Source organism: Neopelma chrysocephalum, unplaced genomic scaffold (assembly GCF_003984885.1).
Source record: "Neopelma chrysocephalum unplaced genomic scaffold, ASM398488v2 Primary Assembly neopelma1_25, whole genome shotgun sequence".
Lineage (NCBI taxonomy): Eukaryota > Metazoa > Chordata > Aves > Passeriformes > Pipridae > Neopelma > Neopelma chrysocephalum.
This window is the reverse complement of record NW_020897694.1, coordinates 18356408-18428496: the sequence shown is the minus strand read 5'-3', so window position 1 is coordinate 18428496 and position 72089 is coordinate 18356408.

The following is a 72089-nucleotide window of genomic DNA, read 5'->3' as shown; positions in this document are numbered from 1 at the left end:
CTTAGTGAAATATTTGCATACTTTCAGGAACATAAGCATAAATGCACTTTAATATGATTAATTCTTCTTCATTTCCTTGGATGTTTTTCCTGAGAAAAATACCTGGCATATGATTCAAAGTGTAATTTTCTTCCCAACTCTTTAAAGATAACATTACTCATATTTATGTGCCCAAAGTCACATGGTTACACATACAGTCCTGGCATGTTTTCTTCATGTTTACTAATGCACAGATATATACTTGGGCTTTTTATGTTCAAGATGTTAACCCAGCAATCCCAAAGCATGTTGATACCTTAAGATCCTTTTAGATTTTTGATTTTGCTAATTTTTATAAGCTTTATATGTAATTATAGTAGAAGTAGATTTTAAAAGTAGTTGTATTATATTCCTCACCCCTTAGCACAAGTAGTTTACACATTCCTCAACCCCATTCTATGTACCCCATATCTATTCTACCCCTGAATTCCAGTAGAAAATCTTTAGTCTTTTGTCAAGGCAGGTCTCTTCTGTTCAAGGACATCTAACCCTGGCCCGAACCGCAAGAGTACAGCCAAGAACTGGGTGACCGTGCACCCTTCGTGCTCTGAAGATGATGAAAATGATGAAGAAGTGATCCCAAAAAGCCCCCAGACCCAATTCCCAGGGGGTGGGCCAGGGGCGGACCAGAGTACAGGCTACAGGGTGGAAACACTTGGGATTGGACAGATAGTATTATAAATTGTAACATCTCAGGCACGGCCTGCGTGTGTCCTGTAACATCTATGCCTAGGCACAAATTAAACCCTTTCCTTATCTCAGCCTCGATTAACTGTTCCGGAGTTTTTTTCCTTTAGCAACATTTTAGGCATCAATGTCAAAGAGGGCAATGGACCAAGTATCAGAATATCATCAAAACCAAGGTTCAGTGCCAAAACGCTTCCAGTGCTAAATGTAGCAATTTCAGGTAACGCTTCCTAACCCACAGACCAAATGCTAGTTCCTGCAAAGCAAAATGGGTATGTTCATTCTACATGGAACCTGACTTTAAACGTTGTCTAAATTTCATAGTGTACTCTAGAGGCCACAAAGTGTGCATCACATACATATTGCTGTATGGGTGAGTGAGCATAGGGAAAAATTTGAGGGTATGCAGCACACAAGCACAATGTAGAACATAGGAAAACACACCACAATAGTATTATTTTTCCCTCCCATAGGTAGTTGTCTCCAGAATGAGGTATGTTGAGCTCTACATATTTTTCTGAACCTTGAAACTACGTTTTGCTCTCTAGTGACTTACTCAGGGTCCTCCAAAAAAGAGTGGAAGAATAAACTAACAATTAAACTGCATGGATTATCATGGACCTACACTTATTATTTTAGCACCATTAATATATCTAAAGGAATCTGAGATGTTATGTCATCCATCTGCTTGGTTTTTATCTGATAAGGACGTGCCTAAGCTCCTAGCATATTAAACACTTAACTGAAAAAAGCCAATGAAAAAAGAGAGGCCTTATTTGTGAGTGAATAATCTCACCTCAAATGTAATTTATCTTCAGGACCAGCCTCTCCCACTCATCCATCTGTTAGAGAAGTACAGTCTTATAATTTAGAATCAGGTCCTCATTTTAAAACTTAGTTATGTGTCTTACTTTAACCTAAAAGACCATTTGTGTGTGTACAAATAGATACACACGTGTATGTGCATTATGTACACCGGTGAATATATACGTACACAAAAGGTCTTTGAGATATTTATATATATAAAGAGCCTTTTAGTCTAAATATATACGTCTGCATACATTTATATTTTTAGCACACACATATATTTATCTATATCTAATGTTTGTTTCTTCTGGGCATCTTTTTTATTCTTTTTGTTTTAATACACAAGCTTCCAGACTTAAATAACTGTTCTATATTTTCTTTCTTTGAAATACAATGTATCAGTCACATTGTAAAATATACTGAACATTAAATCTCTAGGGTTTTTTATGGGCTAATATGGTTTTATCAACAAAACCTCTTCAAGTAGAAATATTTGGTTCAGATCATGTTTACAAGTAATTATTAATGTTTTAAGCTTGCTTGTGAATACTTCAACCAAACTTGTTTCCTCCTTTAAAGATGTGGAAAATTGCAGGTTTTAGGCTTTAATGGGAGAGGGAAGGGCAAGCAGAAGTCAGACATGTGCCTCAATGCTGATATTCCCATATGCTCCAGAAAGCAAAACATATTCTAGGACAACATAGCAATGCAGAAAACAGGATGTGTCGGAGTGTCTCAAAAATTATTTCATGTTAAACAGACCTTAGAAGTCTAAGTGTTGGAAGAACTGAATAAATAAATAATAAATATAACAAGGGATATAAATATTGGATGGATACTGAAAAAAAATAATTTATTCTTTGGAAAGTAAGTTCTTAATGAAAATTAAAGGACTGTAAGGACATAGTACACCTAATTTCACTTTTAAAACTCTGCAACTGTTTTTACCTTTTTATTATTCTAGTCAGAAAATTAAGAGAATGTTCTTCTACCAAAACTTATATTTTAAGAAGTTAGTTATTCATAGCAGAACTAGCTACTTCAGGCTATATTTACAGTCAAACAGAAATTAAGATTCTAAAATAAACCATTAAGATTGACTGCAATATTTTTGCAGGTGCATACTTCTCTTCATTGACTATAAAGAAAGCTTAAAATAGCTACTTCTAATTTAAATATCTAGCTTTTCTTTATTTTTAGTTCGATCTTCTGATCAGCCATTTGTGATTGCAAATACTAGGAAATTTAGAAAGAAAAAAGACTGGAATTAGACAAAGATAGCGGAAAGGGAAAAGCTTTGTGGAGACAAACACAGCAGAGAAATAGAAAGACCTGACATACAGGCAAAAGAGGTTGCTATAAGGACTTGACAAAAGAAATGCTAGTTTTGTATTTTCCTTGCCTTCTTTTTGTATTTTATTCCCTGTCATCTCTCTCATACTGACATTTTTTACTGGTGTTTATATGGAAAGGTGACAATAAGGTGAAATGTTTCATATTGTTCAAAACTCAAAATATGTGTCAGAAAGTGCTAAACTCATCAAGTTCACCATTTGGGGAAAAAGTGTCAAACTATGATACACTACTGCTTGGCAGTGTAGGAAAAGTGACCGTATTTCACACTGAAAACTTTTAAGTTAAGGAACTAAAAAAAAAAAATAAAAAATTTACATTTTATATCAGGTAAATATAGAAAAGTTAATTTTGAAAAATCTACAGCTTCCACCTGTAAAGACTCTTTGATATTACACCTCTTTTTATTATTTCACATAACTTATAGAAACATCTCCTATAATGAGACACCAATTAAACTAATTTTGTGGAATCACAATGAGGTTTTCTAGCCCAAAATAACTAAAATTCTGCTTTAGACAAGATGAATGAAGTATGTATACCAGTGACTCAAAAGGAGAAAATGAAAGGAAAAAATTATATCCTCGATCTGTCTTTCAGTAGAAAGTGACTTAATTCTAAGCAAACAAAAAAAGAGACTCAAAAGAACTGTTTCAAGCTTTTCTCTCTTTTTTCCTCCACTGGACACTGATTTAGCCCTGGTGAAAGTATCATTGAAATAATGAGTGAAATTATCACTCCCTGAAATTATCTTTCTAAAAAATGTTATTATCATATTTTATCAAAATCACAGAATCATTATCCAGCCCTCATTATTCTTTTCCAGTCACCACTTTCACCTGTGCTAGTTCAGCTCTTCTTTTGTCAGGACTAGAGTCAGGCTGTCTCCTGTCTAAGAGTTTATCTCTGTGTGCTCAGTGTCAGCACCTTCGCATACCAAAGGTACCTAATCTTAGTTTAGACTGCTTTGAAGAAAAGGTCAGAAAAAGCTTCACACCCCCCTACTTCCCCAGTTCCTTTCTCTTGCACGTACATTTAAACTCAGGCCCTCACTCTTTGTTTGTGTGTATTACTCAGTTTAGAAGGGTTCTCTATAAATCCTCCCCATCATATATATCTATATATCTATTTTTATATCTATATAGAGATGATAGAAAGTAGGCATGATTCCAGAATGCATGCTTTATATATTTTTTAAAAATATGTATTTTTCTGATTTCTAGAAAACTCATCAAAATTTAGACCACTTGTATGCTAAGCTGTTTACTTAATAACCTAAATTATATTATGAGTTGTTCCTGAAGTTCCTTTGTCTGTCATCATCTTTAAACATGAAGAAAATAATTTTAAACAGTATGTCCTGTTTGCTGATAAAATGCTGAGTATGCTACCATCTGCAAACCATACAAAACCAAAGAAATTTGCAGCTGTAGCAAAGATAGATTCACTTTAGAAGCATATGGGTATATGCAGTTGCATCCTGTGTTAGTCCCTGAAGCCTCGGGGAAGGAAGTAGACACTGATTGAACACTGATTGAAGTGATTCACCTGACTTATTTTACGTATCTACTTTAGGGTGAGAAGCATATCCAAAATACAGGTGTTTTTTCCTGCTTATAAAAGGAACCCAGAGGAAAGTTTAAAAATAGACATCAAAACTCAATTCTATAGTCTAGCAAGGCACTAGTCTGAGATGTTCTGTGGTAATCTGACTTATTTTTTAGCTACAATTCCAGAAAGAACTGTCTCTCTTGTGCCCTGTGTAATGTCTGCCATTCTCATGTGCATGCCGAGATTATTGACGACAACTCAAAGGACAAAAGTCTGCCATTGATGACATTGCGTTTGCCACCATCACATCTGCCTTTCACTAAGGCATCTCAAATGGTTGAAAGTGCTTCTGTTTAGGCAGTTCCCTAGCCATATCTACTGGAAGGTTCAATTCTAAATTAAGATGCACACTATTACATTCAGATACCTAAATTAAAGTGTGTACAACCTGGATATGAACACTACTCCTAATGTAAGACAGAACTGATCTTACCTTCATGCCTGGCTAGTAGTTTAGGTGTGGGATTTATTGTGTAAGCCTTTCCTAATCTTTCTTTCACTCATCTTCCCTTTTTTCCAAATCTTGTGATACTAGTGGGAACAGAAAATTTGCTCAGTTAAAAAAAAGACTTTTGCCCTCTAAAACCTATATTTCTTTCTATGTTACTAGAAGAACATGTTTACTTTATAAAGCTCCTTGATCAAGTCAGAGAAGAACTTTAGGCTTCACTGAATCTGAATAATTCTTCAGAGCCAAATTATCATATATAAACTAGAAGTGTTCATTATTTCTGGCAAAGGAAGATAGTAAGGGTTTTATAACAAGAAAACTACAACAGTAATTGGGAAGAAAGAACTAAGAGTTTATGCTAAAATATGGAATAATTCTGTTATGCAAACAGGAATAGAATGCCATTATAACAGAATGGCCAAACACTCAACTCTGGGCTTTTCTTGAAAAGTTAATATACAGAAAAAAAGGGAGAAGCTATTACCTGGTGATGGACAGAAATAGACAAGCAGCTTCAGAAGTTGGATAAGCTTCAAAATGATAGTTCAAAATGGCAAGATGTCCTTCTAACGAATTAAGCTGACATAATCTGCCCAAAAAGATGTATAGCAGAAATGAAAGGCCTTGCCAGAAAACACAAAATTTTGCAATGACTTTGCAATGCTCCTCTCATGAAAAAGACTATAATACATGAGATATTTATACACTGTCATCTGCTACTAGATGTCTGAGATTTCCATGTCAAAAGATATGAGATTTTACTATAATATGAACTTTAATCCTGAGAATGTAATTTCAAAATATTGGTAGTAGGAAAGCATTATTTCAATATCTGCTGAAGGGAGGGTTATAGCACACCTGCACTTTATAGACTTCAAGTAAACAGGAAAATGGTGAAAATGAGATTCCAAGACATCATAGATATTTCAACCTGTTAAACACTTTCATGAGGTACAATGCTCATATATATTTTTCTTGAAAATAAGATTGTAAATTGACAAGAAAAAACATAAACAAAACAAACCATCATAGCATTGCACTTATTGGTGATATGATTCAGGAAGAACTGTAAAAAAAAGTAATTGATTTCAAGCTTTACAAACAGTAATAACTTAGATTTCCCAATTAACCTGGAAGAAAAAGAAAAATATAAATGTTTGGAAGAATTGTAACCCAAAGAAACAACAGCTGTTGTAAAAGCAAAGACTTTTCGTTCAGAGTATAAAATAAAAAGTATTTAAAGTATGATTTATTTGCTGGTTTATTTCATTGTTGTGCTTTGTGGTTTTGATCTGGTTACAAAATTCACAGTGTACCTTATCTACATGCAAAATTAGTGTCTGTGAACATAAGACATTTAACAATTATTTTGTGAATCTGTCTATAAATATACTTCATATTTTTCCTCATTTACCAAAAATTTTACATTTATTTTAAAATTTGCATATTTAGTGTAACTATTAGGTTTATTTTGGAAAAAAAAAAATTGAACTGCCCTCCAATACCTCAGGTTTCCTTATATTTGACAGTGTCTTCTCATAAGTTCTTTTCTAAATTCTTTGAGAGGTCAATTTCTGTAATGAGTTCTCTCTTGCATGATAAATAAATAAGTAAATAAGTACAGCAAGCTTTCCACATGATAAGAATGTACCTAATACTTGCCAACCAAAAATCAGTTGACTAGTTCAAACTGGTAATCTTAGTTCATTCTCTATAAAATGTAGAGAGAAAGTGGCATATACAGAGTGTGGTTCATTTAATCCTAGAATTGATTTCTACTACCCAAATCGTGTTGCCTTTTAAAGAGGTCACCACTGATCAAAATCTTATTTCCACAATTAGTTTAGATTAGACATCTACTTTCAGATGGTTGAATCAAGACTAGAGCAACCTCCCACTGCACTAAAGTGGTCTGAATTAATCTTTGCGAACTAGGATACCATAATAGGCAGGAAAAGGTTGAATTATTTTGTCTAAAACCGATCAATTTGCACTTAAATTTTAATGCATGAATCTCTTTAAAGGAAGTGACAAAGTTATTAATATGTACAATGTACATATTAATACAGGTACCTTTGAAGTGGCACAATTTTACAATTTAAGATCTAGTTTTCACATTAAATCTTCAAAAGCATCTACCTTACTGCACTGGGGACTTGATCCAGCTGACAACATGCCAAAGATTTTGCATGGCACTCTGACCTCAGCCTATGATATTGATGTTTCTTACAAGTCCTGGATATCTCATAGGTCCACCAAGATGAGTTAAATTTGTTTATGATGGGTCCTGGATGTCTAAGAGTTAAGCAAAAATTAGATACCTGAATAAGTTGCACTGGAATTCTTTCTGCATTATCACACCCCCTCTCTCTAGTATATGAATGTATGTTTTCCTGCCACTGAATAAAATGATCCTAAAACTAAGGGCAACCAAAATTCTTGGACGATAGTATTGTTTTCTCACTAGTTTTCTGACGTCATACCTCTATTTACTTCCTTTCCTTCCCCAATGGTGCTTAAGGGTTAATGTACATATATTGAGATAGATTTATAGGTTTTAAATACAAAACAGACTAGTAGGAGTGACATTTGGTTTTATAAGGCTAGTACAAACTGTGGAATTACACTAGTTTATTTCCTGTATGAAATTTCTCTCTCGAATTGACAGAAGTCGCCATTTAGGGTCTAGGTTTATGAATGTGTAATGGAAGTTGCTTCGTGTATCTACAGCTGTAAAAAATGTACACTTCATATCTAGTTTGGATGTATCTACTTTCACATTTTAAGACTAAGACACTACTTTTTTTTTTTTAGAGCCAATTATTTGACAGGGCAGACAACCTAGTGTCAAGCAGTAAGGAAAAGACTGATTTTTTGCTTCAGTTTTCATTGATTGAGCTTTCCCTTTTGCTTTCTGGTTCCCTGTGCTTTTAAGCAGAGTCTGTGGGAGTAAAGTAGTATCTGCAGTGCAGGAAGAGAGAGGTAGGGTTCACTTAACTTGCCTGAACATGCATAAGTACATAGATTCAGATGGCCATGCACCCAAGGGTGTTAAAAGAGCTGATTGATGTCATTGTAAGGTTGCTGTCCATGAGTTTTGGCAGATCATGGCAATTAGAGGTTTCAGTTGATTCAAAAATAGTAGATGTCATGCTCATCTTCAAGAAAGAGGTTCCTACAGAGAAATACAGACTTGCAAATTCACAGAGATTTATGGACAATATCTTTTCAGAAGTAATTTCTAGATACATGAAGGACAAGAGAATGATTTGGACCTGACAACTTGGGTTTACTAAGGGTAAATTCTTGATTAAACTCATTATTTTCTATGGTGAAGTGACTGATGCTGTGGATCAGTACAGGACACTGCATTTTATACACTTTGACTTTATCAAGGCCTTTGGCACAGCCTCCCATAATTTTATGAGCAAATTGGTGGAAGATAAGTGGATAAAAAAGTGCTCAAAGACTTGTGATCAGTCCAGCTTTATGCTAGTAACTAATGACATCAGTGACTAGTAAGACTAGTAACTAGTGGAGTTCCTCAGGGAACTAGTTACTAGTGTAACTAGTACTGCCTGATGTCTTCACTAACAAACTGGATAATGGGACAGAGTAGACTCTTAACAAGTTTGCATACGTCAAGTTGGCAGTGGGAGAGCTCGGTATTGTAGAAGGTAGGGCTGTTATTCAGCTGAATATTATTATAGGCTGAAGAAAAGGACAAACATAAAACTCATGAAGTTCAACTCACTCAATGTAAAGTTCTGCTTCTGGTTAGAAATAACCTCATGGGCTAATATAGGCTGGCAGCTGCTCAGCTGGAAAGAAGCATTGCAGAGACGGACATAGGGATCCTGGTGGACAACAAGTTGAAGATGAATCAGTAACATTCCCTTATAGCAAGTAAGGTCAACAGTTTTCTTGGTAGCATTAGGAAGAGCCTTGCCAACTGATCAAGGGAAGTGATATTTCTACTGCTGAGACCATGCCTGGAGTGCTGTATCCAGTTCTGGGCTTCCTAGTACAAGATTGACAAGATAGTCAGAAGCTGGAGAACAAGACATATGAGAAAAGGCCTTACAGAGCTGAGTTAATTCATTCAAGTGGAAGCTTACGGGACACCTTAGTGCTGTTTGCACCTACCTCATTGGAATATACAGAGAAGATGGAAATAGACTCTTCTTGGAAGATCATAGTCATAAGATGAGAAGCAATAGACACAAATTAGAATATGGGAAATTCAAATTAGTTATTAAGAAACTATTTTTTACCATGAGGTGGCCAAAGAGTAGAAGACGTTGCTCAGAGAGACTGCAAAATCTCCATTCTTGGAAGTTTTCAAGACTCATCTGGACACAATCATGGGCAGCCTGACCTGATTACATCTGTTTTGGGCATGTGTTGAACTAGATGGCCTGTGTGGGGTTTCTTTCTTTTTGAATTGTGGTGCTGCAGTTCCATGACTGTTGTGCTGAAGAGTTGTCAGCAACCATTCTCTTTCATTATTTATAAACTTATGGTTTGGTGTCTACTTGTTTTCTCGATCTTAATCTTACAATTATATTAAATGGTCCTGCAGCGTTAGCATTTAGCAAGGACAGAGTAGAAATCCTTTAACTATTTTTATCCCTTTCTAATTTTTTCTTATCCTTCTGAAGAGTGGATAAGCTATTGCCATTACTTATAAAATTAATGAGATTGTCATCTTCTGTCTAGTAACTTCACAATAAATAATCACTAATGTGATTAAATATAGAAATTTTGCTTTTACTAGAGACAACATTGTTCTTGAAGGAGGTTTTTAACCTAAATACTACTTGGAAAAAAATCAATCTTTAATGCACTCTTGGCTATCCTTTTTAGTTATTTCCTCAAGTTTCGGAAGAAAATATTCTGATATGTAATAGATTCTGGCAGCATAGGCTTTAAGAAAAATCTTAATTAACATGCTTATCATAAGCATATTAATTAATTTCATGGAAGATAGAACTAATCAATACAGTGATGACAGCACCCCAGAGATATATAGAACTGTTGGCTCTATAAATAAAGAGATGGGCATGGATTCCAAACCATCTAGAATGATGACCTTATTTAATACAGAAAATAACTTTAATCAGGAGATGGGAAGGTTTGCTTTTATTAATTACTTGTGGTTTCCTTAACTAATTTTATATATGTGAACAAAGCTTTGAGTGCTAATGATGTGTTCTGCTGGTATAGTAAAAGCAAAACAATACCTGTACTTCATACTTTCATGCTCAGCCACTTTCCACTTCCTGACCTTGACTTGGCGTCCTGTAACACACTCCTGCTACACTCCTGCCCTCCTCTCTGATCCTGATATTCCAGCTATCAGCTAGCCTGTTGTCCCATCCCATATGGGAACTTCCTTCAGACAAGCTGCTCCTTCAGACTGAAGACAAAACCCTCTTCACCACCTTCCCTGCCTGTCATTCCCAAAAACCTTTATTTGCCCAATGCACCATTCCAGTTCCACCAAGCCTTAGTTCTTCTACCACATTATAATTGTGCAACAACATGGTATTCTGGTTCCTCCCACTTGTTTCCCAGGCTGTGCACATTTTCATATGCATCCTTTAGGAAGGCATTGTTCCACTCTGTTTCTGAGGTCTCTTTTTTTTCTGTTCCCATGGATCTTTGGTTTTCCATGTGTATCCACTATTTCCACACTTGACTGTGGCCTGTAATCTCTATCCGCTTTTCTTCCTAGTTTAGGAATCTGTCCACCAAAGGGCAAGTTTGCTGGGTCTTATCTTTGGCCATTTTCATCCTTCTTCAAGCTGTAGGATGTTTTCTTTATTTTCACCACTCATGTTCGTGAACTAGTAAGACTGTTTGAAGAAAATAAATGGCTTATCTTTTTCCATTTTGCAGCTCTCCAGTGCTTTTGTCATTTCATTCTTGAAACACTCCCTTCAGAGAACTGCTAACACTTCTTAAATAACTTAATTGTTAAGGCGTGCCTCCAGTGCAGAAATTAGTTATTCTCAGTAGGGACTTGCTTATTTTTCTGTGGATTTGCATTTGAATAGAGGCAGCATTCATTTAACAACCACTTACTGTAAGGTCTGTGTTACCTTTTTTAGGATTTCAACTAAATATTGACATAGAAAGGCAAATGAAATGAGAGATTCTCAAATGCTGCAGACAGCACAGCATGTCAGTTAGAAAATGGAAATGGCAACTTGATTGAGGAACACACAATCTGTACCCTCAGCCATGAATAATAAATCATGTAGACAGATTCCTTAACTTGTCCTGGAATTTTTCACTTTTTTGTCATCAATCCATTTAAGTAGTAAGAACAAGATGTTCTGCTCCTTTCTATTATGCAAGAGAAAAGTAATTAGAAGATGATTTAGCTGGATCATCAGATGATATATAAGCAACCCACATATCGATAGGACAATGGTGATCATTACTCTCTGTTGCACCTTCTGAACCATCTACTAGATTATACAGAGAAGAATAAAACAAGATCAATAATATCTTTCATCATATTTCCCTTTCATAATATCTCCACTTTTCAAAGAAAGCCATTTTTACTCTGAACATTAAGCATACGTATAAGTCAGTTGATATAGGTTTTAATCAATAGAGGATTAGGGAAATTAGGGAAATTACTTAAAGGTAAGCCACGATAAACACTTATTTCATCCCCATTTAATTTCAGACTTGATATGGTAGAGCCAGTGGCAGATATAACTGTGACAGAAAATCATACATGAGCATTACACTGAGCAGGACTGAATGTTGACAACAAAACAGATTTAATTTCAGATCTCTTTGATGTTTACATTGCTGATGTACAAACAGATTCTTACACTCCTCTTCAAAGACTGTAAAGTAACTCCATTGAAGTAAAGATAACAAAACAAACCAAACAAAATAGAAAAAAAAAAAAGAAATTTGAATTTTGGTGATTTCCAAGGGGTCTACATAGAAGTATGACAATTCATTGAGAGTATTCTATTAAAATAAGGTATTCCATTAATTATAATTTAAAAGGAGATAAATAATGATATCTTACACAGTTTCTCTATTTTCCAGTTGGATAATTCTAACAGTTTGGACATTAAAATGTTCAAGGTTAAAGTTTCTTAGAGGAGAGATGGGACAAATAGGAGAGAGAAAGAGCAGAAGGAAGAAGGCTGAAAGGAAGGACAAACAGACTGCACAGAAATCATAAAAAAAACCAGATGCCTTTTTCCATGTAGAAATCAGACAAGGAGAGTGGCATCATAATCCACCACAACAAAGCAAGCCTGAGATACAACTCAACCAAGGACTCAGAGAAACATCTGGCAGCAACCATGAATGTAATAAGGACACCAGAGTCATACAGGAAAAGTTCTAGGACCATGTCCTCGTCCTTGGAACAAAATCAGCACTCTGATAAGGGCCATGGACAACATGGACCCATCCTTTTGAAAAGCATAAGCCAACATAAGTACCCTTGCCTTGACATCTGCCCATGAGGGAAGGTGTGTGGGAACGTGACTGCTCTGGCATAGCCAGATGTCACGATGTCACAACGAATGAGGCATTTGCTGTGTGGTGCAGGGGAAGGTGTTAAAACTGCTGGGAGCAATGAACTGTCTCTGGTACTTCAGTGCCACAGCTGCCCCTATGGCAACAGCAGACAGCCCTCGCACCACTGCTGCTAAAGGAACATTATTAAAAACCTCTCACTGCAACTCAAGTACTAATGTTCATGTCAAAGACTGTACTAAACTGTAACAAAGGCAATTCCAAAAGTGAAGCTTCTCGAATTGCTGAAATGTGAAATATAAATAATTAAATGCATCAGTTATCAGAACTCCAAAGCTTCACAGAAAATGAGATTGAAAATTTTGTTCTTCATGAGAAAATAAAGCAGACTGTATTAGAATATAAGAAAGAGCTTTACTGGCTTTAACCAGATGGTTTCAAATAAATGTTGGGAATAAATAGTTGCTTACAGGCAGCATTCTATTGCCTTACTTAAATAATTTATGGATATATACCTTCTGATCCAGCGCAGAATGCCAAACAGACCATCGGCTTGTGCACTGTAAACAACTTAACTCTCAAATTCAAACCCAAAATGGGCAGTATCCCAAGGAGAAGACTCCAAGTTAACGACCTCCAATCAGCCACAGTAAGAGAAAGATTCCAAGCAAACCTTCAAACTAGGCTCGAAAATCTTTCCACAGATTCCTCTCCTGAAACGATTTGGCATCGTATTAAAAGCAGCATCCTGCAATCCTCTGAAGAATCCTTAGGGTTCTCCCTCAAGAAGAACAAGGACTGGTTTGATGAAAACAATCAAGAAATCCAGGAATTGTTGAGGAAGAAGAGAACTGCCCACCAAACACACCTTGCACTGCCATCCTGTCACGCAAGAAAAATAACCTTTCGTCTTGCATGCAGCAAGCTCCAACAGAAACTCCGTGACATCCAGAACAAGTGGTGGATCGATCTAGCTGCAAAAACTCAACTATGTGCAGATACGGGAGATCACAAAGGATTCTATGAGGCCCTGAAAACAGCATACGGGCCTACATACCAAGTGCAAAGCCCATTTCTCAGTGCAGATGGTCAAACGCTTCTGACAGATAAAATCTCCATTCTGAATCGATGGTCTGAACACTTTCAGACTCTTTTCAGTACCAACCGTGTAGTCCAAGACTCAGCTATTCAGTCCATCACACAACAACCGGTGAAATTCGAATTGGATACTGCCCCCACTTTAGAAGAAACCCTCAAGGCCATACAGCAGGTGAAAATCGGCAAGGCAGCTGGGGTTGATGCAATTCCACCCGAAGTCTGGAAACATGGGGGCCTTGCACTCCATGCTAAATTTCATGAGCTTGTGGTGCGCTGTTGGGAACTAGGCGAACTACCTTCAGACCTTCGTGATGCAGTCATCATCACCTTGTATGAGAAGAAAGGTACTAAATCAGACTGCTCAAATTACCGTGGTATTACTCTGCTCTCCATTGCTGGCAAAATCCTGGCAAGAATACTCCTGAACAGACTAATACCCGCTATAGCAGAAGAAATTCTACCTGAAAGTCAGTGTGGCTTCAGAGCCAACAGGAGCACCACAGACATGATATTTGTTCTCAGACAACTGCAAGAGAAGTGTAGGGAACAAAACAGAGGTCTCTATGTAACCTTTGTCGACCTCACCAAGGCTTTCGATACTGTGAGCAGAAAAGGTCTTTGGCAGATTTTGGAACATTTAGGTTGTCCCCCCAAGTTCCTTAAAATGATCGTCTCACTTCATGAGGATCAGCACGGCCAAGTCAGATATGGCAACACACTTTCTGAGCCCTTTCTAATAAAGAATGGCATGAAACAAGGCTGCGTTCTCGCTCCTACCCTATTCACAGTCTTTTTCAGCATGATGCTCCAAAGGGCCACAGCAGACCTTGATGATCAGGACGGTATCTACATTCGATATTGTACTGGTGGAAGCCTATTCAACCTAAGGCATCTGAAGGCCCACACCAAGACCTTAAACCATCTTGTCCGGGAGCTACTTTACGCTGATGACGCCGCCCTCGTTGCCCACACAGAAGCAGCCCTGCAGCGTTTAACATCCTGCTTTGCAGATGCTGCTGAGCTCTTTGGGCTGGAAGTCAGCTTAAAGAAGACTGAAGTTCTCCATCAACCTGCACCTCAGGAAGTCCCCCACCATTCCCACATCACCATCGGCCAATCAGAGCTCAAATCAGTCCAACAGTTTAATTACCTAGGCAGCCTCATCTCCTCTGATGGTAAGATTGACGGGGAGATAGACAACAGGTTAGCAAAGGCATATAGTGCTTTTGGAAAACTCCGTAAAAGAGTATGGCATAATAAACACTTGAAGAAAAGTACCAAGATCAGTGTTTACAGAGCCATAGTGCTGTCTACTCTTTTATATGGTTCCGAATCATGGGTCATCTACTGCCACCACCTGTGTCTCCTAGAACGCTTCCACCAATGCTGCCTCCGTACAATCCTAAACATCCACTGGTCAGATTATGTGACCAACACATCTGTTCTTGAACAGGCAGCAATCACAAGTATTGAGGCCATGCTACTGAGAACGCAGCTGCGATGGGCAGGGCACGTCTCCAGGATAAAGGACCACTGCCTCCCTAAGATCCTGCTTTATGGTGAACTTGCCACTGGCTGTCGCAAGAGAGGAGCTCCGAAGAAAAGATACAAGGACTCCCTGAAGCAACAACTCAGCCTCGGGCATATTGATCACCATAACGGTCTACTCTGGCCTCCAATCGGGAGGCCTGGAGACAGACCATCTATAACGCTGCTGATATTTTTGAGAAAGCATGCAGGATCACCCTTGAGGAGAAAAGACAACGCAGAAAGAATCGTGCCTTGCAGAATATACCATCTAAAGAGTCTTTCTGCTGTGTCTTTTGCAACCGGACTTGCCTTTCTCGTATTGGCCTTTTTAGCCACCAACGCGCTTGCAAGAAACGTGGGTAGAGCCCATCCCAGATCTTCGTTCGCGAAGCCTAGCCATGATATGCCTTCTGATTAACAAATATATAATATAAAACAAATTCTGAAATTTTAACCATTAAATAGGTACAAAATTAACCTTCAAAGCTATTGATACTGTAATAAAAGTGGTTATGGGAGAATTATTTCCAAGGAACAGAACATTACACAAATTAATCCAACTGAAAGACATATATACAAGTATATATTATCAAAAGATCGCATATAGTTTAAAAATCTATATTTAAGATATAAATATATATTTAATAATATTATATTAAAAGAAACAAAATTATAACTTGAGTTTCAAAACAGAACAAACTGGAAAAAGTGTTTTTATTGATCTCTTCACTGCAGAGAAAGTTTGGAATATCCCAACAAATATCTCCCGAGGGCTCAGAAAGTTAAAGGTCAACTCTTCTCCTACAAAAAAAAAAAACAAACAAACAAAAAACTCACAATAAAATCATTCAAGTCCTTATTTTTAATCCATTCTCTTGATTTTCAAAAGCATGAAGGCAACTAGGAAAATTATAACACTAAAAGTACTTGTTAGTGAGTCATGCTGAACACGTTTCAGGTAACATACAAAACTCCTATCTGTTGTTCTGAAAAGACATCAATATTTTATCATAGTTAACAAAGAAAAATATAGCAATTTATGTCAGTATAATGATTTGAATATAGTTGGATCTAATTATTACTGACTTAGCTTGAACTCCTCCTATTTCTGCAGCTGTCACAAACTGAGGGTGAATGTGAAAAATGGATATAAGTTTTAACCATTAAGATGAACAATGTTAGATGTACAAAGAACTTTTCATATAGCAGAAGTAATGGGAAAGTCCAATGACAAAAGGAGTAAAAACCTTGGGTTTTAAACTGGTAAAGTTATCTTGAAGTGTTAGAAATAAAAATAAAAAGCTGTTTAAATTGCTTTAATTATAGTCATTTTACTGCCTTTTTTTCCTCTCCTTTTTTATAGATTCAGGCTGACTTCTGTTTGCTTGCTTAGGAAGGTTGAATATATGTGTATGTATGTGCATAGCATACCTCTAGGCCTCCTGTGTTAATCCTAAAAGCATTAATTATATGAAATTCTTATCTGACTAACACACACTGAGAACATTTGTCTTTTGGATTAGCAGTGGTTTAATACTGATAAACAGAAACTCTTCCAAGAGTCATTGACTTCCATATTTTAATTACATTTCACTGTACTGTTTGCCAGTTATGCTAGAAAGATCCTTTCTGAGGTAGGAAAACAGTTTAGGAAACAGACTTTTACTGATAGAGTTTTAAGGATGTGCAGAAGAAGATGATCTGAAAGTTGTTTTGTGGGCTTTTTTAAATATAACAACATGTAATTATCAATGATTAGGGGAGAGAAAGTTGTTTAGACCTAAATTTACTGACTAAAGATTTTTTAATGACTTTGTGAATTTTCATGGCTACACACATTGTTGCTGTCTTATCATATTTCTCAGTACAGGGAGAAATTACAGGGGTGACAAAGAAAAAAATCTCTCAGTTTCACCAAAATTATTCATTTATTTCCACCTTTTTCTTATTTACAAGTTTATTCTGTATGTGACATTAGGCTTACAATCTATTTCTGACATTGAAAGTGTTCATATACTAACAAACCTTTATAAATACTATATTTAAAGTTCTGATTTTGCAGCATAAACAATGGCTAGGAAGAAGGGTTATGATAGCTATGAGAGTATTTTTCATTAAATATGAGGGACGAGGAACAGGAAAAAGACTAACATATACTAACTGTATTTCAAATACATATTTAACATTGTCTAATCTGAAAAGGTGTTCAAGACAGGAGTTTGCTGTTCTGACTTTAATTACTGGCAGTTCAAAAGTCTTTGTTGAAATGGCAATTACAGAAGGTTAAGCTCTTAAAAAAAAATTAGAAAAGGAAATGGATGTTGGTAAGTGTTGTATAGAGAAGTAGATTGGGAAGAATGTATTATGATATAAAAAAATCAATGAAAAGAAAACCTGAAACATGGAGGTTAGTGTTGGTAAATACACCTTCATTTAGTTTTCTCTCAAAATAAGATAGGGTAAAAAAAACCCACCACATCTACAATTTGTTTAAGTAATATTTTCCATGCACTTAGTTTCCACACATTTTGAGAAAGTTTTTTTTTTTATTTACTGTAAATGTGTGTAGATTGAACCAAAGTGGTCTGTACTCTTAATAACCTCATCACTACATGCTTTCTACACTTCAAGGAGAAAACACTACTTTGTTTTGGTGATTTTTGTTTTGGTTTGGTTTTTTCCTGTTTTTACTCAAATTTATTATACTTGAGTCCATGTAATCTCAGTTTTTGCATCTGGCTCAGCATAAGAATTCAAGTGGAACATGGTAATTCTCTCTCAGTGTGGGAAAGTTTAATTAAAGCTAATTGAATCCATTTATATCAGGACCTGGTTCAAAGTCTTTACAATGTATTTTATATTATTTTCATTCATTTAGAAGCACAAATTACTTAATTACTGCAGCTGCACAATTGTACATTAGAGATACATGATGATTTTGAGAAATTCGTACTTCAAAAGATACTACAAATTCAGAGGCCATCTCCAGTTCTATAAAATATTCACACATGCTTTTAATACCTTAAAAACACATACCATTTTCCTCTTTGGACTTACTAGTATTTGGTTTTCTTTTTTCTCAATAAAAAATCTCCAAATATTGTATCGGGATCTATGGATCACAGATTATCATAATTCATAAAACTCTGGTTTCAGTAAGTAGGATAAATCTCAATATATAATAAAAAATTTCAAGTTATTCTATATTAGTGATTTTGCGTTTTTATCCAAGTATGTCTCTGTGGAGAAGGTTATTATTATTATTTTAATTAATTTTATTTTATAATATTATGATCCTAGTAAAGCCTAAGACCATGTGTTGCAAGTGAACAGAATATTTTGGTTTTATATATAAAACAACTAATGATTAGTTAAATTATAATCAATACAACACTAAAGTCTTCATTATTCTCTGATGGAACTAAAATTGGTCTCAATCTGAAATTGTGAGGATCCTGGTTCAAATTTCCTGTTAACAAAATACACAGGAATGCTTAAGAATAACTAGCGCTACCACCAGGAAACCTAATCTTAACACTTTTCTACTTTTCTAATTCAGTTATTACAATCATATCAGTGATGGAGTTGTTATTAATTTTTATTTCTACATTTGGAGTTGGAAGTAGTTTTCTTCAATGAGAATTTTCCCTGAGTACAGTCTAACGTACTCTTTAAAGTATTGTACTGAGATATATGAGGCTAAAACATCTCATATAAAAGGAGTATTCATATAAAAGGACTACTGCTGTGGCTGTAGGTGTAGAAAGTTAGAAGGTCATTGTCAAGGCAAGACATAGTTTAAAGGTACAGGTAATATTCTGTATTAAGCTGGAAATGAGACCAGGAAAAATTCAACACATTTTTTGGTCATAGAAAACTTTCTTCGAAGGTGGAAAGGAGACAATTTAAGGAAGATTTCATGTTTTACTGTTTACTATATAATACAGTAAGTTTATCTATGAACTTTCAACACTTCATGAAGAGTACATCTGAGAGGTAAAAATTAGGATAGTTTGCTAACATTGAGCAGCAATGTTATCAACACTGCAGCAGTGCAAGGTTCAGTACATCTCTGAATGCATTCCTGGCTGGAAGAATATGAGAAGTGTTTTCCTCAGGTTGCTGATATTGCTTTTGTCACTACACCCCTTCTGCTATCCTGAGTAAGCTTGCATTAGAAGGTCAACACATGCCATCTTCTTACTTTCATTTTATTATGGATCAATAAAAACCAAGACTACTCGCCAGGTAGCCACAAGAAGTAGCTATTTCTCTTTCTAGCTTTCAGATCTGCATTTAAGTGTGAAAACTCAGACTGACCTTAGCTTAGCATAGTGGCATTTAGGACCCTGGCACCTGACAACACATTCCAGATGCTTCAAAGACTACCTCTGTACTAGCAACAATAAGCGGAGCTCAGGTTGCAATAAATAGACATAAACTGGGCAACAGTGTTTCAGTGCCTGAATTACCCAGGGAGTGGGGTTCAGGTCCGTGTTCAAATAGTTAAATTTAAGTGTATATAGCACATACATAATAAATACACAATATAACATTATATATATATATATAACATTATATATATATAACAATATACTAAAGAACCAGGCATCTAGAGGGTTGGAACTTATACGTATGAGCTCGACTGTGTAATTCTCTGGACCTTCTTGACTATGTTAGTGAAGTTTCCATAAGGCGGCTTGTAGGGCTTAGATGCATTGATGTTTTCCTAGGACAGTGAGCTGGAAAGCATCTTCCTCTGTGTTTCTGTGGTTTGCTTGACCAGTAAAATTTTCATCATAGTGACTTCTATGGAGCTGTGTTTTGGATTTGCCAAAAACAGTGTTGATAACACAGGGATGTTTTCACTGTTGCTGAGCAATGTTCACACAGAGTCAAGGAATTTTCTGCTTCTCACCCCACTGTACCAAAGAGGCTGAGGCAGGACAAGAAGTTGGGAGAAGACACAGCTAGGACAGTTGACCTCAAATGACCAAAGAGATATCCCAGATCATATGGCATCATGGTCAGCAATGACTCCTGCAAAGCTGGGGGAAGAAGGAGGAAGGGAGGGGATAGTATTTGTCTTCCCAAATAACTGTTATGCGTGATGGAGCCCTGCTTTCCTAGGGTTGGCTGAACACCTGCCTGTGTGGTGTTAAAGGGGAAGAGGAGAATACATTCGTTGTTTGCCTTTCTTGTGTACGCAATTTTTGCTTTTGCTATTAGAGTTGTTTGTCTCAACCCATGAGTTTTCTCACTTCTCCTTCCAGTTCTCTTCTCCATCCCACCAGGGGGGTGAGCCAGAGGTTGCGGTGGGACTTAGTTACCGGTGGCATTAAAGCACGACAGCTTCTGAGTAAATAGGACTAGGCAAGAGATAGATTATAATTTAGCACTGCACACTGATTTATAAATAAAACAGAGAATGGATTTTGATGAACAATTATTCTCTGGGGAAAGAAAAAAGAACAGGAAACTAGCCTTCTGGTTTATCTAAAGGTCCTTCCAGTTGTGTATCTTTCTCTGACAGAAGCCAAAAGCAAGATGAGTATATATGATGTCTTGGAATATGTTCCCAGTTCCCAGCATTCTTTACTTTATTTCACACAGAATTTTTCTGAGACAGAATTGGTTTCTAGATATTACAGCCAGGGTTCATTTTTTGCCTATTAAATTATATGATCAGTTGCAAAACTCAGCAGAAAATTTCAGCAGACACAGCATTTTGTAGCAGACTTCCAGAGCTTTCTATAATTTTACTAGTTCTTTTGGTGATTAATTGTACACTCGAATCTTCATAAAGATTGGGAACTGGAAACAATAAAAGAAAAAAATGTAAAAAAAAAAATCAGGAAAAGTTATCTTTCCCTTCTCCTATTTCCATATTAAAACCCCATAAGAGAAATTATCAGATCTTCACTTAACTTTTCATCAAAATATTTTCCAATTTAGGACATATTTTCAAAAATGTTAATATAATTTTTGGCAGATGTGTGAAGGGGCCCAAATCCAGGTGTCAGCAGAAAGGAGCTTAATCGGCTTGAGACATAAATCTTGGAAAACAGGGGCTGACAAGAATCCCGTGATCTGAAGGATTGGACCCTCCTCACAAGACCTGTTAAAGTTCAAACTTATGGATTAGCCTGACTCCTGCAGAAAAACAAGAAAGGACCTTGAGATGATTGTATCAGACCATATCTAAACACTTTAATCCCTTTCCCCCCATGTAATACTGGTTGAGGAAAATATTAACCTATTGGGTAACTGTAGTAAAAACTTGTGTAATTCCCTAATTAACATAGCTCATCCTCCTCATTAACATGTCCAACCTCCAAGGCCCTTAAATTGTGTTCGCGTGTTCAATAAGTATTCCTGTTTTCTACTCCATATCTGAGATTGCTTAGTTTTTGACTCTCCACTGATGTGCCTACAGTATTCATGCTTTTTCTTGGTATTTCCACATATGGTATTGTTTCGTCCCTTCACAGTATATATTTGATAGGTAACATATAATGTGGCTTTTACTTAGTTTTATTACTGATCTTTTTTTGTGTGTCATTCATTCTACCCAGGATATTTCTGAGAAGACGTTAGGTGTGGAGTAAAGATTTGAATAATATTTTTATGTATGATGCATTTCTTAAATTGAATAGTATGAGGTAGACCTCAGCCTTCTTTCCCCTTCATCTTTTTCCATGTATACTGGAACGTGCTTCTGTATCTCCTTTTTATGTAAAGTGTATTATGATGTGTTTTGCATATATTTCATATATAATTTCATATATATATGTATATTACATGTATTTAATATATAATTTATATATAATTTCATATATAATTCATATACAATGCTGTATAATAAAACAAAACTTTGGAAAGGATTTAGGATATAGAAAAATATTAGTTTCTTTTGTCTCTAAAATTGATTAGTCATGTAAAGAATTGCTTTTGTCTTGTGAAATTCAAAGAATAACTTATGTCACTTCAGACTACTAAGGAATGATATTTATTTAACCAGAGAGGTAGGTAAAAGAGAAGTAAGAGATCCCTTTGCATCTATTAATGCCTTTGTTTATATAAGATGCTACAGCTGCATTCTTAGATACGTGAAATCACACATAGCCTGCATGGATGTCTGTGTTTCTGTCTTCTCAATAACCCTGTTTCTGGGATACACAGAACAATGCCTGGGTTGTTTTGCTGCAGTTCAGGAGACTCAGGTACTTCTGTCTGCATAAATGAAGGACCAGGGATAACAACTGATCTCTACGTTAATATACTGTCAGAGGTATTGCAATGAGAAAAGGCCTTGGGTTAAATTTTGATTCTAGGATCATTTCCACTGTGCATGGTTCCGGCAATGAAGCTTAATTCAGTTTCAAGGTCTATGTGTGCACCATGCTCCTAATAGACAATGTGAAGTAGATGTCTTTATAGCTATGACGGATTACCTCCATAATAGATGGAATCCATAATAAATGGAACGAAACTACTAGAGGACCTCCAAAAATGTGCTTTTCTCTAAAAGAAGGAGGAATTTTCAGTGGGGACAATCTTACACCATGCCCCAGAGTATTACTTCAGGTTGGTCCCACACTTTCAAGCATGTTCTAAATTCAGGTGTAGTGCATAATTCATAACAACAGGAATAGACAAAACACAAATTCAACTCTGCATAAAATCTCTACCAAGTACTAAGATGGATGTATCCCCCACATGAAGTGTGCTAATCCCTATAATTTAGACATAGCCTTTACCATACAATGAGCGTAGAAGGAAGGTAGAAAAACTGAATGATCCTCACAGATAAATACTTTTTAATAATTAAGAGGAAAATCTTGTGATGTAAATTATGTAACATAATTTTTGTACAAATAAACACTTTTAAGTTTTTTGTCCACAATTTCCTTCAGTCATTTGGACATTTAATTAATTTTCTTTAGGATATATTTTGACTTTCTTCAAATTTCTAAGAGTTTAAAAATGAGATATACAGATTACACTTCCCTGGAAGTGTTCAAGGCCAGGTTGGATGGGGCCCTGAGCAACTTGATCTAGTGGGTGGCATCCCTGCCTATGGCAGGGGGTTTATAATAGAAGATCTTCAAAGTCCTTTGCAACTCAAACCATTCTATGATACCATGAAGAGGAGTCATCAGTAATATTATAATAAAATTATTACATTCTGTTTCCTCTATCTTCTAAAATATGAAAAAAATCATTTTTAATAAAGTACAAGTTACTTGTTTCCTTATTCATCCTGCCTTTCATCACTCATCAAGAAGACAATATAGGAAAATCTGTTGAGGATTAGATAAATGTGGACTGAGGTGTCCACACCTCCTATATTCAATATCCTTGCCTGGAACACTTCCTTGGAAAATAGATATCGAGGTCCTCCTCAGCTTGAAGACATATGAAGCTGTATTTCAAATATTAACTTGTAAGGGAAATCTGGGAAATATTTTGTTTGTTTTGAAAACAATTGCTTAAAAAACCAGAACAGATATTTATTTTCACGATCGTCACCATCATTAGTGGTGGTAGTAGTAGTAGTCTTCATCCTTTTACACATCTTGATTCAGATTACATTCAAATTGTGCTGTTAGGCAACTTCAAACGGAGAAAATTCCCTTGGGATTTGCTGTAAGAGTAAGGTTATTCTTAATAAAGAATTTCAGTACTCTCTTTTCCACTGACATTTCTAATTTAACTCAACTAGTTTTCTTATGCACTATCAGCTCAGTATAGTAGGAGTGTGCCTATAACTTGGTCTTCAACATCTATTTCAATAAATGTATTCTGTTCTCACCAAAGCAGTGTTGAACACAAATTTAAGCAATGGTAAGCTCTGAGTTACAGCCACAAAGATGTTGGAAATACATTGGGGCAGACATATTCCAGCTATATTTAAATTGTGGTGCAAGTTGTCAGACTGGCCTTAGATTTCAGAAATTTTTCATGCAGTTTTACTTTCAATGTGTCTTACTATTATTTTCAACATTTCTAATAACTACTTTGAAGAAGATTCTTCAATTATCAATCAGGTGAGACAGATACTGATGATAATCTTTTTATTAAACTGAAAAGAGAAAAGAAAGGTGAGAATCTAGACAGACATTTCTGTAAACAGTCTGCAAAATTATTAATTTCTTTGATTTTTCCAAAGTGGTTATCTGTTACATTTCACTAGTTAAATTTCTCCTATTCAGAAATGGGTTTCTAAAGAAAATTGAGAAACTTACTTTTTTTTATAGGAGCCAATTACTAACAATGAGGACCCAGTTCGGCAACTTGATGGGTCCATTTATACAATTTTCTCATTCCTTGATTTGAAAGTACATTAGAAAGTAATGTAAGAGGAAAAAATAAAATGTCAGCTTCACTTTGATACTAGCCTTCATAACCATTTTTCATCTAAGGTACTATTTGAAATTCTACCTTACACAAAATTGACAATCTGTTATTACAGTCTTTCAAGGCACAAACTTTGTATAAATCATTTCAGTACTCTGACAGATAAGCTTGCATTCCTAATAAATCAGACTTACAGCAAGCTGTTTCAGAATAATGAAAACTGCACCCAACAAATTATTTTTATATTTCAATGTGCCTCAATTGTCATTTCCCCATCTGAATTCTTCACATCAGGAGCCTAGGTAGCACTGAAGAGGCTAAATTTGATGGGGAAGAAAATGTCAAGAAATTCAGAATACACTGTAACTGCAAAATTTTCACTGGAGTTTTGCTTCTTTCAACAAAAGAAAGAATGAGATACAGTAGTATTACAGAATGATTTGATAGTTGTCACAGAATCAGTGTTCTTTTATTAGGAACAGATTCAGACTAAAACAGAGCTCAGTGATGTTGGAAAAAGAAAAAAAATGGAAATCAATAGAACATCTTAAAAGATCAAACATTGCAGTTGTGTCAGCTTTTCACTTTTCCCTCTATTTCCACCACATGCTTCTAAAACAAATAGAATAATTCATTTAAATTAATTCTTTGCTGAAGTGGTATTCCAGGCAGTTATCTTTCTTAAGCTTGTTGTGGTACATTGATATACAATCACTCTAATCTTATCACATAATTTGTGATCAGTAATGTTGTTTGTTTTGTTGTTTGTTTTTTTTTCCTCCAGATATTTGTCATTTATTTTTCTTGCCTCAGAGGAAGTGTTCTGGTCAGTGTTCAGCTGCACAGGAAAATTTATAATAATAATGGCCAGTCTTCGCGAACAAAGATTTTGGGAAAGGTCTTTTACCTTTCCAGCCTGCGCAATGGATTTTTTAGGTGAGACACAGCATGCGCTGAACTGAGCCCACCCTTTAATCCTAAGGTTCATCTGCCGGGGCCAAGCAAGCTTGGACAATGGCAGTGAGGTCCTCAGGACGTAGGTTTGTTTAGAGTGACCTTCTCATAGATGGATGGCCTCACAGGGCTAACGAGCTCCATCTGCCCGGGGGACTGGGATTCGAACCTGGGTTGCAGCAGTGAGAGTCCTGCATGCTAACCACTAGGCCACCAGGGGTCCCACAGGAAAATTTACAGTATAATAAATTGCCTAATTAGAGTCAAGTACTAATCTATTCCACTGGTTTCATTTGGGCTATCCCTGGAGTAAGATGTGATCTTCACGTGAATTCTGAGATCAAAAGATGACATTCTGTTCTTGAAATAATAATATCTTAGAGTTGCTCTTACCTAAACAGCACACTTCCAAGCACTAGCAACTCCCTGACTAAAATGAATGCCATGAGTCTGTCCTTTTGTTTCCCATGGCAACTAGATTTTCTCAGAAATCTACTGGTGTTCTTATGAGACAAAAAATCCATATAAAAATAGTGTTGGTGCATTCTATATTAGAAGCATAGTTTTTCTTTTATCTTCAAAGTGCAAGGATAAATAAATTGACATCTTTAGTGGGAAAGATGGGGATGGATTTTCTCTTTACATCCTAAAGAATCAATAAGGTTGCAGGAGTTATCTTGTAGAATAATAACTCATAAAATATTTTAAAAGCAGAAAGCATTTTTATGTAGCTTGCTTTGAAAAGTACAGAATTAGGCTGTTCTATTTTTTTTGTTATTATTCTCAAAGAAGTCCTTTACAAAGAAATATAACATAAAATTAATTTTTTTAGTTTAACTGTAGACTTAATTCTCATTCATAAAGAAAAACAAGAAACAAGAAATTAGTGCCATGACAGATGGTTTCTTCGGTGCACAGCTTTTATACAACTATGCATCCTGAAGTCACACACATCTTCTGATAGATTCATACTTAGTCTTGCTCTCAAACTTACCTGTGTTGAAATTAATCAAAGGAAAATGTTATTCAAAAGGTAATTTAGCAAAGGAATTGATTGGGATGAAACTTCCATTTATCCTTTCACAGTGATGGCATGCACAAGAAAATAATCAGATTCTATGGAATCCTACAGTCTGTTTTCACAAATACATCAGAATTTTTTGTATAGGAGGGGAAAAAGAAAAGCAGCAAAAAACCAAACCAAATAACATGTTCTGATTAACAACAGACTCTCTTTCAAATATATGTGGTCCTGTTTGGAAGCATGCTATATACAGCTCCTCAAAACAATAAGTCTACTGTTATTACATCATCCTTTATTAGAAAATTGAGTTGTATTAGGGTTAGAGAGAAGAAAAGCCTTGTACTAATGTCTGGTAGAAGACATTTCAGATCATATGTACAAATTAAGAAAAAAAATTGAAGGAAGATATATGACAAATCTGAGTTAAAATAACACTGAAAATGAGGAGTTATTGGCAAATATACCACACATAAGTACTTAATCAGGGCAATACAAGACTAAGTTTTAAGCAGCAATTACAAGTATTTACTTTTCAAGAATGACATTCTCATGTACCAGAATATGCTGGAGAACTAACCAAGAAAGAATCTTTGCAGGAAATCACCTAGGAGTCCTGGTGGACACCAAGTTGAACATTAGGGTTGTGGGTTAGCACTAGTAGGCAGCTAAGCAAGACAAAACTCCTTGCTCACTCTTTCAGAGTGGAATGGGGGAAGAGACTCAAAAGTGTAAAAATGAGACAACTTGCGGATTGAGATAAAGACAGTTTAATAGGTAAAGCAAGAGCCATGCATTTAAGCAAAGCAAAACAATAGTGAATTCATTCACTACTTCCTGTCAGTAGGTAGGTGTTCATCCATTTCCAGAAATGCAGGGTTCCATCATACATAATGGTTCCTTGGGAAGAAAAACGCCAGGAACATCCCCTCCCTTGCTTCTTCCCCCAGCCTTTTATTGCTGAGCATGACGTTGTATGGTATAGAATATCCCTTTGATCAGTTTGGGTCACCTAGCCAAGCTGCATCCCCTCCCATCTTCCTGTGCACCCCCAGCCTCCTCATTAGAGGAGTGAGGTTGGAAGCAGAAAATTCCTTGACTCTGTGTAAGTACTGCTCAGCAATAAGTGTGTCAATAACATACCTGTGTTATCGGCACTGTTTTGGTGATAAACCTAAAGCATAACCCCATACAAGCTATGATGAAGAAAAATTACTCATCCTTGCCCAAGCTAGTACTATAAGCCAGCAATGTATCCTTGTGGCAGAGAGGGCTAAGAGTAAATCCTGTTAAAATTCTACTTCAATCCACACATAGGCTTAGAAACCCTTTAGGATTTCTCACATAAACTTTGTAATGACAGTTAATGATAAGATAGCACCTACTTTTTCTTCAAGGAGACAATAGCCAATTAATTAAATCACTTGGCCAAAGCAGAAAATGAGTAATCCCTTCCTCAGCCTGCAGAGGTTTGTACCCAAAAGACAGTATTAATTATTAGACCACTGGATATAATGTGGGAAATGAAAAGGAGGGACAGAGAAACCATTGTCTTCCTTTCCTGCTAAATCGGGACTTCCATGCAGCAAGATTTATGTTGGTTGAGGTAGAAGTTATTTATGCAAGTTGTATGCTCCCAGGAGAAGAATGGTAGGAAAATGGGACCTTGACAACAACACACTGATGAGGATGTTTTTTCTGTAGTCAGAATGATTATTTAATTCTAGTAATTCCTGCAGAAACTGCTCACTTGTTTTGCATTTGTGAATAAGAGGTCCCAGTAGAGCATTCTTAACTAACTAAGACATCTGCAGGAAGCCAGGAAAGCACTTAAAACAATTCAAGAGTAAGAATTTTGCATGAGCACAAAAGCAGAATCTGGAAAATATGCTACACTGTTGCTCTGGTATGCAGACAGCACAAAAATTAAGAAAATGCTGGTGATTAATCAGAACTAGGTAGAGGAATGAAGGCTAAAGTAGAACATTGTGCCTTAAAGTCCCTAAGGTAAAGAAAGTTCTGCAAGTATGAACTTGATAATTGCTGAGCAGCACTGGAGGCACCTAGACAGCAGTGTCAGTAATACCGCATAAATCTAAGTTTGTCTCAGCAACTACATTGGAAGCTCCAGATTTAGGTCCGTGTGTAGCAGACATTGAGATCAGTGAGGAAGAAATAATTAGAGGAAAAGAAGATAGATCCAAAATGATCAAAAAAACCCCCCAAAAAAACAAAAAGAAGAAGAAACAAGATGGCATAAAGTCAGGTAATGAAAAAAAGGGGCATGGTCTTGCAGTGGGAGCAGTGAGATTACCTATGGTCAGTAATAAAACTGACCTGCAGACCAAGCACAATGAGATGTTGGGAGACCTGCCTTCAATAGACTGTCCATCATATCTATACCTAAAAGACTAGGTCTGAGAGGGTATAGTAAAGAGGAATCTGCTTTCACCCTGGTACTTCACCCTGGTTTCCTGGGGGAAGGCTTATAAAAGTGCAATTTTATAGTAGTTTCTACACCATTTAATCCATCAGCTTCTTATTTATTTTTGTGTTTTGAGCTTGTAAATATTTTGAGTGTGGCATGCCAAGTTCTATAGGAAATAAATTTATTCTTTCAATAAGTGATAGAACACTGATGGTTAGTGTGTTGTCTTAGAATGTGCAGGAAAACAGTTTAAATATCTTCATGTTGGAGAGGCCCCTAACAAGATGAAATCTAACAAGATAATTGACCTCTTAAGGAAAATTTCCTTTAGAAAAAAAGAAGAATTTTTGTCTTTCCTTTATCATTTCAGAAACTCCAATAGCAGAATTCTGACTAGATTATCTCCAAAGTGCATTGAGTATTCCCCCACTGATACAAAATTCTTATTTGTCCACAGAGTGCACTTTGCACCAAAGCTGTCTATATCATATCCAACAGCTCTGTGATAACCAAGGTTGGAGTCACTTTTTACTCAGCAGTATCTATCACATTCTGTTTGACTTTAAAGCTTTTTAGATGTCTTGGTTTCTATGGTGAATCTGAGCACGAAAGCACAGATATTGTGTATTAGAAAGCCAAAATCAGATTATGATACATAAATCTTTATTTCTCTGTTCTAACTTCATTTCTAGGCTGCAGAGTACTGGGAAAATTTGGGTGACTCATTCCATTTAAACAGCAATGTTAAGCAGGCAGGAAGCCAAGTTGAATCCTATAACGCTTTAGACAAACTCAAGACTTGACAAATGAGAAGCCTGCTCTTGCAGTTTTTATTCAAGCGGGGTCAGAAATAATGTTTTCTAGAAAAAATAGCTATGATTTATGAAATAAATATCTTAACTTCAATTCAGTTATTCAGGTTCAGGGATATCTTTGCCATAGAGGTATCCCTTAGGGGTGAAATCTTGATCCATCTGTATAGAAGAGCAAAAAGCCTTTCATAGATACCTCCCCAGATAAGATGCAAGCAAGTGCAGCTGTTTCCCTGCCATCAGATAAGAGAGGACTGCATAGTGTCGTCTATGTCGCACATCGTGTGATACTGAGTGTACATTACATGAGGTGAAACATTAGCTTTAGCACCAATAAGCTGCCTCGGCCCTATTTTCCAATTGTGCAAAAAGCTTCCAGGTTCCTTTTTCTGTAAAATAATTTGTCCTTTATGGGTTTGATTAATTTCTTCTTTCACACAATTCTATCACGATCTCTGTAAGTTAAAGTACACTTCTCCAAGTGCTACAGGAATAATTTTTCTCTAAGGATGTTAGGATGTCATTCTTCAGTATTTTACCTCAAGCAGCTAGAACTTCATCCCACTCCATTCATTTTGCCTCATGCAATTTACTGTAGGTGGGCTGAATATGTGTGTGCCTGTGTTGTTTAGACAATTAACAAATCAGGCTGGTTTCAAAACTTAAAACAAAACTTTGCTACATTAACATTAATTAACAACATGGTTTGTGTTAATCAGTTCTTACAGATGATGATTCGTTATTGTTATATGAACAGTCCTTAGCAATTACAAGCTACGTTAGCATACCAAAGTAGTCATTGTGCAATTAGCACAATGACTCTGGTCTATGGTAGTCTTTGCTGCTGAGGTTAAAGTGATCAGACCTGGGCACTCTTCAGCAAGGAGAGCTCAGACAAAACTGAGTTTGTCCTCTTTTTCCCTCCTTATTTTTGGGATTTTGGGACCTTATTTTTTTAGAAGACAATTCCCAGCCCTTAGCCTTTGTCAGAAACAACAAAGAGGGAAGAAAGAGCATGGTGTGACTCTTGGGGTTAGTCCTGTGCAGGGCCAGGAGTTGGACTCGATCCTTGTGGGTTCCTTCCAACTCAGGATATTCTGTGATTCTTTGATTTATAGCTTATTAGTGTTCTTATATTTTGGTTTATAACAACCAAATGCTGAAATCTGCTTGGTAGGCAGGTCTCTGCTTCAGACATATATGATGGAGACAATATTTCCCTTGTTGAAATAGTTCAAAAGTATTCAGTTTTACTCCAAAGTGGATTTTAAATTTAGTGATTTTGCAGAAGTTTTAAAATCAGAATCCAGTAAAGAATACTTTGTGAGCTATAGTATGTATAAACTATGTGTCCAATAAATATACTTGAGAGAAATGTTCCATTACACTAGTAGTACTCCTGTGAGCAGTTTTAAAGTAACTGATCCGTAAAGCTGAGGCACATTAAAATATCACAAAACACAGCTCTTCCACATTTTACTTCTATTCTTGATACTAAGCCTTTTTTACTTTATAACATGCATCTGATTTAAAAATTTTAATAATTTTGGGGTTTTTTCATCCCTGTGTTTACTGGAATTCATACATAAAATATATCCCATCAATGATGGTAACAGAATTTCTTTTACAATACATTTACTTAGGAAAATATGGAGAAGTTTATAGCAATATATTAATAAATAGTGGAAACTCTGACTTCTGACTTCTCATGGCTAAAATAACCTTACTGTCAATAGAATTACACTGCTAACATCAGCTAAAATACCATCCCCAAAAGTATACCTTTAGTTTTGCCTTCTTTCTGTGTGTTTTCACATGGAGCCTAATTCTGAGACCATTGAATTAAACAATATTTTCGCCCTTGACTTCAAGAGTGTAACAGCAAAAGACAAAGTGTAACTTAAAATGGAAATTTGATTAAATCTCATTTTTGTTTTCTGAGTTTGAGTTTATTGATTGTCTCTGAAAGATTGCAATGTTTTCTAGTAATCAGGTGTAAACATTAAACATTGAAAGTTATGGGTATATACAAACTGAGGTTCATAATTAAAAAAGTAGAACTAAAACATGGTCATTTGTAAAGACAAGGCCAGAATTATGAAATAATTAAAGATTTCTCTCATCATTAAAGACAAGTTCAACAGATATATGTTATGAGATTGCAATGGAAATTGGAAATTGAAAAATAGTGTAGATCAAAATTAAAGAATAATCTGAGAAGGTAACTAAAAATCTCCTGACAATCTTATGAATTAATTATAACTACTAAGAATAATGGGTGGGTTTTCTCTGTATTAATAGATATCACAACTTTCCTTCTTCTGCAGGTAAAATCTGTAATCTCTGTGAGAGCTACATTTGAATGTGGTTGTGATTTCAATGGATGGCAACAGAGGAATTTCATTAACATGCAAAATTTATCACCATGGTGATATGAACAGTCATGAAGGTGACCTGGTTAGAAAGGGAAAGTGACTGAATGGCAGAAAATATCTGCCAGCCTGGGAAGTGAGTCTGGGAATCAGAAGCATCCTTGAAAAGTGTATCTGGCCTCTCTGAAGTACAGATGAGTATCTGGAAACCAGAGCTATCCTGAGATACCACAAATAAGTGCTAAAACAAAGAACTGAAATGACAACCTATCATCTGAAAAGGTGAAAAATAGTCTGGAAAAAGAAAACAGTCTGGGAAAACAAAATTTTGTCCGAACAAAGATTAAACTTCATTATCTCTTGGCTGTTATAGATGAAAAATACAAATTAACAGCATCTTTTGGCTGATCTAAGTGGTGATGTCCTAAGTCCACCTATGTTTCCATGATATAAAGAGGACTTAATTTTTGTCCAAAATGTAGCCTCTATCTCTGAGAATTTCCCATGTTGCACATACTTTTCCTTTCCTTCTGTCTATATATAATTCACCTCTATTACCCCAAGGTGAGTTCTGCCATATGAGGTTTTGTACACAGGTTGCATGGCAAAGTTTGGTAACAGGGAGGACTACAAGGCTGGCATCTGTGAGAAGTTGCTAGAAGCTTTCCCTTTGTCTGGTAGAGCCAATGCCATGAGGTTCCAAGACAGAACTACCACTGATCAAGGCCAAGCCCATCAGTGGTGATGGTAGTGTCTGTGTGATAACATACTTAAGAATGGGAAAAAAAACCCAAACCATGCAATTGCAACCAAAATAGGGGATGGGCCCATCAGGTCTGCTCTGCAACTCATCTCCACTCTGGCTCCAGCCACTCCTGACTAGAGCCTCTGGCCAAGCTCCAGCCTCAGCCTGAAACTCACAAAATTGTTGAGGAAAGTTGGTGGGCCCTGTTACTGGTCACCAGTTCTGTCTGCTGTACTGTGAGTGCTCAGCTGACTTTGGTGTCCCTGAGTGCCACTACCCCAAGGATGCTGCTGGCCCCTTCTGTGCACTGACAACCTAATGAAAATATTACTCGCTAGAAGGGTATCCCCAGCCCAAAAAGAACACTGTTGGCCATTTCAGAAGACATACCTAAAGAAACACCAAGTTATCTGAGAAAAAAAAGAACAGTAATTTCCTTCAAACAGGAAAGAATTCAGCCCTATACTTGCAGATGCCTAAATTTGTTGAAAATATGTATCTGTACATGAACTGCATGTTCAAGCTCTATTTCTGGGTAATGAAATTGTGCAACTCTATATAGTTACCTCAATATAGGCATCTATTAATACATGTGATGGCTGGATGTAATCTGATTGCTTCCTAGATCCCATCCAAAAACCTTAGCCTCTTCTCCCAGGCAACTAGCAACAAGACAAGAGGAAATTGCCTCAAGCTGCACCAGGAGAAGTTCAGACTGGATATCAGGAAAAACAAATTAGAGGGCTGGGCAATCATCAATTATATGAAGTTGAACAAGGCAAAGTGATGGATTCTGCGCCTGGGATGGGGCAATCGCAGATGTTTGTACAGACTGGGGAATGAGATGATGGAAAGCGGTGCCACGGAAAGGGACCTGGGGGTCCTGGTCAAGGGTAAGTTGAATCTGAGTCAGCAGTGCCCTGGCAGCCAGGAGGGCCAACCATGTCCTGGGGGGCATCAGGCAAAGCATCACCAGCCAGTTGAAGGAGGGGACTGTACCACTCTGCTCCGCACTGGTGCGGCCTCATCTTGAATATTGTGTGGAGTTTTGGGCACCGCAGTATAACAAAAATATTAAGCTGTTAGAGAGTGTCCAAGGGAGGGCAACAAAGATGGTTAAGGGTCTTGAAGGAAAGCTGTATGAGGAGTGGCTGAGGTCACTTGATGTGTTCAGCCTGGAGAAGAGGAGACTGAGGGGACATCTCATCCCAGTCTAGAACTTCTCATAAGGGGAAGAGGAGGGGCAGACACTGATCTCTTCTCTCTAGTGACCAGTGACAGTACCCAAAGGAATGTCCTGAAGTCGTGTCAAGCAAGGTTTATGTTGGATATTAGAAGAAGGTTCTTCAGCCAGAGGGTGATCAGGCACTGGAACAGGCTCCCCTGGGAAGTGGTCACAGCACCAAACCTGACAGAGTTCAGGAAGCACTTCCAGAGTTCAGGAAGATACTCTCAGGCACATGGTGGGACTCTTGGGGATGGTCCTGTGCAGGGATAGAGGTTGGGGGTTGGACTTGATGATCCTTTTGAGTCCCTTCCAACTCAGCATATTCTACAATTCTGTGTGAATTTCTCACAGAAAGAGTGGTTAATGGTCTGCCTAGGTAGGTTGTGTACTCACCATCCCTGGAAGTGTTCAAGGAAAAACTGGATATGGCACTTAGTTCTGCAGTTTAGTTGAAAGAGGGTGTTCAGTCAAAGGTTGGGCTCGATGATCTTGGAGGTCTTTTCCAACCTTAATGAGTCTATGATTCTATATGGATTTCCTTAGCCTAGTGAAGCTGCTTTGATTAATCTGTATATCTCACTTAGGACCATACTCTAGCATTTCTTTTGAGTGAACTTCCAAATCAATATGAAGGGCTACAAAATGCAATCTGAGATCGCACATATATCATCTACTGAACAGCCTCCCAAACAACACTAATTGATTTTTCTAGAAGCTTTGTAAGTTGCCATAGGTCCCTACTAGTCTTGTAGATGTCCTAGAGCATCTGAGACGTCAACATGGCAATATCTGTAGAGGCATGTGCTTTTCTGGAACAGACTATGAGCATAATAACCTAGGACTTTTTCGATATTATAAGACCCTGATAAGCATGTAAGCAATCAAATCAAGTCCCCTTTAACTGAAATAGAAACTCAGACATGATGTTCCCATGTAAACTCTGACATATAGTCATTTGGATCACACGTAGTTGTCTCACATGAAATATACTCTTCAGGTTAACAGTACATAAGGAAGTCACTGTCTAAAAAAATCAAGATTCTAAAGGGATCCAAGCAGCTTTTATAATTTTCAGTGAGTATGAGAACATCTGTGTTTATATCATGTAAGCTTTAGTCACTACACGCTCCATCATTTACTTCATAAACCTTCATTTAACTGAGGGGATTTACTTGAAACCTTTTCAAGGCACAAAGGAATTGTCAGAAGATCTCTCAGGAGATCTCATAATTTTTCTTATATCCTTACAAGTATCTGCAGTTGTTTATTTGGAGAGTCAGAATATTGAATTATTTGAAACACTAGTATAATTCAGTAGAGCAGTTGCTATGTTACAGTTATCATTTGGTGTTCCTTGTTATGTTACCATAACCACTTGTACACATGATATATTCATTATCACACTGTAAGTGATGGAATCTGACTGGACTTTGTGTCACGCAGATGAATGAAATTAAAATAGAAAAAAAAATATATATACAGCCATCATTTACTGCGCTCATCCTGGTACACTCCAGTAAGAAAGCATTTATGAAGATTTTTTTTGGTTATGATTTCTGTTGTTTCACTCAGCTGCCTTTAAAAAGAAAGGCAATTAATATAATTATATTGCGCATTAAGAAGTCCTTACTGAGAATACATGTGAGAAAAAATTCACCCTGCCATTACTCCCTGCACTGTTTTGTCATGAATACTGTACAGTTAAATACAGATTGGTAGCTAAAATACTCTACAAACCTAAAAATTTAAATTATCACACGAATTTTTCCTTACTTCCCTCGTATTATCTCCTTTCCCCTCCTTTCCCATCCTTTCCCCTTTCCTCCCTCTCCTCAAACTATGACACCTTCGCTGCCAAGAGCCAGGGGAAATAAAAATACAATAATGTATGATAGCATCTACCAGCTCTGATAACAGACAACTAAACTAATGGGTGACAATGAAACATTTGAAGATATTAAAATTAATAGATTTCCAAATGTTTGTTTGATAACTAAACTTCCTTGAGTTTAATACATTATTCAGTAACAGACTCTATTTTAATAATAAAAGTACCAAACAAAGTCTATGGACACAATGATATAAAGGTAATGTTTCACAGAGGTCTCTTTAGATGTATACAGCAAAAACAAACAAACAAACAAACAAACCCACGTGGTCTCTTCATAATGGATCTACAAAGTCTGGAATGGTAAATCCCATCCTCTGGGTATTTTCTATAGTATGACCCAGCAGACAGATTAGAAACTCAAGTACACTGTTGCTCCAAATATAGACTTCCAAAAATTTCACTGATTTCTCATTGCAATCAAAAAATAATATGAGCAATAAAATAAGGAAAGTATAGTGTGACACAAGGTGAATGTCAAATGAAAAGAATGATTAGACCTATGGTGAGCTTAACCTCAATCTTTACCTTTTTTGATCTGATGTTATTCTTCCTCATAATTCTACTTTCTTTTGCAGTCTTATTAAGCTAGAAACTATTAGTAACAGTATCACTGAACAGTAAATTATTGTCAGTACTGGTATTTAATAATAAAATATCACCAGTAGCAATAAACCATAATAGTAATATCGTCATATCAATGGTGTTTATAGAATCAGAATCACAGAGGCTGGAAGAAACCTCTAGAGGTCATGTCATCCACCTTGTTGCTAAAAACAGGTCAAAACTAGATTAGGTCTGACCTTGTCCAACTGAGCTCTGAACATGTCCAAGAACAGAAATAAAACAGTCTCTCTTGTCAACTCATTCCAGTGTTTCACTCTACTGTTTTCAGGAAGAATCACAAGAAAGAATAACTATATATATATATGTATACGCTAAAATTATATTGGATAGTTCCAACAGCATTCTTTCATGAAAAGCAAGAGATGCAGAGAGAGTTATAATTTCACTGGGATAAATGAAAGGTATTTATCAATTATTTTTTGTCATTACAAACTGAAGAATTCAAGTAACTATTTCAATCAGAAGTTATATTACAAAATTAAAGGCTTAATAGTAATTATGCTATAAATACTGCAATATCAAAATATCATTCTATTAGATGAAAAATTACACCAGAATACTTGATTTTTTTCCTTAATATTAATTTGAACTATTCATTTGAAAATAATAATTAATGATTGTTAGTTAGATATTTTGTTGCACTGTGAAATATAACCATTTCTTTCTGTGAAAAAGATCCCAAGCAAATGTGCAAAATCGGGCATTTTACAGTCAGGAACAAGAAGTAAACAAATTCAACAAGTCAGAGTTACAAACTTAAAAGAATACTTAATGTACTATTTTGCAGTTACACTTACTGCATTTCATCAATTTTTATAATGTATTTGATTAATACATTACTTGAACTATCTTTGCAATCATCTCCACTGAGGCACGAAGTAAAAGAAGGTAAAAATAATGATAGTGTCTCTCAGTGATTTGAAGCAGGATATTACTCTTTAATCTCAGTTCCTTAATTGTGCTGATAGTGATGTGCAAAATACAGAATTATCTGTCATTTTCTTATGCCTATCACTTTTCTATTCTATAAGGCCAAGTAAATAGCTATCGTGTCATTATTGTTCCAATTTAAGACAAGTAAAGACATAAAAACCTGCCCCAAAAGAGAACAAATTATGCTGGGACACAACAGCATGAAATACAATTCAGAAGTTTGCAAGACATCTTACCAAATGTCTACTCTTCTTTTTATCTCCCTCTAAATTTTTGCCTCTCTTGTCTGTTTAGACTGAAGAGATTACATAACCTACCTTTCACACGTGTCCAACAATTTATTATGCATCCTTCATAAATTATGTAGTATTTGAAACTTTTAAGAAGCACTATAGTACTTCAAGCAGAAGAAACCTGCAGTGATTTATCATAGACACAGCTTTATGGGGAAGCCCATCACAAAAAACAATACAGTGCCTCCAAGTTCCCAGTTGAAAAATCCTGTAACTCAGGTGTCCACAGAGTAAACGACAGAATAACCTGGAAAATACATTCGGTTGAGGTTGTTAAAAAATGAAGCAATATGAAAAAAATATTCCTCACAAGCTTTCTGAGGCTGGTAAATTTCATTACTTGTATGCATATAAACACACAATCACTGAAAGTTTTGTGATTGTTGTAGTGGGTTTGTGTAGTTAAATAACACCCTTTTTTTCCAGGAGGAACAGGATATTCTGTACCATATTACGTCAATCCGGTTACAAGAGGGAAGGTAGAATTAGCTCAGCCCTTCTTCTTTCTTCCAGGATGGCCTGTAGGCAGCTACGTCTGTCCAAGATGCTGTTCCGTGGGGGAGGTACAATTTTTTACTGTTAGTTTCCTTTGCTTGTGTGTTTGTATCATTATTAGACTCTTCTTTTTTTCCTCTGTGTAAATATAAACTTTTTTCCTTGGTAAGCCCAGGTCTTCCATGTTTTTTTCTTTCGTCTCCCCTTTTTTGGGGAGGGGGGTGGAATCTGCGCAGCCTCGGTGGACACCTGGCATTCAGCCAAAGTAAACAGCCACAATTCTTTTGTTGATTTGCCTGACTTTTCTGTAGAACAAATTGATTACCAGGTAGTACAGCAGGTAATATACCAGGCAGTATAAAGAATAGTTAGGTACAGATGGTTAACACTTGGTAAGACATTTCTGCACACTATAATGTGACTTTATTGTATCAGAGTCACATTCAGCATGATGGTCAGTCATCTGATACTTTACCAAGAATCCTTGAATGAAATCCTGACATCTTTGAACACCTGGTCAAGGTTTCTGCTACCTGCATGCCAATTTAAAAAATATTTGAGGGTCAAGTAATATTCTTACAATAGGATCATATGCTTCAATTCCTTAAGAATAGGATTTAAGAGCATTGTGTTTTGGTATTTCAGAGTACTTCTTTTGTCATTCATCTCACAGATGATCACAGACGTTTAAATAACATTGAAAACTCGAAAATTAGCACACGGTTCCTCTGACCCTTACAGTCTTGATTTCTTCCTGCGGTAGGGATTTCATATTCTTTTCCTTCTTGAATTCAGATATTTTCTGTGTAGGAGAGCACTAATTTGTTTTACCCCAGACTTCCTGGGAGAGAGTGTTCCACCAAATTTTTCAGGAAAAACAAAATCTTCAATTGAGATTTTTTTTCAGAAATTTACTATAGGAACTTTTGAGTTTGATTTTATTCTCTTCCAAGAGAAGGAAGTTGCTATGCATAATATAGGTAAATGAATTTGAAAATGTTTCCTTCAGAGAGTTAAACCAAAACCTACCACAAATCTGCTTTCAGCTGTGTAACTTTTGGGATTTAAAGTCCTTCAGGTGTGAATCCTTTTTGTTTTCCTTTTTTTTCCCTTTTTCTTCTTCTAATATCCATTTTTTCAGTGTGGGACATTAAAAAATGGTATATTATCTATTTATTCTTCCAGTCTTTTACAGACATGGATTATAAATCTGAGTGATGCATGCAAAGTAATATATTCAGTGTACCTGTCAAATAATGTGTACCTCAAGCTATGGCAGAGTTCTTGAAAAACTGACTGCTGTTTCATCGAGATTCTTTCAGGTATGAGAGACAGCTACACAGGCTGTCACCAGACATGAAGACACATACAGAGACTTGTGTTCCTCTAGAAGAGAAAAACTTGTCTGCACAATTTAGGACATATTAAAGCACACTAGAAGCTTATTGTTAGGCAGCTGAGTTCCACCCTTAGTTTGGAGGAGACTGAATTTCCTTAAGCAATAAAACTCATTTGTATTTTATTCAGTCTTCAAACTGCTGACGCAATCTCTTCGAAGACTCCAACAAAGAAAAATGTAAAGCAATAGTTGCAATATGATGAAACAGGATACAGCACTGAGGATGAATAGCTTACATTTTGCAATTAAAGTACTACTCATAAGGCTAAAAATATAATGGCCAAATATTGTAATCATTCCACACAGAGATATAATCTTGCAACACTACAGGATTGATAGAAGTTTCGTGGAGGTGAGAGTCTAATGTATATAAATAAATCTGATATGAAAAACGTGACAGATTATGATTTTTTTCTTTTAAATGTCTAACAGAAGAGTAAGCTGGAAAGAAATCTGCCTCCCAGTCCTTGCCAAAAAATTACCAAAAGTAAATAAAGTTTATTATATCTAGCAGGTGCCTGCCACCCATTTCCTATCTCAAACTCAAGCCTATGAAAACACGAGACAGTTTCAAATTTTAAGGTGGACATTAGACTGACAATTTTGGTACAGATTTGCAAAAGGCATTCCTGTCCACAGCTTTTAGTAATAAGAATATTTTTGTTTGACATACTTTTGCTACTTTAGTAATCACAGTGCTTCTGGGTACATGGTGTTAAATGTTAATTATTATGGCAAGCTTTTTTTCTGAAAGCTAGTTTTTGAGACTTAGTTTGTAAAAGTGAGAATATGGTAATTCAGAAAGGGAGTTAAATACTTTGTTAAAAACTCAGTATTGACTATACAATGCCTATAGAGATTTACATGTGAGGAGAAGGGGTGTTATTGGATTGGCAGTAAAACAAAGTTAAAAGAATAATTTAGATAAGATGTAAATGGTACATCGAAAATGACCAATAAAATAAAAGAATATTTCAATATCAATACAAGTATTCAGAAATTAACGTAAGTTTTGCAGGAAGGTAAAATCACCTTGTTTTATTACTAGGAATTTACCAGAACTATTCCTACAGTTAACAGCACATAATATGTATACAGAAACTCAGTGAAGCCTGGTTTCCTATAGCTGTGTTTCTGAATAACTGGGACCTGAAGGTGATGGTGAGAGTTTGCAGGCTCTTGTTGACGAATTTTATACAACCGAGATAATTTTTGTTCTTAAGGAAACTAGTTTGCACTCACATTATGTTCAGAAACTTAATAATTAAGTATATGACACCTTAACCAAACTCTCAGTAGACTCCACATAATTGGAGAGCACAGGGATATATACGCACATATAATTCCTGACTTCTCATAAACGCTAAAGTTAAGAAAAAAAAAAAGAGTGAATTTGTATCCCTATATTCTATTTTAGCCATAAATTTTAGAATGCAAACACTTGAGAAAGTTCTTTGACAAAAATATGTGACTGATACAATTGAGTATTTGCTTCTAACTGGAAAATTAACACTTATTCTCTAATTAAGCTATGATAACTCAAAGTGCACTTTAGCATAATTACAAGATGAAATGAAATGTGTCATAGGACAGAACGTTAATAGATGAAGTTTCTCCTTGATATTGATGGAGGTTTTATTTGTGGGGTTTTTTTATATATTCAAACTTTGGGTCTCCATTTATGTTTATCATAGAAAAAAAAGGCTTAGCCAGAAATTGGCAATCCAAGAAAACAAAAGAAATTCAACCTCTCCTGTCCACCAGCTTTTCCAGCATCTGTGGGAGGCAAATTACTGATTACCAAGAAAGTTTCCCTGTTGCCATCTTGCAGTTCAAAACTAGGTTACCCAAGCTATATCAAGTCTGTGGACACAAACTTACTTGTTATGGATGCTAACCATTTCTAATACAGAATATGGAAAAAACTCCAGATCAAGTATAAGGTCTTTCAGTCAGAACTAAGTGTCAGAAAAAAACCAGAAAAAGTGCTGATGTTTAGCTTTAGTGTTATACCCAAATTACTGCACAGATTAAGCGAGATGTGATTGATTTAGGGATGTAACAACCCAGTAAAATATTGACAAAACAGCAAGTGGTTAAGAACATTGTAGAAATCCAGATCCAAACACATGACTTGCTATACAACAAAATAGTCTATTTAGTGAGAATTGACCATGCTTAATTTTCTAGCTTGTAGGATTTATAATCTTGATAACTTTCAACAGAAGAATAAAATAAATTGAAAAATATTAAAAAAGGGTCTAATCTGAGGCATAATCTGAGCGGGAAAAGAATGGGAACATAGAATAAAAATGCATAATGGCTAAGGGTTACAAGGACCTCTGGATATTATCCAATCCAATCCCCCTCTTCAGAGTGGGGCCAGCTAGAATACGTTGCTGAGAATCAGCAGCAGTTAGTACAAGCAGTTCAGAGAGGCATCCAGTCACGCTGTTTTCACAGAATAAATGGGATAGCTTGACCTATAATGCTTCCATCTCAGCTCTTCTTTCTTTCTGTGCACATCCTTGAAGAGAGGAACTTTCAGCCCTGTTCTGTTGACTAAAAGGTCTCCTGCTCCATCCTGCACTCTTTGTCTTCCCAAGTGTTCCACCACTTTCTCACATGCTAGTAGGTCCTCATGTCCCACTCCCATCACTCTTACTTTAAAGCTGTTCTGAAGTTTAATGCTGTTCTGAACAGTATAGCCAGCCCATTGGCAAAAGTGAGGACTTTTTTCCTACTTGGTCAGTTTAATCCTAACTCTTCTTAACTGTCCTTTCTTGATCATCAAGACGGGTGCCTTCATCATAAAAAGACAAATCTTTGTTATCACCACAAACTGTGCAGCTAGCTGGTTGATGACCTGCAGAAACTCCCCACTTATTGCTCCTCTTCCTTCCCCCTCACCTGCAGGACTGAGATAAAAACCACCTGGGTCCCCATGCCCTTGATTCTTAATCCCAGTGCCTCATGATCACACTTGTTATTCACACTTGGCTCCTCTGGCAGTAAAGTTGATGCTTATGTGGAAAAGCATCAAGGACAGGGGCTTTAGCAGTCTGTTCACAGCATCCCAGATCTGAGCAGTAAATCTTACAAAAATAAGTTGGGTCAGCAGATGGCAGCCTCCATTCACTGCGGTAGGGAGTCTTCCAGTGCTGTCACACATCAATTCCACTTCCTCTTGATGCTGCTGCATAGTTCAGATCCAGCCTACTTGAGTGCATCCTTGAACTCAGCTTCCAGCCCTCATCTGCTACTAGGACACTAAACCTCTTCAGTAGTTTCAGTTATACAGTTGAATAGATTCTCCTACAAGAATTACTTTAGGTAGAGCTGGAACCTTTTTCCTTGTGCTGGAAGTTACAAGCTTCCAGCCTTTTCCAATATGGCAGTCTTTATTTCCCAACTCAAAGAACTCAGAGTCTATCTGTGCCTTCTTCAGTACAGCTGAGCCTTCAGGCTTTTGCAGCTGCAGTATAATAAAGAAGATCCAGACAACCTCCACAATATCTCTGATGTTTTGCAGTCCACTGAGGTCCTCCAGCAGCTACTTGGCAACATAAATTCTCCCCCAGCACACACCTGGAGGCAAGGACACCACTTCTCCTCCAACCTCAGCAAAGAGACCTCAGGCACTTCTGTGAAAATTACTGCTTCTGTTGACTACACTATTTTAACAGTGGTGTAGACTGGCAGGCACATAGGCTTCTCTGTAGCACCTGTTGAAAGGATGTTTCCCTCCTTTTGTTTGTGGAACAAAAGCTGAAAGAAGTGTTTGATCAGGAATAAGTGACAGAGCTTCTGTAGTTTGCTGGAAGCCTCCTGTAGCTATCCTCACCTAGTTGCAGCACTGGGCACAGTGATATTCCTTGACAGTACCAGATGAAGTTCCCAGAATAACGAGATGCCTAAGCAGTGCCTGTAAACTGTTATGCATATTTCTGCATCTGTTGCTTCCCTGTCAGTTGATGTTTTTAAAACTCCAGAACTGTGTGATTCTCAATTATGTGAACATAGTGATCTTGTTATCACAGAACTTAAAAAATGTTAAACCAACAGCCTAAATATAATATCTCTAGTCTGTAAAGATTTTGCAAATGGTATTAATCTCACCTAATGTGTATGTAAAAGCACATTCAAACCAAATTTGCTAAATTCTTTTCATAAGCAGTGCTGGGAAAGAAACCATGTATTTTTTACACATTCACTTGGGACCACGCACTATTTTTCTAAAGACACTTGTTATTCTACATTGTGTATTAAGGGACTTCAAACAACTAGTCTCAAAGATAGATGTCTGTATTTAAGATATCTAGAGCCCAGTGAAATTCATCTCAATATTAATACCAGTAATTCTTTGAATTTAGCCCTCTAGTTCAAATGTTTTTAATGAACTGGAATGATGACTGTATGGAGACTGAATTTAGCTGTACATGCAGCTGACTCTGTACAGTCTTGATACTTTTGATTTGGGTTCACTTTGATGATTTAGGGTTAAGTGGAGACTAAAGGCTCAGTATAAGAATCTGGTATTTTCTGATATATCTAAGACATGCATATGAGTCTAACAGGTAAGATCTCTGATCCAACGCAGAACTTACATCTTACTGGAATGGCAGCTAAGGGCCAGAAGGAGTATTAACTGAATCACATCCAGAATATGAAGAACTGCCCATCTTTTCAGATATTAAATAACCAACTAAAAACTTTCCTTTTGTCATCTGAAGAGCCCACTAAACTCCAATGTATTGACTACACTGTAACCAATAACTTGATTGTAATGTGAGTCTAACTAATTTAAAACCTAATTTTTATTTGGAATCTATCCTACGGAGAACTTGGTTTGAGTGTCTGAATTTGAGTCTGATTCCAGCTCTTGATTATCTAAGAATTCAAGGGATTAAAACTGTGACTTATTTGCGTCAAGGAAAAAAATCTGTATTATGATTATAAGTAAGTGTCTTATAGAAATGAACAAAGAATTTATAATACTAAAGTCTTAATTGCCACATCACATAGAACTCATTAATGATAAGAATGCTGGATTTCCAAGCATATACTTTTTGAGAAAATCTGATTATTTTTCTTAAATGATCTTACTCTGTATTGACAAACAAATGGAAAGGCAGGCCACCATTCAGTGGTTGCCTAAAACAGGTGAGAAGTACAATTATTTGGCAGCTGTTATCTTTTACTGATGTACTGCCTTCTCCCTACTTTTCCCAATAAAACTCTTTCACTACACATATGCTATTAGAAAAAGTCTCTGCTAGATTTTAAAAGACTCTGTAAAGTTTACTGTCAGTGGAAATGTCAGGGAAAATTGTCTGGTTTGTTTTATAGTGTGTTGTTGAAAAATATTCTTGGAGAAGGAAAAACTGTCTGCTGTATACTTTGGGCTTGCCTTCAGCAATCAGACATTTTAAACCATCTTAAAAGAATATGCCTGAGAAGCATTTAAGTTCTGAAAACAGCAAAGTTTAAAAATATGAAATTTGGCACATTTGTCATGAGTATTCAGCAGAATTAGTATGGTTTCTGGTAGACAGTATGCTGTGAATATGGCTATTTCCCTCAAATAAACTCTGGACAAAGAAAAATCAGAACATTAGAAAAGTCTTTTAAAGTTTCTTATTTCATCCAGTAAAGTTTGAATCAAGAATGGTATTGTAAAGCAAACTGAAACTTTTATGTCATAGGTGTAAGATCATGCAAGTACAACTAATACAGTTTGAAAAGAGTAAAATAACAAGGACTGGAAAGATGGAATGAGCATTAAGTACTTATTTCTTTTCATTAATTAACCTGTATTTTTCTTTTCCAGAACTAAATAACTCCTTTGTTCTGCCAGTAGGGAGTCTGCAAATTATTTTGGAATTAAAAAAGTTGTTGCTGAGTCTCAAAAAAAAAAAAAAAGGTTGGTTGGTTGGTTTGGAGTTTTTTTACTGTGTTTTTTTGTTTGATTGGTTTGGTTTGTTGTGGGTTTTTTACTGTTAATAAGGCTATAATTAATGTCCCAAGACAAAGAAAAATCTGATTTTTCACTGGCAGAAGTATAACTTGCTACTTCAGGTATATGGAGAACCTATTTCTGTTCCTAGAGCTAATGGGATAGCTTCCAAAATCCTTTTCTGACAAATAATATTCTCTTCTTTGCTGATATTATTGTTGAACAAAATTATCCTTCGGGATGAAATTTGTCACCTTTGTTAAAAAAATTAGCAGTCCTCTAACATATGGCTGTAGCAAAATGAGGTTGAAATATCATATCAGGTTTACAGGAAAAAAAGAAATCTAAAAAATGAATGGGTCAGAATAGGACAACTTTTGCAGAAAAATGTAAAAAGTAATTTTGACACAACATCATTTTTTTTTCCAAAAAGAAACCAACAAAAAACCAAAACCCAAAACAAACAAACAAAAAAAAAAACCAACCTGGGAAAAAGTACTTTAAAATTAAAACTAGGTTATTTTTCAATTTAAAAAATATATAAAATAAGCTATTTTAAATTACAGAAGGAAGGATCCTCATCTAATACACGTAATCTGAAGTAGCATAACATTGATTGTCTCAGGTTGTGAGACCCTAATACTAAAAATATAGAAAGACTGAAATTTTTTATCTTCAATGTATATTGTTGAAGTCAAATATACCTAGAAGCTTAAGGTTTGATTCTTTTTTCCTGGGGAAAAAAAGAAGCTGAAGAGATGAACTCATGAAAGATAAAAAGAGCTAGTACAGTATATTCACATAATTTAATTCTTTTAAAAAGGAAAGCTGCTGTATGTTTTATCAACAGGGGTCTCTGAGAAACCTTGGTCATTCTGTCCAGGAAATTACGTTGTTGGTACAACCAATTGACTACAGACAGTGGAGACACTGACTTTTGTACACAATGGGACATTGATATTTGACATATTACACAACAAATGACAAAAAATGACAAGTATAACCAACAATTTTCAAGTTATTGCAAATAACATCTGCTTAATATCAAAGTTGGGATATAATTTGTGTGTGTATAAAAGTAGAGTTTATTAAATCCTGAAGAAAGGTGGAAATGGTTACATGCAGATGTTCTTCATTACTGTACAAACCAGTATAATTGCTACTTTCATCCTGGTAAAGCTCCTCATTTGCTACTAAACTTTACTAAGTTCATTTAATAGTACTAATGGGTAAAATTCCACTTCAAATCTTTGACACAAAGTATATTAAACTCCCTTCTAAAACTGGATTTTTAAGAATCTGAAAGTGATAATAATAGTAAACCAATAAATATTATATTTCCTTTTAACACTACAAAACATTAGTCAGAAAAAGAAAAATTTATAAAACACAAATGAAAAATAAGTAGTTCTCTGGAAGAATTGAAACCTAAGGAAGCTAGATTTAAAGTAATTTGTTTCTGTTGATTGATTTCAGAGTATTAGTTGAAATTCTTCCCAGGTTTTAGGAGTTAGCATATGTGAGAGAAACAACTCAGCATACAACGAGGTCAGAGAAGAAGGATGGGGAGGAGGTACTCCATGTAGCCCGTGGTGCAGGCTGTGATGAAGCAGGCTGCCCCCCTGTAGTCCATGGAGGTCCACTCTGGAGCAGAGATCCACCTGCAGCCCATGGAGGACCCTACACCAGAGCAAGTGGATCTCAAAAGGAGGCTGTGATCCTGTGGGGATCCAACACTGGAGCAGTCCTTACAGGACCTGTGAACCCATGGAGAGAGGAGTCCAAGCTGCAGCAGGTTTGTTGGCAGGATTTGTGACCCCACAGGGGACCCAAACTGGATCAATCTGTTCCTGCAGGCCATGGAAGGGACCCATGCTGGAGCAGTTCATGAAGAACTGCAGCCCATTGGAAGGACTTATATTGGAGAAGTTCATGGAGGACTGTCTCCTGCAGGATGGACCCTATGCTGGAGCAGAGGAAGAGTGTGAGGAATCCTCCCTGTGAGGTGGAAGGAACAGCAGAGACAACATGTGATGAACTTTTCACCACTCCCCTGAGCTTCTGGAGTAGGAGGTAGAGAACGCAAGAGTAAAGATATACCCAGGAAGAATGGAGGGCTGAGGGGAAGATGTCTTAGGACTTAATTTTTATTTCTCATTATCCTACTCTAATTTGATTGTTAATTAAACCAATTAACCTAATAAACTCCCCAATGGAGTCTGTTTTGCCCATGGTGGTAAATAGTGAGTGATCTCTCCCCATCCTTATTTTGACCCATGAGCCTTTTGTTATATTTTTTCTCCCCTGTCCAGCTGAGGATGATAGCTGGTTTATCCAGGGTCAACCCACCACAGGCTTGTAGCATATTCAAGACGTACAAAGGGCTGGCAGAGAGGATACATACATTTTAGGAGTAATGGCTGAGGATGGATATAAAATGGCTCTAAACTCCCGTGTTTGAAAAACTTAATCCTGCTCTATGTGATAGCTTTCTGCATTGCCTGGATTGTATAAATGATTTACATTAGACATTTCTTTTTGTTGCCAAAAATGGTTGGACTTATTCTGTGCCCAAGGCTATATGCTACATATGAACATAGTATGGAATCGGGGAAATTGTTGCCCTTTCAGGAACTCTATAATTAATGGTTCTAAGAAGTAAATGCAGTCCAACATCTAATCTGATATTGAAGAAAATCACATATGCAAACTGACTGCTTCTAACACTTCATATACAGTGAAGTCCAGCATCATTATATAATGAAGGAATAATTTAGGTTGAAAAGGTCCTTTGAAGGTCACCTGGTCAAGATTTTTCTGAACGGTAGTCCTGTCCTCCAGGGAATCATTAATTCCCTGATTTGATGTAAATGAGTCTATTCCCTCCCATCTATCCAAGTTTCTAATGAAGAGATGAAGTATGTATGACTTCAGTATCAATTCCGTAGGAAAGTCAGAAATAGCCAGCTACCAGTGGAACTACAAACAGTTAATCAGTAGATGTTCAACCAGATGGTCCAGTCTGATAAAAAAGTCAGCTCATGTCTATTACACTCATGAAAGTATTGTAATTAACTGCGTGCAAGCTGCATCCTAAATATGAATTCTGTAAAAGATTTTAAAGACCCTTTATTTTACTAGTACGCTTCTACAGATATTCCAGGTAACTTCCTGTAAAGACAGGCCTCAGCACAAGTAACTGTTGCTTGGAAAGGCAAATGTCAAAACCACAAACGTCCACGTTTTTCTCCTTGTTTCCTTAAGCTTTTAGACCTAACGCGTGATGTCAGATGGTATGGAATATCCCTTTGGTCAGCTAGGGTCACTTGTCCCAGCTATGTCCTCCAACCTTTTCCACACCACCAGCCTAATTCTCTAGGAAGTGTTGTAGAGAAAGTCGTGACACTGGGCAAACACTGTCCAGCAATAGCTGGTATGTTATCATTGTTGTCTTAACCAGAAACATAAAACACACCACCATATGGGTTGTTATGAAGGAAATTAACTTCGTCCCAGACCAATCCAGTATGATTCCATTATCCTTTGCTCCTTGTTTCATCTAATCAATTAATTAAAATAGGTGTCAATAAGTAAGCCAAAAGTCAGTCTCTTCTTTCTGAAAATGATCACAGCAGATACTAATAGAATGTTATGAAATTATACCTAAGACAATAATGCAATCATTGTCTCACCCAGGACAACAGCAAATGGTAAATTAGATAGTTCTGGTTCAGTGTCTGTAAAACTAGGTTTAACTGATCAAGTTCTTCTATCAGGTCCTTTATAGAAATAAGATTTATCCAAAAATAAATAAGATTTATTAACATTTAAAAAGAAGTCAAATCTACAGTTTACACACATTGTGAAGAATGAACTAATTTCTCTTTAAAAAATATTCTGAGAGAAAGAAATGTATAAATAAGATCAGAAAAATGTGCTTGTGGCTACCTTATAGAAATAACTCAATATACTAGGAAACTGAAAATGAGGGATGGGTGGGTCTCAGAGTTGGCTGAAGGGGATTTGTGCAAAATGGCCAAATATCACAGACAGTTGAACGGAAGGTCTGATGATTTTTGAAAGGCCTCTGGTGCCTCAGTAACAACATGAATGATATCATGTAAGGAACATATATTATCTAGGTAAAGGTCTTGACTACACCAATTCTGGGTATATTTACTCTGTGGAGACAAGGGCAAAGAAAAGGAAGAATCAAGGTTAAAGTAGGGAGAACCAACATGGTGTGAAGGGGAATAAAAGGGATTGGCTTTGTATAAGCAAGGGACCGGTTTGTCTGGACTTGAGCCCTGTACCTGATCACCACTCCCTGTCCTGTCTTATGTGTGGGTATACACTGATCTACAAGAAACAGGAGCAGACAGGCATACAGACAGACATAAATCCTACCAGATTCAGCTCTCCCCAGTTGTGTGAGCAGCTATAACAGTGGCCTGGTTTGAAGAGGAAAATTACTGAAGAGAAAAAAATGTCTGCTGAATATACAGACAGAGAAATTGCCTACCAGCCAAGGAGCTGTGAGCTTGGGAACAGAAACTGGGAAACAGAAATATCCTTGAAAAGTGCAACTGTCATCTTTGAAGTACTGTTGGGTACCTAGAAACCACAGACATCCTAAGATACTATTACACATAAACCCAAGAATGTAATGGCAACTTATCTTCTGAAAAAGTGGAAACAGTTTGGGAAAACAAAATTGGTCTAAGAGAACGGAAAGCTACATCATCCCTTGATTTTTGTGGGTGAAAAATAGACATGAACAGCATCTATTGGCTTTTCAAAGTGCTGATGCCTTAAGCCCTCATATCTCTGTGATATAAAAAGGACTTTGCTTTTATGGAAAATGTAGCCTGTCTCTGAGAACTTCACATGCTGCACATACTTTTTCTTTCCTAGATAGAATGAATTCTCCACACAAGATTTCTGCAAGGTCTTGGACTCTCACTGGGCACAACTGGCTGACTCCAGATCCTGTGATGCAGGTCATCTTTGAAGGGAGACTCTGCTATTTTACTGTTTCCCTCTCTGGGCCCACTTATGTGGTTGATACAGTTTGTTGTCCCACATCTGCAATGGTCAAGCCCCCTTCTGGGATGGTTTGTTTTCAACTTCGGGATAGTTTGGTCCCTTCTGAAATCTGTGTAATTCACTACTGGTATTATAAATATATCAATACAAGTAATCTATTATAAGAATATCTGCTGTTATATTGTTGATAACTTGCTTCATGAATGGTGGGTTTATAGTAACCTATAATCTTTTATACCTACTTGGTTGTCACTGTTATCAGTTGTTGCTATATTATTGATTTCTGCTATTAGTGACTGCTGCCATACTATTGAGTGATACTACATTACCAATTGCTGGTATTTTTAATATCCTGATATATATAAATGTGTATATATATATTTAGGCAAAAAAAATCTTTCTTGAACTCCTTGCCCACATTTTTTATAATATCATAACCAGCCTGAGCAAGCATGTTATCAGAAATGGTATTATTAATTCTTCATTTTAATTACATAAGTCTGATGATGTAGTGGGGTTTTTCCGTAGTAATGGCTCTGTCATAACTAAGATCAGTTGGCAGGTAAGCAGCAAAATCTCAGCATGGACCTATAGTAGGATGCATTGTACCAGCTGCATGATGCCTACATTCTGTGTGCTGGACTCCTTGTGCTTGTGCAAGAGAGACAATCTGTATATCTTAGAAAATGATACATCTACTGTGCAAGATTAACTGAGTACTGCCTCTATACAATCCAGGTCCAGGAATTAGCGTGTGGCTGGGAGAGGAGGTAAAGACATAGCAGCACAGATGTATCACTGCTAAAACTGCAGTGTTTCAATATCAGTGGACATCTATTTTTAGTCCATTGCACTACGCGCAGAGTATCAAGAGGGACAAACAATTTGTCTCATATGTAGAACAGTAATTTAGTATAAATAAGTAATCATGTCTTTACAGAAAAAATACTTGCAGAAAATAATTCACATTATAAAGTTATGAATTTTCAGTCTTTGTTCACTGAACCATCTCACTTCATAACCTCATCCCTTATTATAAGATAAACATATGTGTTCACTATTAGGGTACTATGTTTCACAGAAAACATGAAAATGGTGCACTTCAAAAATTCTTTACTTCCTCACAAAAACTATGCAAAGTCAAACTTCAGCTAATAAGTTTTCTTCACTGAACACCAGTTGCTACTTTTCTCCTTTTTGCTCCTCAATTTCTAATACTCAACTTACTAAATACAGCAAATATCAGCATAAGTGGATTTGTAAGGGTTTTTTTTTAACCACAGGCTATTTTTCTGAATTCATGCTTCAGAACAGTTTGAAATTACTACTTCAGCATTATTATTTGTTTGGAGCAACAACCATCCAATGTTATGGCCTCCTAGAATAAGGACATTTCCAGTTAAAAGAAACATTACTTAAGTCTGCCCTATGAAAGACACAGATTTAAGGCAACTTGGCAAAAGGATCAAAGTTACAAGATCTAATTTATTAAAGGGAAAATCTTAATAATTCCAAGAACAAGATTAGAGGAAAAAGGCCAAATTAAAAAAATAAAATAAAACAAAACAAAAACTGAGAAAACCAAAACAACCAACCAAACAACAAAAACCTTAACCTAAACCAAAAAAAGCCCCCCCACACAACCCCTTTCCCCCCACACCTGCAACTTTCATCAAAGGCAAGAGAAAGGAATAAATTATTTAGAAATTTTTTTAACTATTTTCATATTCTTATTATATCCCTTTACTTGCCAAGTCAGTTCAAAAACAGTGTTGACAGCAAGAGAAACCCCAAAGAATAACATGTTATGGAGACATCACATAAATGAAGCATTTTCTTTTTCATAGATATAGTGCTCTGAAATATATTGGGGGGCTCTATATGGAATTAATTTTTTTTTCATTTTAATTAATAACAGTCCAATAATAAAAATTATCTAAGTAATATAAAGGACTTGGTTAATAATACCCGTAAAATTTCTATCCTTCTATCTTTCTCTTTGGTGTTATATTTAGCTTCCTGAGTGAGAAGATTTGACCTTTTTATCAAACAAAGAAAGGGTTACACTGAGCATTCAGTGCCTGCTGATCCTGGTACCAGTGATGTGCCCATGATAGGTGTTCTCCCCCTTGGCACAAGGGCAGCTGTTTCACTGCAGAATGCTTCTGTTTGACTTTAGGAGGACCTGACCCTTCTACTCCAGTATAGCACAAAATTCTCCACTGCTTTAAAAAAAAACAAAACTCTATAGACTCTTCAGATCTTCAGACCAGATTTGCGCTCAGCAAAAGGAGTCACTAAAGTAGAGAAATGTGTGTGTAAAGAGGATTTAAGATGAAGGACTCTGATAGGTAAGTACTGGAAGTAATGTGATAAACTTCTGTTCAATAGTATCTAAAAAAACATCTAAATGACCCTGGACCATTTTTTTGATTGCATTCTGAGAACATTTGTACAAAGAGAGCTTTATTCTTACAATAAAAACATACTCTTGTTCAAATCCTGTAGCTGCGTGAATTGTAAATATGTAATGAAGTTATATTATTATTGTTGTCATGACAACCTATTCTTGCACAGACTAGACAATCATTTTACTCTTATATGTTTTCAGTGTGACTTTTTGAAATACATAGTTATAAAATAGTCATTAGGTTTTCCAAGAAGAATAATAGTTATTTTTTTCCTGAATACACATTTAATATTTTTGATGTCTTTATACTATGGAGGAAAACAAGCAAATAGATTTTTTATTTTCTCTTTTGCACATATTACACATTTCAGTGCAGTGAAAAGGAAGAATAGCAGAATACAGGAGGATAAAACCAGTACCTGGCAAATATTTGCTTTCCAATATGATAAGGGCCATTGAATTATTAAACTACTTTTTCTCACTTTAAGAAACAACAACAAGACCTGAATAAGCTAAGCTATGTCAATATATCAGATTGCTTGCACTGCACCTTGAGTTGCATAAAACCCTATATATAAAATTCTGAAACCAAATCCCAAGACTTGAACTCTGGCACAGTTTAAATGCTAGGACAGTACTGGAACCAAAAATTTCATTAGGTCTGCATTAAATAGTTCGGATTTATAAAACAGTCAGATTCAGTCCCTAAGCTGGACAAGTTTGATTTATTTGTATTTGATTAAACAATAACTCCTGAAGCAGAGGAGCATGACACTATTAGAATGTATGTCCATTTTCGGAAGGCTGTGAGTAGCAATGCATTTAAACCTAAATAAAAGGGAAATTACTTTAATTTCCCATTAATTAAGCTTTAATGTAGAAAAAATTATAATATAGAGACAACCTTTTATATTATTAGAATATTCTCACTGAAAAGAAATAGCAAAACAGGATTATCAGACATATACCAAAGTACTCACACTAATTGTTACAGTCTGGCTCTTCATTTCATAGGTACTTAATAAAACAAGTAGTGTTAATACTGTTAGAATCAAAATATATAAATGTAGAAAGTTCTGATTAAAAGGAAAAAAATTTGTGATGACAAAAAATATCAGAAATACCACACAAATGTCTTAGCTATCTATCTAGTTGTCTTTTTAATTTTTTTTTCCTTCAAAGTCTCTCACAATGTTTAAAATACATTAAAGACAAAGAATTTTAATTTTCCCATGAGACATTTTCACCAAATTTTTCATAGACTCTCTTCTGGAACTGTCAAGTGTCTTTCACAGTTAAGTTTCTTATAGGACACTGTAGCACATTGCATTTTTGTGGTTCTGACATGATGTGCCTGCTTTTGGTTCAGCCTTGCCCACCACTTCTGTATATGATAACCAAAGTAGTGATAACTATAATGAAGACAATGTGTTACCCTACAGTGTATCTGACATTAGAAACATTTTACTTGTACTTTGCTTTTCCTTTTACTTGTTCATGTATTTTAAGCAGCTTTTTTCCAGAACTTTTTGTAACAAAAAACACAGGAGAAGAGGAAAAGGAAAAAAGGAAAAGGAAAAAGAAAAATGAAAATTGTGAAGAAAGAAAAAATATAAAGTAAAAGAAACCTTGTTGATGAGTATGTAAATATATAATAATTGCAACAAAATTGCAATTCAGTTTTAATATCATGAAGTTCTCTGACTCTATGAACAATTCTCTCTTGAGAAAGCAGAACATACAGTGAAAAAAGCAAGTAGAAGAGGTAACTGTTCATTTCATTCTAGTAGTATGGAATACCTGTTATATGTAATCATGTGGAAAATGTAATCTTGGAAGAGATATTAACCTCTTCCTACTAGAACTTCTAGAAACACATATCATAAATCAACAACAGTATGATTTCTTGTTACAGTCTTGACATTTCAAGAGGATGAAAGGAAATCCTAGGCTTGGAAACCCAAAAGGATGGATGGAAAGCAGCATACTATAGTTGAAATGACTGAAACTGATCATCCCAGTCAAAAATATGAGTTAAAAAAAAAGTCTGTGTTTGTAAAAAACAAATGCTATACTACAAGCAATTCTTATATGAAATAATGTATTTTAAATCACTTGAACTTAGGGACTTTTTAAAATTTTAACACTAGTTAAAAGTGATGTTATTTTCAATCAGCACTTTGTGGTTTATGAGCCAGGTGTTAGCAATTAGTCACTCATCAAAACTGCAATAGAAAAAAATTAAAGAAAATTAACACCAGTGATTGAAACAAAGGCAAATCATTATATTGATGGTGCTTAGATAACATATTTCTACAGTTCGCATAATCAAAAGCAGATGCATAATTCATTTAGGCCATTGAAACACATTTTAAATGTTTTAAAAGCTTCCAGTTATGTCAGAGGTGCAGATAATATTCATAATATGTGAATAAGTAGAGAAAGAGATATAGACTACTTGTCACTGAAAGAATGGTAGCAGATGAAGGACAAACAGATGAGCACTAATAAACATAAAATCATAGAATCATTTAAGTTGGAAAATACTTTTAAGATCATCAAGAACAACCCTTAATGCAGCCCTGCCACGTCCACCATTAAACCAAGTTCCTAATCACCATATCTAGACACCTTTTAAATATCTCCAGTGATGGTGTAAAGGTCAAATTAATGAGAGATGCCTCTGCCCGATTTAAGGTGCAAACAAGACAGTATGCTGAAATAAATACTACAGATTTTGTTTAACAATCAATGTGACATAGAGAGATAAAAAAAAAATAAAAAGAGAGGAGAGGGAGAAAGAGAGAGAGATGACAGATCCAGTGCACCCTGTTGGTCCTTCTTCTCCCTGGGTTTCTCGGTGGTGGGGGTCCCAAGTCAAAACATTTTATTATTTATTACTTATACATCTTAGCAAACAAAGGAATTAAGGCTTATTGGCTACACAGTTCTCTTATTCTATTAGTTACATGATTCCCTGTCTCTAATGCTAATTAGTCCACATGCTCTGTCTTTCTCTTTTTTTGAGTTGGTGAATTTCTTGGGTCAATGGGCTGTATCTGCGGTCACAATCTCCCCCTGCAGGAATCACTTTTTCCTCAGTTGGAGCTGATTTCAATATATTTGCTGAACTGGCTTTCCTTGTGGCCCATAAATTCTGCATTCTTTGTGTGACACATTCTTCTCCTCCAGCTTTGTCAACCTCCCCCTAGGTCTGAGACAACACCCAGACAATAGTGCCATCTTTATTTTATCTGAAGTTCCTGCCCATAATTTATTTAAATGGTGAATTACATTTCATTTTTTAATTATAAAATAGTAGATTACTGTTTATTTTTATTTCTTGTAATTTCCAGTGTATGATCCCTTCCGATTTTACCCATTTTGAATCCTGTGTCTTGGAAATTTATCTGTATTTTCTCCTGAGGTTGCATGCATTTTAAATGTTTAAGCATATTTCCTCATACTTTTTTCAGTGTTATTAACATAATATTTCTTTATCCAATTAGAAGAGAAATTCATTTAGGTTTTAAGAACTCATGCAGTTTATTCATATCATCATCATCATCATGGCTAGGCTTTGCGAACAAAGATTTGGGAAGGGCTCTACCCACGTTTGTTGCAAGCGCGTTGGTGGCTAAAAAGGCCAATACGAGATAGGCATGTCCGGTTGCAAAAGGCACAGCAGAAAGACTCCTTAGATGGTATATTCTGCAAGGCATGATTCTTTCTGTGTTGTCTTTTCTCCTCAAGGGTGATCCTGCGTGGTTTCTCAAAAGCATCAGCAGCGTTATAGATGGTGTGTCTCCAGGCTTCCTGATTGGAGGCCAGAGTAGACCAGTTATGTTGGTCAATATGGCCAAGGCTGAGATGTTGTTTCAGGGAGTCCTTGTATCTTTTCTTTGGGGCTCCTCTCTTGCGGCAGCCAGTGGCAAGGTCACCATAGAGCAGGATCTTAGGGAGGTGGTGGTCCTTCATCCTGGAGACGTGCCCTGCCCAACGCAGCTGTGTTCTCAGCAACATGGCCTCAATACTTGTGACCGCTGCTTGTTCAAGAACAGATGTGTTGGTCACATAATCTGACCAGTGGATGTTTAGGATTGTACAGAAGCAGCGTTGATGGAAGCATTTTAAGAGACACAGGTGGTGGCGGTTGATGACCCATGATTCAGATCCGTATAAGAGAGTAGACAGCACTATGGCTTTGTAAACACTGATCTTTGTACTTTTCTTCAGGTGTTTATTTTGCCAAACTCTTTTATGAAGCTTTCCGAAAGCACTATATGCCTTTGCTAACCTGTTGTCTATCTCCCTGTCAATCTTACCATCTGAGGAGATGAGGTTGCCTAGGTAATTAAACTTCTGGACTGATTTGAGCTCTGATTGGCCGATGGTGATGTGGGGATGATGGGGGACTTCCTGAGGTGCAGGTTGATGGAGAACTTCAGTCTTCTTTAAACTGACTTCCAGCCCAAAGAGCTCAGCAGATTCTGCAAAGCAGGGTGTTAAGCTCTGCAGAGCTGCTTCTGTGTGGGCAACAAGGGCGGCGTCATCAGCATAAAGCAGCTCCCGGACAAGATGGTTTAAGGTCTTGGTGTGGGCCTTCAGTCACCTTAGATTGAATAGGCTTCCATCAGTACGATATCGAATGTAGATACCGTCCTGATCATCAAGGTCTGCCGTGGCCCTTTGGAGCATCATGCTGAAAAAGACTGTGAATAGGGTAGGAGCGAGAACGCAGCCTTGTTTCATGCCATTCTTTATTAGAAAGGGCTCAGAAAGTGTGTTGCCATATCTGACTTGGCCGTGCTGATCCTCGTGGAGTGAGATGATCATTTTAAGGAACTTGGGGGGACAACCTAAATGTTCCAAAATCTGCCAAAGACCTTTTCTGCTCACAGTATCAAAAGCCTTGGTGAAGTCGACAAAGGTTACATAGAGACCTTTGTTCTGTTCCCTACACTTCTCTTGCAGTTGTCTGAGAACAAATACCATGTCTGTGGTGCTCCTGTTGGCTCTGAAACCACACTGACTTTCAGGTAGAATTTCTTCTGCTATAGCAGGTATTAGTCTGTTCAGGAGTATTCTTACCAGGATTTTGCCAGCAATGGAGAGCAGAGTAATACCACGGTAAGTTTATTCATATATACAGCAGAAAAAGTAACAAATGCTCAATGGAATTATATTTTCAAAATAACTGTTTTGCTATGATGATAAATATAACATGCTAAATTTTTGGTGCGTGTTTTGGGGTTTTTAAGCAAATTATATGAAATGGAAAAACACTGTTAGTAAAACTTCCAAACATATAGTTCTTCCTTAAGTGGCATATTTATTTTTTAAAATGTATGATGAAATATGTTTTCTCCATTAAGCTATGCTAGAAGACAAATAAAAAATTTTCCTCCTGAAATACTGACTTTTAATCAAAGTACTACAAGATTTAGTTATAGTGTAATAATGGCCCCAACAGATAAAACTTAAGGCAAGGTTTGATTTCCATTTTCTTGGAATCAGTAGAACCCTATTCATGAAACTGTAATCACCATATGTGAAATGACCATAGTCATAATAAGATTAATGTCTATGAAATTTTATCTAATTGTGCTGGAAGAATAGATGCACAGATAGGCAAATAAGTATGAACATTTTTAAAAAGTGGTAAGTCTGAAAATTTTCAGAATTTCTAATCATTCTCTAAGTGATACCTTTGTTCTCTTCTTCCTTGGTTTGCTTTTGGTTTTGTCTTTACCTGCATCTACTCTGCTCCTAAGTAGTCCAAATTGCACTCAACACAGCTTAGTGCTTGTAATGAAACTTTTCCCAGGTAAAGACAGAGTTTGTGTACTGTATTTAGGGGTAATATAAGCAAGATCTCCAGGCTCTCTTTAAGGTCCAAGGCACTTCTAAGCATAATTCACATTATTTGACAGAAACACGTTAACAGAAATGTTTAAGAGAGACAGTTTGAATCTCCCTCTGGTGAGGTCTGTCTCTCTTCATTAATTACAACTCTGATTAGATATCGAATTAGTAAGGGCCAAAATTAGATGGAATTAATTTCATGCTGTTCACAACATGGTTTTATATACTGATCAATGAGAAAACTAATTAAAAAAAATTAGAAGGTATGGAGAGAAGTACTGACGATGCAGAAGAAGCGTGAAAGGGTAAACCAAATTTGGAATCTTGGGGAGTAAAATGAATAGAAGGAAATAGAATTCCTGTGTTCAACTAAGTATCTTGAAACACATTCACACCGAGACTCAAGGTTAATGAAAAAATTTGATCCTAATATCTAGTAATTTTTTATTTTTAAATGGGGGTTATAATGTTGTTCACAAAAGAGCTTTGAAAATAAATTGTGAAGCAAATGCATACTGTCACAGTTACACTACATGTACAAGCAGAAGAAACTTTCATTTCTGGAACAGAATGTGAATAACATGCAGTATATAAAGCATGGAGTCATGGATGCAACACGGGCAAAAAGCTTTAACGAGAGTTTATTTGATTGAGTAACAAATTCATCATGTTATTTGTGTCAAGAACACAGACATGAAATTTCCATAGAGCATCTGATTTCTGTCATTCTTATCTCATATACTTGTCCTTGCAACTTGAATGAAATTTTAAGAAATATACCCTGTGTGATTGTGAACAGTAGTTCACTCGTGGTTTTGTCTGTACTTTTTTTATTTCAATTTCATGACTGTCCTAGTTAGAGCACCTGGGACCAGTTCATCACTATGTGGGTGTACCCACCCTCTATGCCGTTTCCCAGGAACTGTTAACAATAGACCATTTGCAACAGCTGCCCAGAGCACACCTGACCCCTCAGGCTATAAGCTGGGTGTTAAGAAGCCTGTGAGGTAGGAAGATGTTTCTGTCCTCACACCAATGACTCGGGTGTGATAACTCCCCTCCGGGGAGTCATTAGCACCTTCACACCCAGCTTGAGGGGTCATGTCTCGTAACGGGCCATCAAGGATTCCAAAAATATCTCAGGACTCATAATCACCCATTGTGGAACTCCTTGCCCTGGGGGAGGTACTGAGCATTCCCCCTCGAACCTGAGTGTATCTATCTTAGGGTCTTGGGACTTTCAGACTCCACTCGTCGGATCCAGAGGAGGACCAGAACCCCAACTGGATTGTGACCAGCACTCTCACCAGCAGGTTTTCCTTTCCTTTTACTTTGGACTCAGGGGGACCACGTGGGGCTCAGTGCAGGGGCCAATGAACACCATTCTGTTCATGCCCCAGGTGCTGGGTTATACATCTCGGTTTTGTGGATTAAAATCAATTGTTTGTCCATATAATTGTATTTACTGTATTATTGTTATTAAATTGTAACTTTGATTTATAATCTCTTTTGAGTTGGGTTCATTTCTCCTGCCGGTTTACCTTTAAACCAGCACAATGACCCAATTTTGAATTAAATCCTTTTTTTTTTTCAAGTACCTATTTTTTTCCAGAACTTCTGGAATTTCCTGAAAATGTGATGAAGTTCTGTCAGGAAAAACAGTGTAAACTGCAATGGTCCCACATCCAAGAATAGATGGAGTAGCTGAGTTCTAAAAAGTAGATTCATCTATACAGTTAGTTATCTGCAAGAAGAGAGATATTTAATTTCTAGTACACTATGGGTATGATCAGTGATAAAATGGGAAAAATAATCCATTAAAACACATGAATTAGCAGTATATAATAATAAGAATACCCATAGTATAAAGTGGATTTGAATTATTTCATGAAAATGAAGACAGCTGTATTGCAAATGTCCTCTAAATATTAAACAAATCAATATTTTTTTAATATCATCCTATCAATAGCAACAAAGAAATTCCGAGTGTTCTGAGAGTCACAAGACAATCTCTTTACCCACCCTACATATGCTACATCAAATTTTCCAGATTCTGTCATGTAAAAAGTACTAAATGGTGAGCTGAAAAGTAAAGTTTGGGGATTTTTTCTGGTTGTTGTGGGAAGTGGTATTTAAGATAGTAGCATTAGGCTGAGAGCTTTGCCAGTCCATGAACCTTATGAAGAGAGAGTGATAATGAAATGCATGACTTGTGACAAATGACCTAAACCAAAGTTTTGAGAATGTGTTGTCATTTTAGACTGGAAAAGCAGCACTACAGAAGCCAGAGTTATGGGGGGTTTTTTGGTTTTGTTTTTTTTTTTTGCATTTGGGACTGTTCTTTTGACTGTCTAAATGGCCTGTGAACCATGTGGAATACTTTGAGATTGAAGCTGTTGGATATATGAATACAAAATAGTAACCTCCCTAGGCTGTATTCCTCAATATTTTGGGGGATAGAATTGCAAATTCTAATTATCTTATTTGCCTCACATTTTGTGGCACAACATTTTCTTTTTCCTTTTTACTATAAGTTGAAATAGGGCCACGCCATAACTTTAGTCTCATAGTGGAAAAACACATACAAAACCTCTCAGGAATTAAAATCCACTATTCTTTGGTCCATGCACAGTAATCTTTTGGCTAACTTTTGCACATACATACTTTTATCCATGTGTATATACAGGAAAGAATCATAGAATATTTCAAGTTGGAAGTGACCCATAAGGATCATTGAGTCCCACTCCATGCTCCTCTCAGGACTACCTAAACCTAAACCATATGATAAAGAGCGTTATTCAGGTACTTCTTGAACTCTGATAGAATTGATGTTGTGATCACTTCCCTGGGGAGCCTGTTTCAGTGACTGGTCACCCTGTCAGTAAAGAACCTTTTCCTAATGTCCAACATGAACTTTCCCTGACACAACTTCATTATATTTCCTTATGTCTTATTGCTAGTCACCAGAGAGAGGAGATCAGGACCTCTCCCTCCGCTGACTCCATTGAGAAAGCTGGTGGTGAGATCACCTCTCGGTCTTCTCTTCTTCAAGCTCAAAAAACCAAGTCACCTCAGGCACTCTGTTCCTTGCCCTTGAGGCCTTTCAACATCTTGATCACTCTCTTCTGTACACATTCTAGTAGTTTGATGTCCTGCTTGTACTGAGGCACCCAGAGTATTTGAGCTGAGGCTGTAGTGCAGTATAGAGCAGGACAATAACCCCCCTTGACCAACTAGCAACATTGTACTTGATGAACCCTAGGTTATGGTTGGTCCTTTTGGCTGCCAGGGCACATCTTGACTTATATACATCTTGCCATCAAGTCAGTTTCCCAGAACTCTTCTGCAGGGCTCTTTTCCAGCCTCTTATCCTCCAGTTTGCATGTATAATTAGGATTATCCCATCCCAGGTGGAGAATTCAGTGCTTGCTTTTGATAAATGTGGTTGGTGATTGTCCAGCTCTAGCCCATCTACCTCTCAGTAAGGCCTCTCTACTTCTGAGGGAGTCCACAGCTCCTGCTAGTTTAGGATCATTGGCAAACTTAGTTAAGGTACATTCAATTTCTGCATCCAGAGCATTTGTAAAAATATTAAAAACCACATATATGTATATACTTCTGTATATGTGCAAATGTGTATATGTGCATACACATTTTTTTTGTGTGTGTGTAGACATGCATAGCAGACAAATGTCTTGTGGGCATAAAATACTGTAATGAACTCAGGATTTAAGGTACTATTTTCCTTTGAAAAGGAGTGTTAAATATCATATTGATTACCTGGGCTCCAAAGGGGGTGCACTTCATATAAACGGGGCTGAACAACTAAAAGATATAAATGATTCTGAAGGAGAAAGAAACTGTGGGCATTAATCTCACTCAAGGGTAAGCATCTCTTCTAGATGGTCCAGTTTACCTTTTCAGTAAAAGGAGAGAAACTGACACAATTTGTCCTGATTCACAAGCCCTATTTTAAAAGCATACTTCTGAATGAGATGATTTACATGTACTCTTTACTGGTTATGAACAGCGTCTAGTGTGACAATTCCTGCATACAGACCTACATGATAAATGTCTGAAGTTAAGTGGTTTTGTGTTATGTAATGACAAGAGTGAAGCACCGTGCAGTCAATTTTGGATGCTCTTTTAGTGTATTAACTGAACAGGTTAAAGAAATTAACTGACAAGAACCTCATAAAGTTCAACAAAATGAAATGCAGAATACTTAAACACGAGAAAGAAGAAATCTGTGTTTCAACATTGGAAATTGCTTTTTCAATTAACTGGAAAGCAACTTTTTCAGGATGTGGAAGTCCCAGTGAACCAAAATTGTATCATAAGGCAGCAATGTGCTCTTGTGGCAAAGAACCTCAAGAGCCTCTGGGTTTCAGCACTCAGAAGAGCATCACCAGCAGGTTAAGAGAGGTGAATTTTACGCTTTTACTCAAGAATGGTAAGGTCACACCTGGACAACTGTGGTGGTGGTATAATGGAGCAAGTCCTGTGAAGGGCCAAAACCGTAACTTTGGGACTGGATTCTGATATACACTGGAACTGCAAAATAGGTATTGATACTTTAGATTCTCCCAAGGATGCTGAAACCACAGGCAAAACCAGAGCAGTTCATATTCTGAGTCTATATAATTCTTTATTCACATCTTTAAATCATACTTCTTGTATCTGAATAGCACACTGTAGTGTTATTCACTAATACAATATATAATTGAAATTAATAAAAGATTAACTGAGGTAACTGCTTCACTGAAATACATTTTTAAAGGCAATTATTGCAAAGAGTTTTTTATGAATTTAAAATGCTGATTTTCTGAAAACACATATCTCATTTATGTCTAAGCTTTTGAAAAAAAAATAAACACAAATTTATGCAGCTGAGAAAGGAAACAGATTTATTTAAGTTCTAGGACAAGTGACATCAGCAGGATTTTAGTTTTCTGAGATGTCAGAATCTTCGTCAATTAGCAGAACTCCTCAGATTTTTTTTTTTTTCTGCCCATGTGATTCTTCATTAACATATATGTAGATATTGAGCTGCCCAGGGTCCAAAACAAACAAAAAAAATATGGAAAGAAACCCTCAGACAGCTTTTTAACCTTCCGCACACATTAATTTAAAAGCCAATGAGTTAGTCTAAGGTATAACCATAAGTCAATGTGAAAGAAATCTTATAGTTGTGTAGATGATGGAACAAAACTGTAACGCATAGGTGACTTCACAAAAGCAATCAGCCCCTCAAGTAAAAAAACTGCACATGAAAAAAACTACACATTTTTAGACATATATTAATATGCTCAAGTTTTTCTATGTGCATTAAAAAGCGTGCAATGAATTAAAATGAGCCCAGTGAAATATGTGTCGCAATCATTAATACATACAGTCTTAGAGTCTAAAAAGCTGACTTTTCTTGAGAAGAACAGGCTAAAGCCCAAATATGACTAGAGCATATTTCTTGTACAAAGATAATAAAAATATAATACTTGAAAAACTGAACTGCTTTCATAACATCTAATAACTGGAAAGAAATATTAATATATACTATCATGTACATTATTAAGACAGTAATTGATGAGTCATATCCAATTTTTCATCCACCAGTATCCCCAAGCCTTCTATGCAGGACTGTACTCAATACCTTCATGCCCCAGCTTGTATTGATACCAGGAATTTCTCTGATCCAGGTGAATAACCTTTTACTTGACCTTGTTGAACTTTGTGAGGGTTTCAAGGGCTGACTCCTCAAGCCTGTCAAGCTCCGTTGGGATGCCATCCCTTCCCTCAAGCCAATCTACTGTACCACTCAGCTTGGTGTCATCCTCACACTTGTTGAGTGCACTCAATCCCACTCTTTGTGTCAGTGATGAAGATATTTAACAATACCTATCCCAGTGCAGACCCTACAGGAACACCACTCATTACTGGTTTCTACTTGGACATTGAGCCATTGCCTGTAACTTTTTAGAAATGGGCATTTAGGTAACTTTTTATGGATTTAATAGGCCACCCATCAAACATGTGTCTTTCCAATTTAAAGAGAAGAATGTTGGTAATACTTGTAGCCCAGAAAAGAATTCTAGATCTTGGAAACCCCATGATGAACCAAAGTTCTTACTGTGGATTAATTTACTTTGAAAGAGTTGAGCAAAATTCCAAGTCTTATACAGATTATGCTTTATTACCACAATCATATTTATTTGGGTCATGCCTTAAAGCATACTAACAATGCAAAATTTTTTCTGCTAAGTACTTTTCAAATAAAAATTAACTGAAAAACCTTTTCCTCAAATGCAGCATAAGCAGCCAATTTGTAAAGACAAAGACAGACAAGAGAACAATGCAGTAAGGTGCAATAGATGTGAAGAGAGGATATTGCAACAGGAGAAAATGAAGTACGCAGGATGTGAGAGGGATTCCATTCACAAAATATCAGTGGAAACTTGTTTTTTTTTTCCTACTGGCATATCATGAAAGAATCCATAAGCAAACTAATGCTTAGAAATAATCTATACATGTAAAACTATTTTGAAGTTTGTAACTGCTTGTCACTTCTGCAAATATTGGGAATTTATAATTTTTTATTTGTTCTGCTATGTTTCTTTTTAAAAAATTATGTTAAAAATCATGGTAGATAATAGATCTTTTACCCTTTCTCATTTTTAAATATTCCTAGCTAAAGCTCATTGGAACATCTGAATATATCCAATTATTTGTGTTTTAGTCAGATGCATGTAATACACAAAGGGATAGCCAGACTTCTACCTTTTAAAACCTAGAACTAAGACATTTATAGCTGTGACTAGTTTGACTTAGAAGGGTTTGCTAGCAAAAATATAATTTAGAACCCAAAGTTCTGGTAGTTTTAGAACCTTAAAATGCAAGGATATGTAACAGAAATCCCAGACCAGAGTCTTCTATAGAGAATTACATTACCCATTTTCTCAAACTGGTGATTCTGCCCAGTGGTACACATTATATCTGCTGATTAAGCTCTTAATTAACATTGGTAATACTAATTTTAAGTAAATAGATATGGTATCAGACTGTAAACAGTTTTTTACTAACTTTGTTAATATCTAATTTACTTACTCTAATTATCTTGCTAAACACTAATAAAATGCTTTATTACACTTTACATTGCAGTCTATTAATAGCAGTTCAATTACTTTTGTATTGCTTGTGTAATTTGGAAGAATTAAATAGCAACAACATTTACATTTGATCTTTTTACAACCTATTAATGTTCTTAAAATATTTAAATGCAAAAATACCAAGGAATTTTCTTATTTGTGGTGTGATCTGAAATACTCAGTAATATGAGCTAAGCATAAAAAGGAACAATCTTGTCAAAAAATAAACCAACAAAATATAACTAAAAAAGCCAATAAAAAGGATATCTCTGTGTTCAATTATATTCTACAAGTTATTTGAAAAGATGTTCTTCATCTCTGACTATCAAAATGTTGAATAAAAAAAAAGGAGTGGAATAAATAATATATATACAAGTAAAATAATGGCTTGCACCAGAAGTTTCTTGCATGTAATTCACCATAGAGTAAATCTCAAGCCAGAAACCTTACAGTGAAAAGTATTTTTTACTTTCTCTATTCACTAAGAGGGGAATGAACTGCAACAGAAATCCCTTTTGGCACAAGCACTCATAAATACAGCTTCTATACTGACTCAAAATTGAATGAGGTCCACCATAACCTGAGACCAATTACGGTCCAACCACTAAACCACTGTAAGCAATTCATGTGGGACAAACCAAGCAGCCTCTGTGGCATGCAGCACAAAATAAAGTGTGGATATTTGTTGCAGAGCCATTCAGAGACCTGAGCTTGTTCAAAGTGTGTATTCTCTCTGCACTTGCTTTTAGTAAAAGGTAAGGCACACTTTAATTTTGTGGATATCAGTCAGCAGCCTCAAGCTGATTTAGATAGAGAGATAAAACAATTTGACTGGCTTTTCTTTCCTTGCCATGAAACATTTCTCAACTGATCTGTGAATGGAAATTCCACTACTATTCAAGCAAAGTGTGCCTCATGCTTAGAAAAAAAAAATTCTATTCTTGTTTCTATTACACCATGTTTCAACACTTTAGGTGTCAATTGTCACAGACAGTACAGCTTGTAATAGTAAGGTGTTAATAGCTATAAGGCACTACTGAAACTGAAGTCACACTCAGGAAAGAACATTATACTCACCTCTAATCCCATGACAGCACAGTATTCGAAATAGTCCCAGCATTCACCCCCGTCACACAATTTCTATTTCTGTCATAGAACAGAGATATATTTCTAGCAGTGATTGCAAATCTGATTTTTTAAAAATAAATTATTATATTCTTAGTTTGTTTAAAAGAAAAAAGGGCATCTTACAAGAGAGGGGTTTTTTTCTATCACCTAACAATTATCAGAAGTATATTTGATCCAGACTTTTTTTCTCTTGTACATTTGGTTAGCTGCTTTAGATTTTTTCCATGTCTGAGAGAAAAAAATATCAAACATCTTAGGAGATGTCCTAAAATACTATCCCTTCATAAAGGCTAACCATTGGAATGGCTGTCAGCCCCTTAAAAAGGCATTGCAGTACTCATTCGTAATGTTTAATAGTATTGCTGAGAAAAGAGAGGATGGTAGAGTGACTAAAGATACTTCTAACATAGTACTCAAGTCTTACTGTAATGGATATAACAAAAATAAAGAGGAAATGTACACATAAGTGTTTTGGTTTGGTTTTTTATTTGTTTTGGGGGTTTTGTATTTTGTTTGTTTGTTTGTTTTTTTGGAGGGGGGTTGATTTGTTTTGTTTTTCCTGTATTAAACATTTATCTCAACAAAATCTTTACTAAGATTTAGTGCAGATTGCCTGAACATTGATGAAGTACCTTATTGTAAAGCAGCTTCACCAATCCTGTCTTAAAGGAACTTCAAAATGTAAGGGCAATTGTTAATGTAGTAAAAGAATGTATATTTTAATTTTAAAGTATTTTGACTGTACCATTCCCAAGATGAATTATTTTCTCTTATGTGTGTCCAGTGCAAGTCTGTTTATTCTCATGCTGAAGTTCTGTCACAGAGAAAACTGGTTTGTAAATATTCAGTAAGAACTGTATCAGCTGAGCTGGCAATAATCAGATTAGGAATGGAGAATTTCAGTTTATTACGCCTGAAAAAGTTATGTGCATGTATAAACATACACACACTTGCTGTGAATGTGTGCATTAATAAAACCATATACTTCCATATATCACACCCGAGACTCTATACTGCATGAAATTTTAGAGTGCTGTTTATTTCCTGCAATGGTCCCAAATAAATTGAACAAAAAAGGGAATACAAAATAATTTATTCTGCTAAAACATATAGCAACTATTTTTCAAACATAACTTTCATCCACCTAGTCAAGCATTGTGGAGCTTCTGTCAAGCATGAACCAGAAATTGATCTTTGTAGCTTGTGTGTATACTGGTTTATAGGGAAGGGGAGAATCAATGCTGCATATATGGAATAATAATGGCCAGTCTTCGTGAACGAAGATTTTGGGAAAGGTCTTTTACCTTTCAAGCCTGCGCAATGCATTTTTTTAGGTGAGACACAGCATGCGCTGAACTGAGCCCACCCTTTAATCCTAAGGTTCATCTGCCGGGGCCAAGCGAGCTTGGACAATGGCAGTGAGGTCCTCAGGACGTAGATTTGTTTAGAGTGACCTTCTCATAGATGGATGGCCTCACAGGGCTAACGAGCTCCATCTGCCCGGGGGACCAGGAATCGAACCTGGGTCGCAGCAGTGAGAGTGCCGCATCCTAACCACTAGGCCACCAGGGGTCCCCATATATATGGAATATTTCACCTGTTTTCAGGCAAACTGTTTGCGTGAAAAAATTAGAGATCTATTGTTTCTCCCTTGATCTACATGCCAAACAATGGAATGAGTGTAGTTTATAAAAAAATGACAGATATTAAAAAAGCAAAACTGTAGGGTGGCCAGCCAACAATATCACTGAAAGGAGGTGTTTGAGTGTCAGAGTCTGATACTCTTTGAGCAGGGTCTTTGACAAATGGCATATATGTAGGGTGTAATGTTTAATATCAAATTTACTTACTGGAACAGAGCTGATGTTACACAAGAATTCTGATTTAGCAGAGTAATACAAATTCTACAGAAAACATGAAACACATGTAGTAGCATGTAGGAAAATACAGCAATTGCAATACACTACCTGAAAGGGGTTTATAGTGAGGTGTGGGTTAGTTTGTTTTCTGAGGTAACAGTGATAGGACAAGAGGAAATGGCCACAAGTTTTAGGGTTTAGGTTTTAAGATTTAGAGTAGATATTAGGAAAAAATTATTCACTGAAAGCATTGTCTGAAAGAACTGAGAGACATGGTTTAGTGGTGGACTTTGCAGAACTGGGTTTACAATTGGTCTCGATGATCTTAAAGGTCTTTTCCAACCTAAATATTTCTATGATTCTATGACCCTGGGTGTCCCAAGTAACCAGAAACAAAGATGTGGGTTGAAGCCAACTCAAACCCACTGTTCTCTCTGAAATTATTTTTTTAATTGTGTAATTTTTGTATTATATGTTGGGTTGAGCCATGCATTCACGCCCCCCTGGGGTGTGTGCTGACTTAGGAAGACATAATTTCACCACCAGATGATCCATTCAGCTGCAATATAGTCCATTAATCCATTCAACCAACAAAAGTCTCTGAAGGCGTATTCCAAAATGAAAATAGCCAAATGCTTTTACACCATCCAATATAGATCTATTTGCACTTATTATTTAATTGGCTTAAATTTCTCATCCTCTAAGATCTTTTGAAATGGTTACAGTAAGTACAAAGTTAAATTTTAATATTTGTTTCCAAACCTAACTGCCATTTTATTTGTATAGAATACTTAAATTTTGATATATTTTATATTTAGCCTTTTCTCTTGAGAACAAATTTAAGATTAGGTGAATGATACATACTTTAAATATTTTGAGCAAGTTACAGTTTCTTATTACACTGATTTTTACCACTTAATTTAATAAACATCAGTATGCAGCAGCCTTTATTTTCTGAGGGGAAAAAAAGAGACATTAAGAAAAATGTTTTAGAACAATAGATTTTGTGTTAGTAGTTTGTAGGTATGTTAGAAACAAAATAATTGAAAATACAGATGTATATTTTTGAAGAACAAATAACTCAACCTAATAATTTACATAAAATTAATGAGGCATTATCATTTCTTCTCTACCATCTGTTATAATACCTAGTAAAAAGAATCTAAACTGTTATTGTTCCTTGGGAAATTACAGTCATTATCTGGGATTAAAAAAAATCTGATAATCGGGTAATTCATAGGTCTGAGATATCACTAGAATTAGACTCAGCATAGAAATTTGCATTATTATGAAGAAAAAAAGCAAGTAAATCCAACAAAAGGTAAAATACAACCTCTGACTTTAAGCTTTAAGTGTTAATATATTAAAAAACAAACAAAAGAAAACAGTTTCAGGGGGGAAAGACTATTCAGTAGGAACCACTGAGTACTGTTTTCTTTGTGTGATTTTTTTCTATGGGAAGTAATGTATTGTAAGTTGGATGCTTATTTTTGTGCATAATCTCTAATTGGAATTAAAAAATAAAATATGTACTCTACATCAATGAATTCTTTTACTTTTATTTTTCAAAATAATGTTTACATAGCTCAGTGTGTGGAGAAGGAAGCACATCTGAGCTGAATTTTAAAAAGTCAGATCTTTCAGTTTTAGAAGTCAGTTTTTTTTTTTTTGTGTAAGAAATAACATTTTTGTTATTGTACAATAGAAAAATAATGGTACATTTTTGTTACTGTACAGTAGAAAAATAATCCTGAAGATGTGATCAAGAAAGCAAATTAAAACATAAGAATCTGAAAATGAAAACTTTGGTCTGTCAATTCCTAAATACTTTAATGCTGTAGTTTCAGATACACCAATGTGATGTGCATCTTTTCCTCGACAACCTGGAAGACCTCTAAGTGGAAATCTCAAAAAGTAAAAACTTTGCCATTGTTACATTTCAATTCTAAAGAGAAAACTTTCATAACACATAGTCTAAAATCATGAAATACAATACCTTTTTTTCCTAAAATTTTCTATCAAAAAATTCTATTCTGGGGAAAGTGTAAGAGAAAAAATCAGAATTTGCTTTTCTTGGCTTTTTACAGAAGTAGGTTACTCATATGATATAAGTGCTAAAATAACACCACTACTCTGTGGGGTGATGGAAATAAATTATTTATAACTTGACTATTTGCCATGTGGGGTTAGATTTCATTTTAATAGGTGCATGATGAAAAAAGGTCTAATGACCATGATGATGAGGAAATTTGTTCTTTCAAATATTAATTTTTCAATTAATCAAAAAGAACAAGCTGAGAATAAGCTGACTCTGTAATAAAGAGTGTGTTGCATTTAACCCAGCTCAGTACTGATGTAAACTAGACAGAGGAAGTTTGAAGACCACTACAGGAAGAGAGGTGCAGTGAGGGTCAGCTGGCTGCAGCAGATGGGGTAAAGTTACTGACAGTATTGGAGGTACATGTCGAAGTTTTGAGAGGCAGGAGGATATGCTGCAGGGGTGATGACTGTGAGAAGAGGCCAGGAGTTTCCTAGAGCAGGACATAGTGCCAGTTTGGCAACAGAGCCACCACTGGACAAAGCCAACTCAATAAGCAAGCCTGGTGTGCCTCTGTGAAAAATAAAGTTAAGGGTAAAAATGCCGTGTGTGCTTGAAAGGAGTAGGTAAAAAAAAACGTGAGAAACAATCCCATAGACACCAGGGTCAGGGAAGAAGGAGTAGGAAGAGGAGGTGGTCCAGACACCTGAGCAGAGATTCCCTTGCAACCCATATAGTGACCATGGGGAAGCACATATTTCCATTGGCTTGCCCAACCGGTAAGTGGGACGCACTTAGTGTTCAGCAGACTATAAGGCAGCATTCATTTTTCTGTATTTAGGCATCATGTTCCCATTTAGGGCATCATATACCAAGAACACCTTCAACAAAAAGTTGAAGACAGTCTTTCCCAGCTTGTGTCATCCTGCTAGAAAGGGCGCATGATTCTTCACAGAAGTCATGCATGAAGCCATCCTTGGAAGAAGCTGACTATTG